Source organism: Telmatherina bonti (assembly GCF_933228915.1).
Source record: "Telmatherina bonti genome assembly, chromosome: 8".
Lineage (NCBI taxonomy): Eukaryota > Metazoa > Chordata > Actinopteri > Atheriniformes > Telmatherinidae > Telmatherina > Telmatherina bonti.
This window is the reverse complement of record NC_136626.1, coordinates 12,503,213-12,575,301: the sequence shown is the minus strand read 5'-3', so window position 1 is coordinate 12,575,301 and position 72,089 is coordinate 12,503,213. Positions and strand designations below refer to the sequence as shown.

Here is a 72,089-nt window from a genome sequence, read left to right as displayed (position 1 = left end):
GATTTTTCAAAAGTCAACTAAAGAACAAATCCTACAAATAGCTGCCAATTCAAAGGATATCTAACATTTTTTCCTGCTTGTTACTTTCAGACTTTTAAATTCTAACAAAGATAAGAGTTATTGTCATCCAGTTTGTTTTGCTGGGCTTTAGAGTAAAACCAAAAATTGGTTTGGGTGCAATTAACCTTTTTCTTAGTACAATAAATGAAGACATCAAATTCAAGTGGACTGTTGTTTGTAAGTATGCCCAGATCATGACACTATGAGACTTTTTTGAAAACGTGTCATAATGAAATCCAAACATTTAAAAACTCACGTTCCACCAGGTAGACTTCACACTCAGTCAGCTTGAGATCATCTCCATGCATTTCTGCAGCAGTAAAGTTATAATAGCTTCCTGGTTTGCTGTAGACCACTGGTTGACTTCCATTGACAAGAACCAATGCTTCTCCAAAATAAGGACCTGAGTTGCTGATCATTTTTACAGCATATGGAGCACTGGTGACTGGATATTTTTTAAAAATTTTTCCTTTCAAAGTAAAAAGAAAAGCCTCGTCATCATTGACATACTGTCCAGACTGATTAAAAGCTTGTTTTGTGTAGCCTCCAAACACATAACCAGAGGAGTTGTAGCCCACAGACACAGTTGGGAAGGAGTTGTCACATTGTTGGTGGAAGGCGGCACCAGTGAAACCATGGATGCTGGCCTTGTACAGCAACTTCAATCTGACACTTCTCAGCTCAGAGCAGATTATTTTCTGCTGACTACTGGTCAGCCTGGACTGCAGAGTGGACATTGTCTGCTGATCCAAGCTTTCTAAAAGATAATGATTCTTTGAGGCTTTCTCACTTTGGAGTCTAAAAAAAGAGAAAAAGAAAAACTTGTATAATATGTCGAGTTAACTGGATTATATCAGTACCACACTTTCACCGTTGCTCCCTGATTACAACATGAATACAACAAAACTGAAATCAAGGATATAAATTAAATTTAGTTTGCTGGAAGATTATTTCTGCTTTACTGACATAAAAAAGTCATGACACTTTTATATTCCCTCTCAGGTAACAAGCTGCACATGAGATAAATATTTGGATAAATAAATGTTCCATCAAAAGACAATAAAAAATAAACCAATGCTAAAGTTTTCTGTTGCTCTGCTACATACTAAACATGCTGCATTGTCATAACTTTGGCCTTACCTTCAACCTTTTTTCAGCTGTCGGGAAGAATCTCAGTCAGAGAGATGTTTCTGGCAGGAACTTCCTGGCACTCCTCGGTCAGAGAAACGAAACCTAACAGAACAGACTCCAATCCACAGCCCCCCAGTGGCTGCGTGGCGGAAAAAAAAAGTCTCTGCTTTCGGTTCATATCGCAAATGTGTCCTCATTAATATACGTAAACGCAGCAGAGCAGAACAGCTTTTCACCCAAACCTCCATTTGACAAGAAAGATGTAAAATGTTCCTTTTGCGCTCTAAAATATGAAAAGATTTAATCGTTCACTTATTTAGTCTATGAAATATATTCATATAGATGTTCACTGTTTTTATTCCCAGATTCTTATGATTAGAGAGCGCTGGTTGTATTGATCAGGTGGCGTCACTCTAAATGTCTGTTTGTTTATTACATTTTAAGTCAGGTAAAATACTGTTTGTAAAACATTCATATTTAAAAGTAAATATATATCATTTTCCACCATTGTAATTGTAGTTATGCTCTGTGGTCCTCAGAATGCTTGCTATGATAGTCAGCAATGAGTTGTAATAATCTTTTATTCTGTTTTAATATTTTATCTATGCAGCTGGATAAAATAATTACAGAAATTGTTGAACTTGCTTACAACAAATGTTTTCGACTATATTTTCTATTTAAACCAAATTTATTTAATCATTTCTATTTTGAAAATACTTGGGTTTATGTTCATGTAGTTAGAAAATGTGACCGCTAGAGGGAGACAAATGTGTAAAATACATGGGGAAAGTATCGATCACGGCTTATCACGTTTTTATTTCTGGTACAGCCTTAAAAACAAAGCTTTGAAAAAAAACCGGAATATTCTTGAGTAACTTCATGACTCTGCAAAAAACAATAAATAAATTAAGCTTTTTGTTAGTTAAGGCATTCTAAAATAAAATTGTACTTTAACTGTAGTGTAAATGTGGCCAATAAAAAAACAAACAAAAAAATTAATTAGATTATTACTAATAACAAGATTTGTAAATTTAATCTGAATACACTGCAAAGACAATATATTTAATGGTCAAACTGATATAAACTGATAAAACTGCCGTCCGTCCATTTTGGGTGCAGAAGCAGCATTAGGCAGCACATTAATAACTTCTCTAAAGAGAAATAAAAGACAAAAAGTAAAAATAAAAGGTAAATCAGATCAAATGCAACAAATTAAACTCAGTGTGAGGAATTGCTGGTTGTTTGGAAAAAGGCAGCAATGAGAAAAGTTTTAACTTTTAATTAACACAGCCGAGTTTCCACAGACTGGCAGTTTTCTGGGAGTGAAACATTTATTTCTTGTGGATCTCCAAGTCACTATGATGATTGAAAACATTGGCCACTTTTTAGGACAGAAGAAAATGGCTGCTCATCTTTAAGACCTCGTGTGGCATAAGAAATTATCATTTTTATAGAAATACTTTCCACATATATGACAAAATCACAGCTTCTCACCTGTGTGACTTCTCATGTGGCGCATCAAAACAGAGCTTTGAATGAAGCATTTTCCACATATCTGACAACAATATGGCTTCTCACCTGTGTGAGTTCTCATGTGGCATGACAAATTATATTTTTTATGGAAAGATTTTCCACATATTTGACAAGAATGTGGCTTCTCACCTGTGTGAGTTCTCATGTGGCGCAACATAACAGAGTTATGACTAAAACATTTTCCACATGTCTGGCAAGAATACGGCTTCTCGCCTGTATGAGTTCTAATGTGGCATAACAAATTACTATTTTTATTGAAAGATTTTCTGCATATTTTACAAGAAAATGGCTTTTCACCTGTGTGAATTTTCATATGAACTGTGAAATTATTTTTATCTTTCAATGTTTTCCCACAGGTTGTGCAGAAATATGGTTTTTCGTGGACTGATTTATGTCTTTTGAGATGGTATGGGTGAAGAAACATTTTTCCACAAGTGTCACAAAAATACTGCTTCTTAGCAGTTTGGCGAGCAGGACAAAGGCTTTCCAACAAAGAAAACTCTCCGACATTGTTTGTCTGATAACTATCTTCTGGTCTAATATCTGCACATCTTGCTGCTCCTGAATCTTCAACCATGCTTCCCTCTAAATGGAAATGTTCGTCTGCAGGAGAGGTGTAAGAGGGAATACGGTCCCCGTTTAATTTTGTATCATTGTGGTAATTTTCTCCACGAGTTTCTGTAATTAAAAAGTTATCAGTTTCATCCTTCAGCAGAAGTTTTCCCTCCTGGCCAGTGAGGAGTTCCTCCTCTTCCTCTTTAATGTGCGCAGACTCTGGTTGCTCCTCATCCGGATTTGAGTTCATCGTCTGGCTGCAGAGCTGCTGGTCATCATAAACAGCTTCCTCTACCTTGTGGATATTTTGATGTGGGGTATCAACTGTGTGAGTGTTTCCTTGTGGTTTCCATGTGATATCCAGCAGTCTGCGCTGACGGTCGATCTCTTCCTCGTACTGGACGATAGTTTTTTCAAACTCTGTAAATATTTCTTCAGCTGCGGCATGAAGTCGTTCGCTGATAAACTCTTTCAGATGCTGAATTGCAGACATAGTTTGACGAAATAATGAAATATTCAGCCGATATACATAAAAAAAAATACCAACCGCCTTCCTGATCAATCGAAGCGCAAGGAAAGTTAGTAGGTCCGCACCATTTAGTGCTCTTGTGATCCGGCGGGGTGGGAGGAGTTTTTATTAACCGGCCGGGTGTCTGCTTTCCCCTCGATTTAAACGGCAAACCCCTCCTCCATTGCCCAGCTGATGGTAAAGGAGCGGACCCCTGTATGTCGCAAGCAGATTGTTAACTTCCGGTTGGTGTTACACCATGAAGTTCCGCTGGAGGAAGAAAGAACATAAATAGTTCTGCCAGAAAGAAGAAAACGCGTAGAAATAAATTGAATTAAATAAATTGATGTGTTAAACATTTTATTGATAAACTAACCTTTTAAAAATAGATCTCGTTATTCTCTATTTACTGCCTTGCAGTAACACCACACATTGAGCTAAACATTAGAATTTTACTATTAATCACCATTAAAACATTAGTATGTAGTTGAGCATCTCGTTTTGAATCTGTAGCAAGTATTGGTATACTATTGAATGTAAAATAACAGTCAGTTTTTCCATAAATACTGGTGGCAGATGAAAAATAAACACTTGCAACAAGGTATCAGCACATGGTGGCATACTATCACAGTGCACCGTCATTTTTTAAGCCACGTTAGGAGATATCAAATGTCTCGTCATGGTTTCATGACTTCCAGAAGTTGCAAAGGAACACATAAAAAAGATAACAGACAGTGTAATCAGACATCATAGATCATTGTTAATGGCACAACCTACAGTCCTGAAATGTTTGAGTCTGCGGGGCAGGATGGAGGACTGCCAAAGTTCAGCAAAATTAAACTGATCCTCATTGTAAACAATGATGTCAGTTTTCTTTGTCTAGAACACATATCAAACTACACTGAACACCTGAAATCAAATAAACTTTCCCCAGGTAGTATGCCTGTCCACAGCATGTCAGACTTTAATGACTACTTGCCCCTCTCTGCATACTATTTTGAGGGAGAAGTGCTACGGATGCCAAAGCACTTCATACTTCTCCACTGAAAGTATTTTGCATGTTGTGAACATTTAAGTCTTATTTAAGTGAGGTTATATTACATATCTCTTCCTAATCAGTGCATAGATAGGGTTCTGTTTGGTGACTCAGATAGTGGTAACAAAAAAAATGTCCCCCAAAAAAATAAAGAAAAGTACTTCATATGGTTCCCATAATCACGCTCAATATGTGCTGGATGAGGAGCTGTACAATTTCCCACTTAAAACACACAGTAATCCTCACTAACTAGTTTGTATGGATCTCTTTAGTAACAATGTAAACTTTAATTATCTTTTGTATGACGTTAAATCTTGAAATTACGTGAGATTTTTTTTTTTTTTTTACAATGACTGTAATATCTTTACTTTTGTTCATATTCTAAAGTTTACATAAAAATCTTAAAACTTACACTATTTACCATGGCTGTACCTATGTACCAGAATGTCACTTTGTAACTGTATCAATGGATTATTTGTGTGTTGGATCCAATAAAACAGCCAGAGTGAAAAATACTAAATATATGATGTCATATCCTTCCATTAATAGTCTTAAAGGTGCCATGAAATTCATTGCAAAGTGCAATTTGCATCTGCATGTAGCCCAGTCTAGTCTGATTGAAACTACAAAGAAAACTACCTGCTGTTAGTGAATAAAGCTGTAGGAAGACTTAGTGACTGTGTCACATGCAGAATAAACGGACGAAAAGTGTTTCAAGAAGAACAATCATGTCAATGTGACCCACCCTACACAAAGGTCAAAGGTCAGAGGCAGGCCAGGAGTACCCCGAGACCTGGGCAACCAGCAGCCACCCCCGAGCACACACCCCAACTGCCCCACTCCGGAGCCAAGTATGTATCCATCCAGGAGGTGGCAGAGTGGGGCCCCAGCCGGAGACCCCCGCAGTCAGAGGGAACAGGCCCCAGTGGGCCCAGACCTGCAAACGACAGCCCCGCTGGCAGCCCAGGACAAACAAAGCGCTGGCCTCAGGGTCCCAAGTGCCCCAAAGCAACTCCCCACCCCCAACACACACCTCATCACACAAACGCCAATCCTTCCCCTCCCACACACAACACCCTACACACCCCATTTCTTACACATACTCCATCGCACACTGTCATACCCCTCCATCTCCACTCAAATACATCCCCTAATAGACATGCTCCATCAAACACTCCTCTAACCCACCCCCACTCACATGCTCCTCCCACACACCCTACATGCCCCTTTACAAACACACCCCACCCATTCCCTCCATCCTCAGTCGCACCCCCCCCACACACAGACACACCCTATCACACACCAACTCCACCCCTTCATCCTCATTCACATACTGCCCACTATGCACACCCTACACGCCCCCCATTTAATCACTTTGTCCTTACTGACACCCCCCCTACACACACACCAGCCTTCCCACACATGCCCCATCCTGCCCCCCACTGCTCCCCCCACATACACCCCCCCCCCCCCTTTATTTCTAAAACCAATCACCCACCCACTTACCTTGATTATTTCATCCTAATTCCTCACACCCTCCCTCTCCAGTCTTTCACTTTTCATTCACAGCTTCAAACATTTGCTCTTACACACTTTTCATGTCTCCTTCCTAACATGCCTCATGTGAGACGCCCCCGGTGGGCAAGAAGACAAGAGGACGCCTTGCATGGGCCCCCACAACCACCTTCCGCACACTTTCAGTGTCCACCACCATATACTTCCTTACATGACATCCTGTGTTGAACTGTGGGGTGACACCCACTTGATGACACTTTATGACATCACTCTATTACAAAAACACAACAATACGCTTGATAAATAATGCAGGATATTATGATCATACACATCTATTATTTAATAAATTAAATCTTATGAAGTTTGATGATATAGTTTACTATAAAACAATACAAATTATGTTTAAAGCGAAACGAAATGTTCTTCCAGAACGTGCCCGAAAATACTTTAAGCTTCAGCAAACTAAATATGACCTAAGAGACTTTTGTAAATGTATTGTTTCAAAATCCAGGAAAGGGTTGAAACAAAGATGCTTATCTTTTCGGGGTGTTCAACTGTGGAATAAACTCAGAAATGAGGTAAAAAAAACAAACAAAAATTTTGTAATTTTTTATTTTTGTTTAAAAAGATGATATAGCAGTTTATTTTGGAGAGATATGTAACTTTATGAATTGTCTATCTTCATGAAAGTCTTACATTGTGTATGAAGTGCATTTGTTTAGTTGGTATTTGTATAATTTATTTTATAGGCATTCAAGATTTCCTTTTGCATATTGTTTTGTTGCTTCATTGTTTTTATGTAAGGAAAAACTGATTGTCTGAGAATGATGCAAAACAAACTAAACAAAACAAAACTAAACTTATTTTATGAAGTGTTTGTAATACAAACTGAAAAGATTATAAACATTTATACCTACAACCACAGAAAGAGCCATTTTGACCACATTGAAAACAAAAAAAAATCGCTGAAACTAGTTGAAGTATCACAGCATTAGTGTTGCCAGGCAACCGGACTCTTTCACCAAAAAGACTGAACAGTTTATTCTTCATTTATGACGAGTAAATCCAAATAGATTAAAATATTGATTTCAGGAAATCAACATAAACTTTTAACAATTTGTTGAAACAATAAAAATGTATTACATGGTTTAAACTGGAAGGCACAAGAGATGATGATTTTACGGGGTTAACAGGCGAGGAAGAAGTTGGTAAGGAAAACAGACAGACCAATGCTAACATCATCAAACCTTGATCCTTCTCTGCTGTAGGTTTTCTGATGCACAGATTTAACTGTTTGATTTAAAAAAAAAAGTAATGAATTAAAAATTAATAAAACAGCAGCAGCATAAATTGCTCAGATCTGGACTAATTACTTACTAAAAGACAGCTAGCATTAGCTATTAGCATCAACATTGACCCTTCCATACAAATAAACTTTTTCTCTTAATACTGCTGCAGGCTATTTGTTGATCTTTTAATTTTTTTTCTTGCAGGGTTGCCTCAAAAAGTTGGTCCAGGCAGCTCATTTTTACTCTGATTCTGGGAGTTTATGTAGAGAAACCTCTTCCATCTGGCTAGCAGCAGCTCCTACTGCTTCTTGTTAGGCTGAAGACAGGCAAGGCGAGCAAACCCCACACAGATATGGGCGGCGTTGAAGCCCAGCTGATGGAGGGACATCATAATGTGATGTGATGGTGTTCCTTACCAGGCTCATTTGTGCTCAGCAATAAATAACTAAGTAGGTGCATGCGTCATGTTTAAGAGTACTGTTGAAATTGATGTTGTTTGGGTTTGTGTATGAGTGTGTATGCGTCTGAATGTGAGAAGGGAGGGGCTGATGCATTTTATTGTAGGAAAAGTGCTTTATCAATAAAGTTTGATTTGATTTGATTTGATAAATGAGATTTTAAAAAGAGCTATTTAGACACTAAATATCAAAGTCAGATACACCCTAATCATCCCCTGGGGTTGCTTTTCATCTGTGTTTTTGGTCTTTATTCATAGTTTAAATGTTTTAGTAGAAGTACTACTGCATGTGTTATAGGTGACAAACATGTTTTAAAAAATGTTAAAGCACATGTTTATTTGTATAGCACATTTAATATGCATGCCAAGTGTTTTACATAAATCATTTAAAGCAAAGCTGTGTGCTGAAGCAGCACTTAAAAATACATTAAAAACTAACTTATAAGAATGAAAACAGAAAAAGGCATAAATCTAAATAAGATAAGATCAAATGCAATCAAATTCAATGAGAAAAAAATAATGGTTGTTTGGAAAAAGGAAGCAAATAAAAATATCCATCCATCCATCTTCTGCCGCTTATCCGGGGTCGGGTCGCGGGGGCAGCAGCCTAAGCAGGGAAGCCCAGACTTCCCTCTCCCCAGCCACATTTGCCAACTCTGCGGGGGGGATCCCGAGGCGTTCCCAGGCCAGCCGAGAGATGTAATCCCTCCAGCGTGTCCTGGGTCTTCCCCGGGCTCTCCTCCCAGTGGGACGTGCCTGGAACACCTCACCAGGGAGGCGTCCAGGAGGCATCCTGACCAGATGCCCGAGCCACCTCAACTGGTTCCTCTCGATGCGAAGGAGCAGCGGCTCTACTCTGAGCCCCTCCCGGATGACCGAGCTCCTCACCCTATCTCTAAGGGAGAGCCCGGCCACCCTGCGGAGGAAACTCATTTCAGCCGCCTGTATACGAGATCTCGTTCTTTCGGTCACGACCCACAGCTCATGACCATAGGTGAGGGTAGGAACGTAGATCGACTGGTAAATCGAGAGCTTCACCTTCTGGCTCAGCTCCTTCTTCACCACGACAGACCGGCGCAGAGCCCGCATTACTGCAGACGCCGCACTGTTCCGTCTGTCGATCTCGCGCTCCATCTTTCCCTCACTCGTGAACAAGACCCCGAGATATTTAAACTCCTCCACTTGAGGCAGGACCTGACTCCCGACCCGGAGAGGGCAATCCACCCTATTCCGGCTGAGGACCATGGTCTCAGATTTTGAGGTGCTGATTCTCATCCCAGCTGCTTCACACTCGGCCGCGAATCGCTCAAGCGAGAGCTGGAGATCACGACCAGATGAAGCCAACAGGACCACGTCATCCGCAAAAAGCAGGGACCCAATCCTGAGGCCACCAAGTCGGATCCCCTCAACACCTCGGCTGCGCCTAGAAATTCTGTCCATATAAGTTATGAACAGAATCGGTGATAAAGGGCAGCCTTGGCGGAGTCCAACCCTCACCGGAAACAAATCTGACTTACTGCCGGCAATGCGGACCAAGCTCTGACACCTGTCGTACAGGGACCGGACAGCTCGTACAAGGGGGTCCGGTACCCCATACTCCCGGAGTACCCCCCACAGGAGCCCCCGGGGGACACGGTCGAATGCCTTCTCCAGGTCCACAAAGCACATGTAGACTGGTTGGGCAAACTCCCATGCCCCCTCCAGGACCCCAGAGAGGGTATAGAGCTGGTCCACTGTTCCGCGACCAGGACGAAAACCACACTGCTCCTCCTCAATCCGGGATTCGACTATCCGGCGGACCCTCCTCTCCAGGACCCCTGAATAGACCTTACCAGGGAGGCTGAGGAGTGTGATTCCCCTGTAATTGGAACACACCCTCCGGTCCCCCTTCTTAAAAAGGGGGACCACCACCCCAGTCTGCCAATCCAGCGGTACTGCCCCCGATGTCCACGCAATGCTGCAGAGGCGTGTCAGCCAGGACAGCCCCATAGCATCCAGAGCCTTAAGGAACTCCGGGCGGATCTCATCCACCCCCGGGGCCTTGCCGCCAATGAGCTTTTTGACCACCTCAGCGACTTCAGCCCCAGAGATAGGAGAGTCCACCCCTGAGTCCACCAGCTCTGCTCCCTCATGGGAAGACGTGTTGGTAGGATTGAGGAGGTCTTCGAAGTATTCCCTCCACCGACCCACAACGTCCCGAGTTGAGGTCAGCAGCTCCCCACCTCCACTGTACACAGTATTGATGGAGCACTGCTTCCCCCTCCTGAGCCGCCGGATGGTGGACCAGAATCTCCTCGAAGCCGTCCGGAAGTCTTTCTCCATGGCCTCGCCGAACTCCTCCCATGCCCGAGTTTTTGCCTCGGCAACAGCCGACGCCGCATGCCGCTTAGCCCGTCGGTACCCATCAGCTGCCTCCAGAGTCCCACAGGCCAAGAAGGCCCGATAGGACTCCTTCTTCAGCTCAGCAATAGAGGCACGGAACACAGCCCATTCGGACTCAATGTCCCCCGCCTCACTCGCGACATGTTCGAAGCTCTGCTGAAGGTGGGAGTTGAAGCTCGCTCTGACAGGGGACTCAGCCAGACGTTCCCAGCAGACCCTCACAACACGTTTGGGCCTGCAAGCTCTGACCGGCTTCCTCCCCCACCATCTGAGCCAACTCACCACCAGGTGGTGATCAGTTGACAGCTCCGCCCCCCTCTTCACCCGAGTGTCCAAGGCATGTGGCCGCAGGTCCGACGATACGACTACAAAGTCGATCATCGAACTGCAGCCCAGGGAATCCTGATGCCAGGTGTACATATGGACACTCTTATGCTGGAACATGGTGTTCGTTATAGACAATCCATGACGAGCACAGAAGTCCAATAACAAAACACCATTTGGGTTCAGAGGGGGGGGACCACAGTTTGTGAAACTGAAAGGTTGTGTGTCTGAGATGGAGGTCAGCAGCACTGGTGCACCACAAGGAACTGTACTCTTGCCATTCCTATTCACACTGTACACCTCAGACTTCCAGTACAACTCTGAGTCCTGTCATCTGCAGAAATACTCTGATGACTCTGCAGTTGTGGGGTGTATCAGGGATGGACAAGAAGCAGAGTACAGAGAACTGGTCAGTCAGTTTGTTAAATGGTGCGGTGACAATCATCTCATATTAAATACCAGCAAAACAAAAGAGATGATTGTTGACTTCAGGAGGAACAAGAATAAAAAAAGCACTGTTTCCATCCTGGTAGAGGAGGTGGATATATTTATACAAGAGATAAGTCGAAATCAATTTTTGGGGGAATAAATATACACACATTTTGCCAGAAAGTATAGGAAAAATCACAGGACTGGAATAGATGATGTATGTCTTCAGTAGAGTGATCACAAAATGAGAAGGTGATTTCAATATCCTTTCTGTATCTGCGCAAAAATAGTTTACAAGAATAAAAGCGATGAATAATTTTCATTGAGATTTCCTTGATTTTGTTCACAATAAAATACTTAGAAGGAAGCCGCCAAATATTTTTCTAGTTCAGATTTGGAACCAAGTTATTCCAGTAAGACACTACATTTGGAAGAGAGACTTTAATCTCTCTGGACTGAAGTGCACGAATGACTACTGCTGCCTGCGATGTGTTGTCAGGCTTAGAAGCCATCCAAGGCTCCACTTCTGTAAATCCCTCTGCTGCTGGCCCATCCTACTCGATCAGAGAAATGAAACCTAATTTATCAGATGCCAGTGGCTGTGTGGCAAAAATAATTAAATAAAATCTCCACTTTCGGTTTATATTGCAAATATGGGCTCATTAATATAATCTAAACACAGCAGACCAGAGCAGCTTTTCACCCAAGACTTCATTTCACAAGATCGATCTTTAAAGATGTTATTTTTGCCCTCTAGTATTTTAAAAGATTTCACCATTTCATTATGAGACTATGAGATATATAGATGTCTACTGTTTTGTTCCCAGATTCTTATGATTAGTGAGCTCTGTGTGTATTGATCAGGTGGTGTCACTCTCTGTTTGTTTGTTTTTTTATTACATTTCAGTTTAAATACAATACTGTTTGTAAAACATTCATATTTTAAAGTAAACCTAAAATATACCTGACTTTACACCATTGTACCATAATAATAATACATGTTATCGGTCTCTAGAATGCATGCTCTGATAGCGTGCATCATTGAATTATTATCTATCTTTTATTTTGTTTAAACATCATTTCATCATTGCAGCTGGATAAAAAATATTACAGAGTAATGCAGTGGGACAACAATGCCATATCTGAAACTCTAAAAAGGTCTACTTAAAAACAACGAGGATGCAACAAGATGTTTGAATCTCTGAAAATGTGAGCCGGAAACTGTAATATGCATGCTGCACTTATGAAAATTAAAATTTCAACAACAAAATCATGCTTGTGGAGACTCAAACTTTTTTTTAAGACTTTCAAAATACTTTTTAAGGTTTCAAAACTTTATTTCAGCATTTAAATAATCAAACAACAACTTTCAAGGTTTCAATTTTTTCTTTCGGTTTCAGATTATGGTAGGATTTTCATCCCATAGTGAGAGAGAGGTGACAGAATTTTCTCATATTTGAGCCTCATATTCAGGACATGGAGGGACATGTGAGTGTTAGAAAACCTTCAGAAAGTGAATTTAGCATAAAAATGGGTCCTTTAATGTTACACAAGATGCAAAACATTTTCTTTGGCTGTATATGATCAGCTTTAAATAACTATTTTTATCTCCCAGTTGATCTTTAAATGTCAAGTCTAATTTTTACATGGATACGTCAAAGCTTTTGTTTATATTTTCTTTCATTCTTTAAATCATTGGGGATTTGTTAAACCTGATATAGCAGATGATTTTGTTTGAAAAAAGTTGAGATGTATTTTTTGTTGTTGTATCAGATCATTACAGATTGTTCAGTCTGCTCCTCAGATGGACTGAGTCCCAACACTGTTTCCTTGTTCAGATACTGCACAATATTGTTTAAAACTACTTAAAGTCATGCAAGTATGATACCGCTTCTAGATAGTTATGCATATTTTATTCTTCATTTTCAGATAATTGAATTTTCCTAAATCTTTGTGGTATGTTTCTGCCCTGTTGGATTTTTGATCATTCCGACACAAATTGAAACACAGTATAAATGTACATTATGTGAAATAAAATTAACAAATAAGACCATAAGAAATAAAAACACAAGCCTTGTTTTTAAAATTGTTTAAAGTGTCATCAATTTATTTAACACGGTTTAACTGTGTTTTGAAATTTCTTGGACAAGAAGCATTGTTAACATGATGAACCACTCACTGTTTTTTTTTTTTTTTTTTTTTTTTTTAGCTTTAGAGTTTGTGAGCAACTTGAACATACAGAGAGACTACAACTCCCAGCATTCCAAGGGACACAAACAGAAATGACTAACTAAGTGAAATGTAGTCCTAAAGATGTCATAATGACAAGTCTGAAATCCCACATTAAATATTGTATGTTGTCTTAACTATTGATAATTTTGAACTGGTTTGAAAAATAAGTAGTAAGATAAGTTGCTAAATGCTATTTTTATGTGACGCTGAGGTTGATAAAGCCACCTGGTATAATGTCGAAATCTGACAAGCATGCGGTTTTTTTTTTCTACTTTTTCTTTCGTAAACTTGATCTATCCTGAAGACACTTGGGGGGAATGTGTTATTAACATGTTTCTACTCTTTGGTTTCAAGGTTGCTCAGTCGGTCACTGAGTTCATCAAAGTAATTATCAGCAAAGCGAAGCATCTGAATGACAGCACTGAGCAGCAAGATGTCGCAGTTGACGTCCAGCTCCAATTCCTCATTGTAGTTCCTCACTGGAACAATGCAGGACAGTGGCACACCAAGCTTAGCGCTGACCTCTTGCATCTGACTCACAATGCAGAGAACAATATTAGTTAATACTTTGGCGAATTAATTGACGTCTAACTAGTAAATAGTGTGTAAAATGTGACAGGTCTTTCTCACCATCTCCTTTATGTAGCCACTCTTGTAAACATTTGTCACATCTTCTCCCACCAAAGGGCAGCCTTCGTCTACTTTAGTAAGCAAAACCAGTTGAGGAATCCCTAGAAAAAAAGAGATAGCATTTCTAAATGGCTGCAGTTCACTGTGACTGATATTAAATGTAGTTCAAATGAACATTTAAATAGGGAAACTGGCCATATCAAAAATGTAGTTGATCAATGTGACAGGGCTACATTTTACTGACCCAGCAGGTTGACCTTTCTGCGGATAGCATCCAGCTTCTCTTCCAACTTTGCAGACATAATGGAGATCTTACAAGCATCTATGACATAAGCTACACAGTGGATCTTGTCTTCAAGAGCTGGAGACTTTCGGTAGCCATGAGCGTCCGAATGTAGAGCAGCAGAAGGGTTGAACTGAATCCACATATGAGAAAAACAGCAGGATAGTTTGAGTTAACTACGGCCAAATCCATGTTTTTCATGTTTTATAAACTGTAAATAAATGTTTTACCTGGTAACAGTCAGGCAGGTGTCCTTTAAGAATATTGCTGACGTCGTCTATATCAAGTCCCGCCCCCTTACTTTCCTCAAGACCCATGGTATCACACAAGACGATAGGCAGAGGTTTACCTTGTCGTCCAGCTTTCAAAGAGTAGGTGCGAAACTAATGAACAGAAAAAGATGAAGAAATCCACAAAAACAGTTTAATGCAGGCTGTTAAGATTAATAAATAAGCTTTATTCTTTTTTTTTGCCACCAAGTTACACATACATTCACAATAATGAAAATACTATTTAATGCAACTAGTGATGCGTTCATAGCTGAGACATTGGGGCATGTACCAAGTAGGAAGTGGCATTTCAAATAGAACTTTGTTACCATAGACTGTATATAAAGAGATGGACAGAGCCTCCGTGACGTCACTCGTAGGTTTCTGAAGAGCTGAATTGAAGCTCGGTGGACGGTTCCTGCATGTCGTCGCGCCCGGAAAATACAAATATGGGCAAAGAAGTGGAGTTGAGAAGGGGGCTATGAGCGTCATGGTGGATGACTGACATCGCGCGAACTCCAAGCTTCCTGTAGCTAAAAGCTAACTGAGCTAATTCGGACCTAACCAGCTAACGGAGGTAAGCGGGCTAAAGCTAAGTCACGATGTTAACCATCTTAAAACCGTGGTTGTTCTACGATCTTCTGACTTGAAGCCGGAGATTGGTACCTGTCAATCAAAAGGACATGCCCCTAAATATGCCGAACTTTGAGATTAAATTACTTTTAAACGGGCGAGTTAGAAAAAAATTCACTCCCCCCACAGTTGTCATGAAGGTAAACCCGACCTATAAATCAAAAATGGATTTTTGAACCGGGCTATAAACATGTTTATTTCTGCCGTGAAGTTGGCCTTTTTAACATGGGAGTCTATAGGGTTTGCTCTGTTTTGGAGCCCCTAGAGGATGAGGGGGGAACTGCAGTTTGTTGCACTTCTGCATGGGCTTCACTTTTACCCGCCGGAGGTTGCCGCTTGTTTGCTACATGCACTTGTCCTTTTGATGAAAACCATGTGACCAGTGACAAACGAGGCCTGGCATTGTCTTGGACATGTGACTGATTCAATTTGAGTGTGGTTTTTCAAAATAAAAGTGTGGTTAACATGCAGAGGTTTGTGTGTTGTATAGATTTGCGTTTGGATTGTAGGAGAGTTTGTAGCTTTGGAGATTATTTGAAGAGTTGTCTGTAGTGGTAGTAGAGGAGATTGTGGTAGCAGTGGGAGTAGTAATAGCATTAGGAGAAAGTAGCAGGAAAGTAGTTGTCTATAAACAGAGCGAGTACTATTTGGCTAGTTATTGTGAAAACAGAGCCTTGCAAAAAGAGGAAGACGTCACCTGTATGGGAATTCCTTGAAATGACTGCTGATAACATTTGCAAATATTATTTAAATGCTGTATTTAATATTATTAGCCATAACTTTTATTACATTAAAATTGTACTTTAGGTGAAATGTTTGGCATGTGAGAGATGCTTGTATACAACAATAATACCTCATCAATGCTTAGGCATTATCGAGCAATATAATTCTCAGCCTGCAAACAGATCATACACCAGCCTAAGTAAGATATTCAATCAATCAATCAATCAAACTTTATTTGTAGAGCACTCTCACAAACCTCAAAGTAACCAAAGTGCTGTACAGGTAAAAATAAATCAACATTAAAAGCACTAAAATAAAGACAACATAATAATTAAAAGACCAAATAAGACAGAAAAGACCTAGTGGTTCTGCTCTTGGGTAAAAAGCCAACATAAAAAATTAGTTTTCAAAAGAGATTTAAAACCACTTAAAGTCCCAGCAGACCTAACCAAAAGAGGGAGACTGTTCCAGAGTTTGGGGGCTACTGCAGAAGAGGCTCTGTCTCCACGAGTCATGAGTACAGTCCTCGGGACTACTAGAAGCATCTGGTCTTCCGATCTAAGAGCTCTAATGGGACAATGATGCTGCAGAAGCTCAGAGAGGTACAGAGGTGCCAGACCATTTAAACATTTAAAAGCCAAAAGTAAAACTTTAAAAACTATTATAAATGAGACAGGCAGCCAGGGATGAGCACAGGGGTAATGTGCTCACACCGTCTTTTCCCCGTTAACAGGCAGGCAGCTGAGTTCTGGACCAGCTGTAGGCGGTGGAGGAGAGACTGGTTAATCCCAGTATAGAGTGAGTTGCAGTAGTCCAGTCTCTAGAAAATAAGAGCATGAATGACCCTTTCCAGGACATCATGAGGAATATAAGGCTTCACTCTACTGATAAGCCTTAAGTGATAAAAAACTAGACTGGACCACTGCACTGACCTGCCTATCAAATTTAAAATTAAAATAAAAGAAAACCCCATGATTTTTAATAAAAGGGCTAAAAGAGTCCAAAGAGCCTACAGCACTGCTCCATCCAGACAGCAGGTCAGTTTTCCCAAAAGTTAAAACTTCAGTTTTATCCTTATTTATGCAGAGGAAGTTTAGTTCCATCCATGTTTTGATGTCCGTTCTGCAGATTTTCAACACCACGGGATCCAATGGACGTTAACAGGAAATAAATCTGAATGTCATCAGCATAGCAGTGAAATGACACGTCATGTTTTTTTAAAAATAGACCCCAGAGGAAGTAAGTATAGAGAAAAGAGGATGGGACCTAAGATGGAGCCTTGAGGTACCCCATGTTTCAGTGTTGCTTTTGAAGAAGAGAACTGCCCAAGGTGTACTGAAAAAGTCCTGTTTAAAAGTTCATTTAAGAACTGTACCATTTAGACCTACACACTGCTGCAGGCATGATAACAGAAGATCATGATCTACTATGTCGAAAGCAGCAGTGAGATCAAGAACAATTAAAACAGCAGAAGCTCCAGAATCAGCTGTTAAAAGCAAATCATTACAGACCCTGAGAAAATATACTTACTTTCCTATAATATTCACCAAAGTTTGTATAATTGTAATAGTCTGCATTTTATGATTATTACCACTGCAGGTTCTAGAAAGCAGGTGCCGGATGAGGCTGTGGTCAACTTGGTCAATAAAGACTCATAGCCATTTTCAGTTGTGGCGGATGTGAATTTCAGGGAGCTGGTCTATTTGTTGGATATCACCTATGTCCACCCTACTAGAAAGCGTGTATGTAAATATCACAAAAGAAAATGTATTAATAAGTAACTGCACTTAAAGCTGGGGTAGTTAATATTGGGGAGCTAGCAAGATATAAAAGTAGCACCATGTCTTGGCTCCTCCCCCTTTAGTTTTGCTCCTTGCGTGATCCAAGGCTTTTTTCTTACCTCCGCCAAGGAGATGATGTTTTTACCAGCGTTTATCTGTTTGTGTTCAAGATAACGCAAAATGTTATGGACGGATATTAATTAAATTTTCAGGAGTTGTTGGAAATGCGAAAAGGAAGAACTGATTTAATTTTGGTGGTGATCCAGATTGCCGTTTGGATCCAGGAACTTTTTCTACCAACTATTTACTCTTTCTCAGCTGTTTAGCTGGAGGAGGCAAATAAACTGAGCCAGGTCAGGGAAATCCTTCCTGCATTTTTCTCAGCCGTGAAAAAGCTGACGAAATAAGAAATGAACAACTTCAATTCGACCCAAATGTTTTGATTGGTCAGAGTTTTCACAGATTTACAGTAAACTGAGGGGTCTAACTATATTTCTTATTGTTCATGATTACAAAATGTACATACTACTATCAGGACGAAGAACCTCTTCACCCAGAGTAAAATAAATGTCTCTGAGCAAGACTGCCTACCCCAGCTTTAATAAAATCAATATATAACTTTCTTTTTACCTCAGGCATGAAGAAAGATGGGTGACAAAACCAAATTGTAAATGATTTTGCTGATAGTTGCTTCTTTTTTTTTTTTTTTTTAATAAAAAACAGTTCATAAGTGTTTATGTACTGTCATGTCATTGATACAGCTAAAGCTTTTATATTGTATGGGTTCAGAACATGAGGTGTTGTAAACCGGCCCCAACTGCTGAAAAAGTATGCAGTGCCAACGTAAAGTCCCATGTGCAAAAGAAGGAGCCACGCTGTTAAAAGGGAAATTGCTGATATTAATGCATTAAGAAAAGCTACTTATGGTCTCTTAGTACCTGATTGATGAGGGAACAAGGTCAGTGTTTGTGTTTTGTTATGTAAATGTAATTTTGTTACATTTTACTGAAGGTTACCATGCTCTGCTACTAACAAACTTTAAACTTTAAACTTTACTAGATGGTGGTCACTCTCTTTGATAAAGACCATGCTTAGTCAGCAACTAGTTTAACAAAATCTGATGTTTATGTAATGTAAATTTAAATACATGTGGGTAATTTCGAGCTTGGACTGGCACAGATAGATGACGGAACAAGGTCAGTATCCTTGTTTTGTTTTGTCAGTGTCATTTAGTTAAGTTTTACTTAGGTTTATAATGCTCTGCTACATACAAAGTTTGACAGGTCTTTTTGGCTGCTAGATGGTGCTCATGCTGTTTGATAAAGACCGTGCCTAGTTCGCAACGTACAGTTTTACATAATCTGATGTTTATGTAATGTAAATTTAAATACAGTTGCAACATGTGGGTAATTTTGTGATTTACAGCAAATAAAAAACTATTTTAAAATGTTTAATAAATATGCATGGTAATAGCACTCAGAATAGAGATTGTTAAAGTGGATTTAAGGAAAGAGAATTCATAAATTGTAACAAATGAGGTAAAAACATACAAATAAGATTGCTAATTGTATTTTGTTTACTTTTGTAGCTCTCACGGTATGTTTACAACATGGCTGTTCAATAAAAGTTGTGAACCATCAGTTTGAGAGACTGTCTTGTCAATCGGGCATACCACACAATGAAGCAAAGGAAAAGACCATATATAAGATTCAGAAGGTGCGTCTGCAATTAATTTTACTGCAGACATGTGGATTTGTGAGGGATCCCCTTTCTTTCTCCTGAAATAATAAGCTTCTTTTCTAAACATTCTGTTTTAAAAGTCTGCATCGCACTGGCTAACAAATTATTCCCCTTCATCACTTTGGGGTCAGACGACCAACAACTGCAATGTCGTTTGAGTACATTTGCAGTGTACAGGATGGCTGACTTACCCTGTAATAAGCAGTGTTTGTTTTGAGATTAAAGCATGAAAAAAAAAACTGACCTGTGTGGTGAGGCTGGTGGTGGAGCAGCCAGATATGGCCTGACTGGTGACGTGACCTCTGAATACAGAGTTGATGGAGTTAAAGAAGCTGGACTTTCCAGCTCCAACTGGTCCAACAAGTAAAACTCGAGCTTTTGCCACAGAGCTGACGGTGGGCTTGTAGCTTATAATGGCCTCCATCAGCTCCTTCCTCTTCCTGCACAAAGATATGAGTAACGTTAAAGAGGATGTTTGTTTCTTTATGATGATGGAAAGTTTTCTCTGTAGCCAGCTGCAGTGTACAGTAGCAGCGGTAGTTGGAGTTAAGAAAAGCCAAACATATGTCCATTCAGTTGTATCAGAGTATGTTTTTGCAACTTTGTAGCTTTTTTATAACATCCAAATGATTAAACATATTCTACAATCTTCAAACTGTAATAAATTTGTTTATCTGTATAAATGTCATGAATGTTTATTCTGTGGTGTGAAGGAGGGTTTAAAGATCTCACCCAGATTCCCAGATGACACTCCTCCATGGTCTCTCAAGTTCGGTGGATGCTGTTGAAGATCAAAAATTATAAAATTGAGTAGTCTCAATTAAATAAATATGCGCAACCTCGTTCTGGTCAACATGATTTTTCAAAAGTCAACTAAAGAACAAATCCTACAAATAGCTGCCAATTCAAAGGATATCTAACATGCTCTGCTACATACTAAACATGCTGCATTGTCATAACTTTGGCCTTACCTTCAACCTTTTTTCAGCTGTCGGGAAGAATCTCAGTCAGAGAGATGTTTCTGGCAGGAACTTCCTGGCACTCCTCGGTCAGAGAAACGAAACCTAACAGAACAGACTCCAATCCACAGCCCCCCAGTGGCTGCGTGGCGGAAAAAAAAAGTCTCTGCTTTCGGTTCATATCGAGCATATGGAGCACTGGTGACTGGATATTTTTTAAAAATTTTTCCTTTCAAAGTAAAAAGAAAAGCCTCGTCATCATTGACATACTGTCCAGACTGATTAAAAGCTTGTTTTGTGTAGCCTCCAAACACATAACCAGAGGAGTTGTAGCCCACAGACACAGTTGGGAAGGAGTTGTCACATTGTTGGTGGAAGGCGGCACCAGTGAAACCATGGATGCTGGCCTTGTACAGCAACTTCAATCTGACACTTCTCAGCTCAGAGCAGATTATTTTCTGCTGACTACTGGTCAGCCTGGACTGCAGAGTGGACATTGTCTGCTGATCCAAGCTTTCTAAAAGATAATGATTCTTTGAGGCTTTCTCACTTTGGAGTCTAAAAAAAGAGAAAAAGAAAAACTTGTATAATATGTCGAGTTAACTGGATTATATCAGTACCACACTTTCACCGTTGCTCCCTGATTACAACATGAATACAACAAAACTGAAATCAAGGATATAAATTAAATTTAGTTTGCTGGAAGATTATTTCTGCTTTACTGACATAAAAAAGTCATGACACTTTTATATTCCCTCTCAGGTAACAAGCTGCACATGAGATAAATATTTGGATAAATAAATGTTCCATCAAAAGACAATAAAAAATAAACCAATGCTAAAGTTTTCTGTTGCTCTGCTACATACTAAACATGCTGCATTGTCATAACTTTGGCCTTACCTTCAACCTTTTTTCAGCTGTCGGGAAGAATCTCAGTCAGAGAGATGTTTCTGGCAGGAACTTCCTGGCACTCCTCGGTCAGAGAAACGAAACCTAACAGAACAGACTCCAATCCACAGCCCCCCAGTGGCTGCGTGGCGGAAAAAAAAAGTCTCTGCTTTCGGTTCATATCGCAAATGTGTCCTCATTAATATACGTAAACGCAGCAGAGCAGAACAGCTTTTCACCCAAACCTCCATTTGACAAGAAAGATGTAAAATGTTCCTTTTGCGCTCTAAAATATGAAAAGATTTAATCGTTCACTTATTTAGTCTATGAAATATATTCATATAGATGTTCACTGTTTTTATTCCCAGATTCTTATGATTAGAGAGCGCTGGTTGTATTGATCAGGTGGCGTCACTCTAAATGTCTGTTTGTTTATTACATTTTAAGTCAGGTAAAATACTGTTTGTAAAACATTCATATTTAAAAGTAAATATATATCATTTTCCACCATTGTAATTGTAGTTATGCTCTGTGGTCCTCAGAATGCTTGCTATGATAGTCAGCAATGAGTTGTAATAATCTTTTATTCTGTTTTAATATTTTATCTATGCAGCTGGATAAAATAATTACAGAAATTGTTGAACTTGCTTACAACAAATGTTTTCGACTATATTTTCTATTTAAACCAAATTTATTTAATCATTTCTATTTTGAAAATACTTGGGTTTATGTTCATGTAGTTAGAAAATGTGACCGCTAGAGGGAGACAAATGTGTAAAATACATGGGGAAAGTATCGATCACGGCTTATCACGTTTTTATTTCTGGTACAGCCTTAAAAACAAAGCTTTGAAAAAAAACCGGAATATTCTTGAGTAACTTCATGACTCTGCAAAAAACAATAAATAAATTAAGCTTTTTGTTAGTTAAGGCATTCTAAAATAAAATTGTACTTTAACTGTAGTGTAAATGTGGCCAATAAAAAAACAAACAAAAAAATTAATTAGATTATTACTAATAACAAGATTTGTAAATTTAATCTGAATACACTGCAAAGACAATATATTTAATGGTCAAACTGATATAAACTGATAAAACTGCCGTCCGTCCATTTTGGGTGCAGAAGCAGCATTAGGCAGCACATTAATAACTTCTCTAAAGAGAAATAAAAGACAAAAAGTAAAAATAAAAGGTAAATCAGATCAAATGCAACAAATTAAACTCAGTGTGAGGAATTGCTGGTTGTTTGGAAAAAGGCAGCAATGAGAAAAGTTTTAACTTTTAATTAACACAGCCGAGTTTCCACAGACTGGCAGTTTTCTGGGAGTGAAACATTTATTTCTTGTGGATCTCCAAGTCACTATGATGATTGAAAACATTGGCCACTTTTTAGGACAGAAGAAAATGGCTGCTCATCTTTAAGACCTCGTGTGGCATAAGAAATTATCATTTTTATAGAAATACTTTCCACATATATGACAAAATCACAGCTTCTCACCTGTGTGACTTCTCATGTGGCGCATCAAAACAGAGCTTTGAATGAAGCATTTTCCACATATCTGACATGTATTCCTGCTTGTTACTTTCAGACTATTAAATTCTAACAAAGATAAGAGTTATTGTCATCCAGTTTGTTTTGCTGGGCTTTAGAGTAAAACCAAAAATTGGTTTGGGTGCAATTAACCTTTTTCTTAGTACAATAAATGAAGACATCAAATTCAAGTGGACTGTTGTTTGTAAGTATGCCCAGATCATGACACTATGAGACTTTTTTGAAAACGTGTCATAATGAAATCCAAACATTTAAAAACTCACGTTCCACCAGGTAGACTTCACACTCAGTCAGATTGAGATCATCTCCATGCATTTCTGCAGCAGTAAAGTTATAATAGCTTCCTGGTTTGCTGTAGACCACTGGTTGACTTCCATTGACAAGAACCAATGCTTCTCCAAAATAAGGACCTGAGTTGCTGATCATGTTTACAGCATGTGGAGCACTGGTGACTGGATATTTGAGGAGATTTTCTCCACTCAGGGAGAAAAGAAAAGCCTCGTCATCATTGACATACTGTCCAGACTGATTAAAAGCTTGTTTTGTGTAGCCTCCAAACACATAACCAGAGGAGTTGTAGCCCACAGACACAGTTGGGAAGGAGTTGTCACATTGTTGGTGGAAGGCGGCACCAGTGAAACCATGGATGCTGGCCTTGTACAGCAACTTCAATCTGGCACTTTTCAGCTCAGAGCAGATTATTTTCTGCTGACTACTGGTCAGCCTGGACTGCAGAGTGGACATTGTCTGCTGATCCAAGCTTTCTAAAGATTATGAATGAATCTCTGAAGTTTTCTCACTTTAGAATCTCCCTAAAAGAAAAAATTAGAAAAAAAAGAGAAACCAGTCAAGTTACCAAAAAACTTTGTATTTAGGTTACTTTATACATGTATATATATATATATATATATATATATATATATATATATATATATATATATATATATATATATATATATATATATATATATATATATATATATATATATATATAGTAGTGTCTAACTTTACTGTAGTTTTCAAATGGCCGTGCAAATAGTATAAAGTGCATTTTCAGGTAGTGTCACAAAGATCTGACTTTTTTGCATTGGAAAACATTTACAGAGTAAACTGTTATAATGAAAACATGACAAAGTCATTTGATTATCTTGTTCATAAACAATGGTGTCAGGACTTTTCATTTTGATGACACTCACACTTTTATTGGCATGAATACTTGCTTTTGAGGAATGTACTATCTATTTTGAGCAAGTGACATGCTTTTGCAGGTTAACAGTCAGGTTTTGCAGTTTCTATTGATTGTTTTGAGAAATGCATTAATTGTTGTGCAAATGTATTTTGGACGGATAGATAGATAGATAGATAGATAGATAGATAGATAGATAGATAGATAGATAGATAGATAGATAGATAGATAGATAGATAGATAGATAGATAGATAGATAGATAGATAGATAGATAGATAGATAGATAGATAGATAGATAGATAGATAGATAGATATCAAATAATATACATAAACATATTTATTCAATCAACACACTATTCAGAAGGAAAAAAAAGTTCAGAGTCGAATAGCTGCGCTGATATGCCACACAGACCTGGATCGCTGATGTATCCTCAGGAGCGGCCTCTTTTTCTCTGTCGACAAAAAGGAGGCGAACTACGACTTGATAAAAAAAAAAAGGTGATTTATTACAAATATAGAAAGAGAATTACTGAATAGTAAAACACACGTCTTAACCATGAGAGAAGCAGAGGAAGTCTCAGTCTCCTCAAACTTTCAGGGCGTATTTAACTATCATGCTGCGCATGCGTACTTCCTTATTTTCACCACGTCAGACACACAGACACACGGACAGACAGACAGACAGACAGACAGATAGATAGATAGATAGATAGATAGATAGATCGATAGATAGAGTACTTTATCAATCCCAGTTTGGGAAATTCTGTCACTGCAGCAGCATCCATGTACATTTGTCTTAATAACACAACCAAACAGAACAGTATTAAAAAAAACCAAACATATATCTACAAGGTTACAAGAGGAGGCAACTGGACATAAACAAAGTTTGCTCCCTGCTTCTCGTTTTTAAAGTCGTAATTTATAAAAACTAGATAAGTATCAGTTTCTCTGCTATTTTGATAATAATTTTATAGTACCAGCTTCACACGAGCACACTATTTCACTTTTTAAATCAACTGAGAAGGAGAAGGAAAATAGTCTACTGGAGATGGGAGGCAAAACAACGTGCAGAATCGGGACAGGACAAAGTAAGGAGCATGCGCAGAACGACCGGAAGTAACTTAGAGCGGAATGATGGTTTACATGACAAACGAATGAAATAAAATGAAATGAAATAAAAAAGACTTTATTAATCCCCAAAGGGAAATTCAAAATTGTACTAGATAATTAACTTGAGGAGGTCTTGTTCTGGAGGCTGATGGCTGCTGGCAGGAATGATCTTCTGTATCTTTCAGTCTTACACCGGACCTGAAGAAGCCTCTCACTGAACACACTTTGTTGTTTCATCACTGTGTTGTGGAGAGGGTGTGAAGAATCCTCCATCATCTTCATCAGCTTGTGCAGCATTCTTCTTTGGACAATCAGCTCCAGCGGCTCCAGAGTTACTCCAAGCACAGAAGCAGCTTTCTTGATCAGTTTGTTGATTCTCTTCAAGTCTCTGGTTCTGATGCTACTACCCCAGCAGATGCTGCAAAGCTGACTGCACTCTCCATACAGACTTATAGAAGATATGCAACATCTTGGTGCAGACGTTAAACCATTTCAACTTCCTTAAGAAGTACAGTCTGCTCTGACCTTTCTTGTAGATGTAGTCAGTGTTGCATTTCCAGTCCAGTTTATTGTCCAGCTGAACTCCAAGATACTTGTATTCCTCCACCACCTCCACCTCCTCTTCCAGGATGGAAAGAGTGCTTTGTTTATTCTTGTTCCTCCTGAAGTCAACAATCATCTCTTTTGTTTTGCTGCTATTTAATATGAGATGATTGTCACCGCACCATTTAACAAACTGACTGACCAGTTCTCTGTACTCTGCTTCTTGTCCATCCCTGATACATCCCACAACTGCAGAGTTATCAGAGTATTTCTGCAGATGACAGGACTCAGAGTTGTACTGGAAGTCTGAGGTGTACAGTGTGAATAGGAATGGCAAGAGTACAGTTCCTTGTGGTGCACCAGTGCTGCTGACCTCCATCTCAGACACACAACCTTTCAGTTTCACAAACTGTGGTCTGTTTGTGAGGTAGTCATAGATCCATGTGGTTGTGGAGGTATCCACCTGAAATTTATGGAGCTTCTCACATAACAAAGCAGGCTGAATGGTATTAAAAGTACTTGAGAAATCAAAGAACATGACCCTCAGAGTGCTGCCTGAATGGTCCAGATGAGAGTGTGCTCTCTGGAGCAGGTATATGATGGCATCTTCAACCCCAAGTCCATTACGATATACAAATTGTAGTGGGTCCTGAAAGGTGTTTACTTGCTTGTTGAGGTGAGCCAGTAAGAGTCTCTCCAGGACTTTCATGATGTGAGATGTCAGGGCAACTGGTCTGTAGTCACTTGGTTCAGCTGGTTGTGTTTTTTTAGGCACTGGAACAAGGCAGGAGGTTTTCCACAGCACTGGGACTCTATTTTGTCTCAGACTGGTGTTGAAAAGGTGCTGGAGAATCGGACATAGGTTGTTTTGAGCAGGTCTTGAGAACTCTTGGACTGACACCATCTGGATCTGCAGTCTTGTTCTGGTTCAGTTTCTCAAGTTGCTTCTTAACCTGATTGCAGGAGACAAACAAGGTGGAGGTCTCAGGATGTCCCGATGTGGAGGGAGATGAAGATGTGTTCTGGTCCATGACTTTACATGGTGTTCGGTGTTTACATGGTCATTTTTCATCAGTTTAAAGTGGAATAAACTTTTATTCATAATTAAAGAGGAATTAAAACTCCCATGTAAACGTAGCAAATGACGTGTAGCAAAGAAACTTCTCAGTAGTCAGTATGGCTGGCTTATAGAACATCTCTACATTTAAACACAGAATCCCTGGGGAGGATTTTGTCTGTAATAACAAGCTGCAAAAAAGGAATTACAGTAACAGATACAATTAGATGCCTTCATTAACAAATTTAAATTAAATGAAAACAGAAAGTAACCATCCATCTATTTACTGCCACTGGGATCAGATTGTGGGGGCAGCAGCCTGTCTGGCTCTATCTGAACAGCTGAACTTGATGGGTTCTTGAAGCATGCCCTGTCAAAAATATACCTGGTGCATTTGTTTAGTGGAGAGCCCCCACAACAAGTTCTGTGACGCATCGCATGTGCCTTGGTGTGCATCAAACCATTCCATCACTGAATTCACATTGGCTATTAGCATTGGCCCTTCCATACAAATAACATACTTTTTCTGAAAATCATATGTTTAATACTTACATTATGCTGCAAAGCAACATGCTGCAGAGTATTTGTTGATTTTTTTTTTTTTTTTTTTTTTGCAGTTTCCCCCAAAATGCATTTGGTCCAGGCAGCTCCTTTACCCTCTGATTCTGGGAGTTTATGTGGAGAAGTCTCTTCCATCTGGCTGGCTACAGCTCCTACTACTTCCTGTCATGCTGAAGACAGGCAAGGCGAGAAAACCCCACACAGATATGGGCAGCGTTGAAGATCAACAGAGGGAAGAACTTAATAGTTTTGGACAACATAAATGAGATTTTCAAACTAGCTGTTTAGACGCTAAATATCAAAGTCAGATACACACTAATTAGGTTGTTTTTCATAGGTGTTTTTGGTTTTTATTTATAGTTTAAATGTTTGAGCAGAAGTACTGCTGTGTTATAGGTGACAAACATGTTATGAAAAATGTTAAAGCACATGTTTATTTGTATAGCACATTTAATGTACAAGCCAAGTGTTTTACAAAAAACATTTAAAGCATTACTGAAAAAAGACAGAAAAGGCATAAATCTAAACAAGATAAGATCAAATGCAATCAAACTCAGTGTGAGAAATTAATGGTTGTTTGGAAAAATGAAGCAAAGAAAACATTTTAACCTTAATCATAACTTTAAGAGACTGGCAGTTTTCTGGGAGTGAAACATTTAGAACGTATTTCATAAGAACGTCGCTTCTTGAAGGCATGATTTCTCTTGTGGAACTCTAAGTCACTATGAAAACACTGTCTACTTGTTTGACTAGAAACTGATTGCTCACCTGCACAAGATCTCATATGGCAAAAGAAATCATAAATATTTTGGACATATTTCCACATATTTGACTAAATTAAAGCTTCTCAGCTGTGTGAGTTCTCATGTGGCGCAGCAAAACGGAGCTTTGAATGAAACTTTTTCCACATGCTCGACAACAATATGGCTTCTCACCTGTGTGAGTTCTCATGTGGCGCAGCAAAACAGAGCTTTGAATGAAGCATTTTCCACATGTCTTGCAAGAATATGGCTTCTCACCTGTGTGAGTTCTCATATGGCGCAACATAACTGAATTATGACTGAAACATTTTCCACATCTCTTGCAAGAATACGGCTTCTCACCTGTATGAGTTCTAATGTGGCATAACAAATTACAATTTTTATTGAAAGATTTTCCGCATATTTTACAAGAAAATGGCTTTTCACCTGTGTGAATTTTCACATGAATGGTGAACTTAGTTTTATCTTTAAACGTTTTCCCACAGGTTGTGCAGAAATATGGTTTTTCGTGGACTGATATATGCCTTTTGAGGTGGTATGGGTGAAGAAACATTTTTCCACAAGTGTCACAAAAATACTGCTTCTTAGCAGTTTGGCGAGCAGGACAAAGGCTTTCCAACAAAGAAAACTCTCCGACATTGTTTGTCTGACAACTATCTTCTGGTCTGATATCTGCACATCTTGCTGCTCCTGAATCTTCAACCATGCTTCCCTCTAAATGGAAATGTTCGTCTGCAGGAGAGGTGTAAGAGGGAATACGGTCCCCGTTTAATTTTGTATCATTGTGGTAATTTTCTCCACGAGTTTCTGTAATTAAAAAGTTATCAGTTTCATCCTTCAGCAGAAGTTTTCCCTCCTGGCCAGTGAGGAGTTCCTCCTCTTCCTCTTTAATGTGCGCAGACTCTGGTTGCTCCTCATCCGGATTTGAGTTCATCGTCTGGCTGCAGAGCTGCTGGTCATCATAAACAGCTTCCTCCACCTTGTGGATATTTTGATGTGGGGTATCAGCTGTGTGAGTGTTTCCTTGTGGTTTCCATGTGATATCCAGCAGTCTGCGCTGACGGTCGATCTCTTCCTCGTACTGGACGATAGTTTTTCCAAACTCTGTGAATATTTCTTCAGCTGCGACATGAAGTCGTTCGCTGATAAACTCTTTCAGATGCTGAATTGCAGACACAGTTGGATGAAACAATGAAATATTCAGCCGATATACATTAAAAAACAATCGCCTTCCTGATCAATCCAAGCGCAAGGAAAGTTAGTAGGTCCGCACCATTTAGTGCCCTTGTGATCCGGCAGGGTGGGAGGAGTTTTCATTAACCGGCCGGGTGTCTGCTTTCCCCTCGATTTAAACGGCAAACCTCACCTCCATTGCCCAGCTGATGGTAAAGGAGCGGACCCCTGTATGTCGCTAACAAACTGTTAACTTCCGGTTGGTGTTACACCATGAAGTTCCGGTAGAGGAAGAAAGAACATAAATAGTTCTGCCAGAAAAAAGTGAACGTGTTGAAATAAATTAAATTAAATAAATTGATGTGTCAAATATTTTTATTCAGAAACTGTCTTCATTTACAGTCTTGCAGTAACAGCACACATTGAGTTAAACATTCAAGTTTTACTATTAATCACTAGTAAAACATTAGGTTGTAGTTGAACACTTAGTTTTGAACCTGTCCCTTGAATAAAGTAATTATTCTTATATATTGAAGTATAAGTATTCTTATCTATTGAATGTTAAATAAGTCTGCTCTTCCATACCCCCCCCCCCCCCCCAAACACACACACACACACATACACACATACACACACACACACACACACACACACACAGTCAAATGTAGATTTTGGGTTAAGACTTAGATAGTCTTTCGAAGTAAAAATCTTCCAGAAAGTCAGGAATTAACGCATCTTTATCCCTGTGTGTTGTGGTTTGTAGTCCTGGAAAAATAGGTCGGTGTACTGCAAAATATGGTCTACAGCACCGAGCAGAAGCACATCTGTGTTGACATCCAGATCCAGCTGTGATGAGTAGTTCTTCACTGGGACGATGTAGGATGGAGACATGCCCAGCAGAGCTGCAGATTTGTAAAGCTGCAAAAACAGAATTCAGTCGCTTCAGCTGGTTCAGAAGTCTTCCAGGTTAAACGGGTTTCATTACCTTATGACATAATTCAATTACCTTCCTACATAATCATGTGTCTGTTTCAACCTACCATGTCTTGAACGTTCCAGCTTTTGTACACCTGAGTGATATCTTTAGCAGTTTCAGGGCAAATTTGGTCAACGTGGGTCAACAGGGCCACTTGATGAATACCTTAAAGACCATGACATAATAATTTAAGAAATAAATAAATAAGTAACCCTCATTACAAAATCTGTTTATGACAGCTGAAACCACCAGTACATAAATAAATCATTTGAAAATTCAAATTGCAAAATGTGTTCAAATTCAGTTTCATGTTGACTTTTATGAGTAAATATTTGTCTTTGCTTACCCAGCTCACTGATGTGCTCTCGTAGCTGTTTGAAGGTGGCGCCCAGGCCTTTGGGGTAGGTCAGGATTTTGGAGGCATCCACCACAAAGGCAACACAGTGGATTTTGTCCTTAAGGCTTGGCATCTTCACATAACCAGCCGTTTCTGATGTCACTGGTTTATCTGGACTGAACTAAGGGTTAAAAAGATTGGCTTTTGGCAACTCGTGTAGACTACTAGCAGGCTGATTGGTGAGTTAAGAGTTTCACATCGTTCACACAAGACACAAGTAGTAAAAATGGCATTTTAAGACACACAAGACAGGACATCAAAGTTTTTTCAAAGTTCATCCACAGGGTCACAAATTTTATGGCAAATATTGGTTGAAATGGTTGGATTATCTTGAAACAACATATTGACTTCAATGCATCGATGCAGGAAAGGTTAAATGATTTCTGAAGAAAATTGTTCTGTAAAAACCATGAAAGGGTTTATGAAAAATGTATTAAATAAATAAATAAAACTATCTCCCACAGATGCATGACTCTTTAATTCTAATAGAAAAATGTGACAGTAAATAAAAACAAAACAGCCTCCAAACTATTTGTAGTCTTGCCTTAGTTTTGAAAAAAAAAAATAATTTTTTTTGCACTTTAAGTTTTGATCTGCTGAGGTCCAGTTGCTCCTCATAATGTGTTTCCTGTTGTCACCAATTTGACTAGTTTGGCTGCCTGCTCTTCCTGTCAGCTATCAGCATAGACTGTAGATAAAGAGATGGATGGAGCCTCTGTGACGTCACCCACAGGTTTCTGAAAAGCTGAATTGAAGCTCGGTAGGCGGTTCCTACCGTCGCCATGATGGTAGCGTCATGCACGTCGTCTCTCCCGGAAAATACAAATATGGGCAAAGAGGTGGAGCTGAGAGGGCAGCTGTGAGCGTCATGGTGGATGATTGACATCAAACTCCGAGCTTTCTGTAGCTAAAAACTAACCAAGCTAACCTCGAGATAACTGGAGCTAACCAGCTAACGGAGGTAAGCGGGCTAAAGCTAAGTCATGTTGTTAACCAGCTAAAAACCGCGGCTGTTCTGCGTTCTTCTTACTTGAAGCCGGAGATTTGTACCTGTAAATTAAAAGGACACACCCCTAAATATGCTGAACTTCGAGATTAAATTACTTTTAAACGGGCAAGTTAGTAAAAAATTCACTCCCCCCACAGTTGCCATGAAGGTAAACCTGACCTATAAAACGAAAATGGATTTTTGAATCAGGCTGTAAACGTGTTTATTTCTGCCATGAAGTTGGTCTTTTTAACATGGGAGTCTATGGTGATTTGCTCTGTTTTGCAGCCCCTAGTGGATGAAGGAGGAATTGTAGCTTTATGCACTTCTGCATAGGCTTCACTTTTAACCGCCGGAGGTTGCCGCTTGACTATCAGCCTATAAATGTTCAAACGGGGGCCTTTTCATGTCCCCACTGACAGAAATCCTTATTTGCACATCTGTTTCCAGATATCATCACCTCATTAAAGCCCTTCATGTGAAATACTTGCATTTCACATGAAAAATTAAATGGCACCAGCAGGTCCTCCTTACCTTGTGTCCCTCAGGTACGTGGCCTTTAATGACTGATAGGATGTCATGAAGGGTCAACCCAGTCAACGCTCCATCCCCCACACCCATGATGTCACACAGTACCAGCCCTGTATCTTCCTCTCCTTTCTGAGCACGGATGCTGAAGGACTGTAGCTGGCACATATGAGAGAGAAGTTAACGGGAAGGAAACTTAAGCATCCAACTCATTAAGCAACAGGAAGAGTGAAGTGAAATAAAGGCCTTCATCACTATGCTGTTCTTCACAAAAAGCTAAAAACATCTATATTCAATCTGAATCCTACGTGCCTTTTTCTATGGTTGTTGTTTGTATTTCTGTTTTTATTATCTCATTTTCGGTCTTTTGTTAGTTAGAACAGATGATCGGTGATCCGGTGATGCATTGTAAACTTATTTCATTTTACATGTGGCTGTTTTCCTTTTTGAGTGAAGTGCTCTGAATGACTCTTTTTGCCACTTGTCATCAAGGTTAAAAGCCACATAAGGCTCCACTTCCATAAATCCCTCTGAAACTGGCCCACCTGTACCTTTTTGGTGAAGCTGCCTGAGAAGGATCCCACCATTGCCCTGTTAGTGACTCTTCCATTAAACACCGACTGGACTGAACTGATGAAGCTGGACTTTCCAGAACTGACAGGGCCCAGAAGCAGAACCCGGGCCTGAGTCACCTCCTCACAACTTGGTCTATAGGAGCTCACAGTCTTCATCAGGTTTTTCTTTTGCCTAGGAAGGAATTTAAGAGGATTATTTAATATTTTGTCCAGATTTTTGCAGTATGAAGATCAAATTTGTTTTATATATTTGGGATGTTTCCTGTTTCCATCCTCAGAAAAGTCACTTGCTACAGTGGCATGTCTTGCCAGCTATTCTTATTAAGCTCGCAAAAGATGACACCGTAACATCACATAACCCTCCTGAGGAAGGAAGGCTACAGGAAGTAGCCAAACACTGAAAAGACAATGAATCACATTACATCTGCTGAACTACAACTAGTCCACTTCTGTGGACTAATGACCACTTGATCTTCAAAATTATTTAAATGCCTGGACTAAAGGATGGAGAGAAAAGTATTTAGACTCATCAGGAGAGCTGGATCTTTCCTGGGAGCTGAAGAACCATCCTTAGCGGTAGTGTCTGAGCAGAGGATGCTGAAGAAACTGTTCAGCACCTTGAACAACAGGTCACACCCCCTGAATGCCAGACTGGTCTCCTATTGCAGCACCTTTAGTCACAGACTGAGAGCAGCAAGGAGCCCCACAGAACGCCACAGAAAGTCTTTACTGTCTGTGGCTATCAAACTTTACAACTCCACCCCTTTCTCCACAAAGGACAGTACCTGTTAAAGTCACCACTACGATAGACACTAAGATCTCTCATTTGCTCCTTATTTACCGCTAAACTGCACATTGTATCCATAGTTCATGTATGATTCTTGATACTTATCATTATTTAAATCTTCCAGATTTCTTCTTTCTCTTTGTATAATTTTTTATTGTTTTGTGTCCTGTAGGATTAATAAAGATCTTATCTTATCTTATCTTATCTTAATCTTTTTTTAAAGAAGAACAGTAGTGAAAATCACTCACTCATCTGTCCATTTCACATCTCTGCACGGATCATCCAACTTTAGTCGAAGAGCTGAAAACACTTAAATCATAAGGATTGCTGATTACTAGTGAGCGTCTACTGTGTCCATTTTTTAATTAACATAGAGTAGAATACATAGAGACTTAAATAATCAATAAATATAACAACAAGATTTGTTCAAATGATGCTGAAAACACTCCTGAAACCATCAGGGCCTCTTTCACCATTCTTATCCTTGTGTTCAGTTTTTTCTTTTTCTCTATAGTACATATTCAGTATTTTACTGGTCTTTAACTTAATTTTAAAACTCAGTAACTCACCTGGGATGTCTACAGGGTCATCCTCCCTTTTCTTTGTCAAACTGCTGGTTTTAGCTTTGTTGGGAATGTATTTGGCAGTTGCACCCAGGCTGAAAGAAGGTCTGATATTAAATGATGAACATGCCAGGTCACCAAAAAGAAAAACCACAGAGGAGGCAAAAGCTGTTGCTCAGGATCAGAGAAAACCTCAGAAAGTTCAGAGACTTAAAAAAAATCTGACTTTTGGGGGCACCATCATGAGCATTGTTAGTCCTGGTTATCTTGTCTGTCTAGTGTTGCTGTTTAATTATATTACACATAAAATACTAACATTTTATATACACAAAATACAAAATACACCCAGTACATCATTTAACATCTGAATATAAGAAGAGAATTGATGCAAGTTTAAAGACATTCAATAAAAACATCAGTGTTACAAAAACAAATTGTTTACTGTAGTTATACCAGAGGAAAACACTTTTAGTAGCTTTACATTTATTCAAGAATGTTTGGGTTTCTTTAATAACAATTTTTAAATGTTTTTGAATTTAGTATAAAAATTAATTGAATAATTGTAAATATGGCCAACAAAATGGTAATAAAAAATTAATGAGAATAATCCCACAAGTCATCAGAAATGAAGCTGACAGTGACAGAGGACATGTTCAGATATTTTATTTCAACACAATACTTTTTAAATATTGAACATAAACTGTATATATAGAAGTCTATTGAAAGAGCTGTGAGGGGTTAGTTATCCATTCATGTAAAAACAGGAAGGAACTCAGGATGATCTTACTTGAACTACAGAATGACCTAAATGGTTAAAATAAAGTAAGAGGAAAATTTTTTCAACTGAAATCTGACTTACTCTCCTTCCCACTTCCAAATTCTCGATTGTTCTTCCAACTTTGGTTGAAGAGCTAAAAAAAATGTTGATAAGGATCACTGAGAGTGCCGTGTTATTATAGCTTTCCACTGAATATTCACTTTAAACAGAGTTAGAATACACAGAGATTTGCAAAATTATCTACAATCGTTTTTACAAACTACATTTACATCATATTAAAAAAAAAAAAACATTAAGATCTTTCTCACAATTCTTACATCCAGGGCTTTTCTAAACACCACACTTGCATTTTCTGGATCAGAACTGGTCTTCACATAAATCTCAGCATGTCAGTGACTCACTTGGTTTGGCTGAAGTTGCATCTTCCTTTATCGCAGTCAAACTGGTGCTTTCTGTGTTGGGAACATCTTTGTCAGCTGCACCCAGGGTGAAGGAAGATTTGGCAAAAGGTGAAGTTTTCTGGCCACCAAAAGTAAAGCCAAAACTGAGAATACAAGTCACAGATCCCGATAAGAGAAGAGCACAAAATATTCAAAAGGTACATAAAATAATCTGTGTTTTCATAATAATGTTTCATATAAATAGTAACATATTTCGTACATACAAAAATACACCAGAAAAACTCCTTTTTATTATACTAAACCACTACCTGGCACATCACAGCATGTCTGAATAAAGGCCCTGATAGGTTCAATGCCCAAATGTTTTCCCCCTTTTCTCCACATTAACTATAATCATGTCAAGTGAGAGATATTCACTTACAGAAGATAACTGTTGAATAATAAATTGCTTACTGGAGTTATTTATGATGTCACCTTGACAGGAAGCCAAAATTGCTACAAGCTGATCTAAACTTTTAAATTGTAACAAAGATTTTGTCAGAATTTTTTAAAGGGTTTTACATAGAAATAATTATCATACAGATAACATAAGTATAACAACATCGATTTAATAAATGTAAAGAAAGAACAAATTTAGACTTGGTGCAATGATGTGTAAAAATCAACCTGAGTAGTGATGTTAGTACAGAGAAGTAGCGTTAAAGAGGCAGATAAAATGCTGTAATGTGCTCATGGATATGCTAATGATATAACTTAGTAGCAAAAATATTAAACAAATCCCTTGTAAATGTCATCAATAATGGTAATAATAAAAATATATGAGAAATCTGACATCATGTGAAGCTATGACAGCCTTTATACTTAAAGAACTTTGTTCATTTTCTGAAGAAATACGGTTGAGCTAGTTTGCTTTTCCCCTTGTCTTGTGCTGTGACAACAATAAAGGAGACGTTCAGATCTTTTATTTCAGCTCAAATGCAACACAGTACAGGTAGCCCAGACTAAGCAACCTTGTTTACATGTTTTATACACAGTCCAAATGTCAAATCTAACGTACTGAAATGTCTGAAAATACATTAGAAAAAGCAGTAAAAATGTGTACTCTGGTGACCCTGGGAACATCAAAAGTTTGCATAAGAAAAGATTTATAACGACTTGGATGGCAAGAGAAAAACTAAATTAACCCCGTCTGTTTGTCTATTTGTGTTCAAAATAACTCAAAAAGTTATGGATGGATTTTTCATAAAGTTTTCAGGACTGGTTGGAAATGTGAAAAGGAAGAACTAATTTAATTTTAGAGGCGTTTGGATCCATAAACTTTTTAAATGCCTTGGCGGAGGTTTGCGCTCTCAGAGTGCTTTTTTGGGTTATCTAGTTTATGAATGAACAAATAAATAAACCATTTTAAGCGGGAACCTTATTTTTTAATCCGAACAAATGGGAATAAGCAATGGGTTGAGCACAAATAAGCGTTTAGCTTTGTGGGGTGTGTTCTCAGCCTGTCTCCTTTGGTTAGAAGTGCTTCTTATAAACTATAAACTATTCCTCATACATTTGGATATCTAACTCGTTTTCTTCTCTCTGGCTTTTCAGACATCCCGGAGGTCGGTGCAGCACACATCTGCCAGTCCGGGTTCAAATGGGACCAGTCCGGGTTAGAGCTTGACCAGTCCAGATTAACAGAGACCTGTCATGTTACGGACAGCATATCCAGTTAAATGCAACGACAGTAAACAAACTTACCCGTGTGTTTCAGGAACTTTTTTCTCCATAACTTCTGGACGTCGACGCGCGGAAACAGCACAGAGAAAACTGTCTTTCGATTTTCCTCAGAAGCAAGCCTTTTTTGATGAAACGAAAGTGAAACCAGTACTGTAACTGGTTAGTAAGACTCGGTCATAGTAATTATATTTTACATGTAAACAAACGAACAAAAACGTAAATTGAATGATTGAATAGATTAATTGGGGATTTTAAGCTATGTCGTTATGTTTCTCCAGAGTAAATAGGTCACTTTGTATTTTACATGTTTTTTTTTTTTTTGTCCAGTGAACCTTTATTATGTCATGGTCATGTTTTTCTCAAGAAGCCCGACGTATCCTGCATCGAGAAGCAAAGGGTTGCGTGTGCAAATGAAGCCTGCATCGAGGTCCCTGTAGGGTTTTGTTTGTTTGTTTGTTGCTGAAAATGTTTCATTACGTGCTAGAGACATAGGGGACCCACCTACAAGGCAAAGGACACCAGCAGTTTGGGAACATTTTGACATATGTCCCAAAAATACATATATATCAGCTACAAGCAATCATTTATTAATATAATTGATTGATATAATATCCTTGTTATATACCCTATAGGCAACCATGGATTTATATATTGATACTATATTAATATAGCCAACCACGTTTAGCACAGATTAATTTAATCTGACTTTAAAATGACCAATATGGGGACATATCACAGATACCATTATGTTTAAAGATGCTACAGTCCAACCGACTAACTGTGGAGCAAATAAACAACCTGCATGAGAGAATTTTTTTTTACAATTAAGACAAAACTGAGACTATTATTTGATAGCAAAGAGAGAGGGTCAGCATTGGTAAACACCTGGAGACGCTCAAAACCACCAAGTCTGTAACCTTGGAGTGTTGATATAGACTCAGATCTGACTTTCAGCAGCCAAATCAAAGCTTCACTAAGACAGCTTCTTACCAACTCAGAAACATCAACAGAAGGAAAAGTTTAATATCCTAGAAAGATCAGGAGGAACTCATCCATGGGTTCATCTCCAGTTGACTGGATCACTGGAATGATCTTTTAACAGGACTTCCTGAAAAGAGCATTAAACATCTGCTGCTCATCCAGATGCTGCTGCTAGAGCTTTAACTGGGACTGGAAGAGGTCTGAACGCATCACACCAGTTTTAAAATATTTACACTGGCTTCCAGTCAGGCACAACATAGATTTTAAAGCCCTGCTGATGGTTTACAAATCCCAGAATGGTTTAGGACCAGGATACATCTGTGACATGTTTAAAGAAAATAAACCAAGCAGAGCTCTTAAACTGCCAGTGGAGATTAAACTCTCACCAAAAGACCCTTTTAAATCCAGATTAAAACATTTATTTTCCATGCGCATATGCATGACATGTGCAAAGTATTTTTTAACTTCTTTTAATTACTTTACTTTAATCTAAGATTTTATTGGGATTTTTGCTTTTTGTCGTCTTTTATGCTTATTTAAACCATCTATAATGCTTTTAATGTTTAATGTAAAGCACTTCGAATTGTCTTGCACATGAAAAGTGCTTTGCAAATAAATTGATTTTGCCTTGGGTTACAGATCCACTAGTATGTCATTCATTCATTCATTCATTTTCCAAACCGCTTATTCCAATTCAGGGTCGCGGGGAAGCTGGAGCCTATCCCAGCCGGCTTTGGGCGACAGGCAGGGTACACCCTGGACAGCTCGCCAGTCCATCGCAGACTAGTGTGTCACCCACATGTAAAACATGACAGGACTGCTGTACATCAAATAACCAGCAGGTGGCAGTACTCCCAAATGAGATGTACAAATGACGAAATGACCAATAAGTGCAGGTGAAGCCAGGAAGCCAGGGCATGATAATTAATGGGCTAAGTACAGCATCAGAGGAAAACAATCTAATGATTTTGGACCTTGGAGCTTCATGCCAAAAGGCTACTGTCAAACAAAGTGGACATTAGCCACATGGTGTTCCAGAGATAATCATAAAGTTGAGCCAACTGGATTTGGATATGGATAGTATCTTTCTTTTGACACAGCTCTTTGTTTAAAGATATAGTTTGAGAGAGATACCTTTTAGTTCAGAATGCTGGGAACAAAAAAATCTTTTTTGTAACATGCTACCTCTGTTTACTGTTTGGCTTTTTTTTTTTTTCTTTTTTTTTTTTTTTCTTAAAAGCATCAGTTTCTTTATTTATTGCTTTGGAAACTGTGGATGACACACAAATAACTGCATAACAAATATAAACCAGCCAGTTGGGTGAAATGACTTGGCAAATTCAGATTATTTAAAACAATTAGATTCAATTAGTCTAAAGGATTTTAGATGCTCAGTTAAACATTTACCATTTTCAGAAGTTTGATGCCTCCACCAGTCCTGGCGGGATGGAAATAACTGACACAAAGTTCAGCAAAGTAAGGTTTACACCAATCATCAGCATGTCTTCACAGATAACTATGATGTACATTGTCTTTTATTGATAAATTGCACCAAAGCATATCCCTAGATAGGACTACTGCATCTTCCATGCTAACAGGCTACAACCAAAAATATCAGTGACAATCCTGCAGATGTTGTCTAGATGTATGAAAGATAATAATAATAAGAATTATTAACCAGAAAATATATCAGATGAAATCACCTGATGTTTCAAACAAATGAATTCTTTCAAACTGGTAAAGGTCAAGTGTTTTATTTTCAAGTCCCAGTGTAACACTTCTTTGCAGGGACAATGAATCAAATGAAATCAAATCAAGTTTTATTTGTATAGCTCTTTTCATGCAGAAGCATATCAAAGTGCTTAGCAGCATAAAAAAAACAGTTTCACACTTAAAAACACATACGCACGTTACCCACACACGCACACAACCCAACCCTTTCCATGACCATTTATGCCAAAATAAAAACTAATAACTTCAGGATTCTATCTCTTATCTGGCTTGACACTGCTGCGAGGAAACAACATCTGGGGAATCTATCCATAACCATGTCCATGAAACTAAAAGCTTCATCTGATCGCAACATCTGAATTAGTTACGTTTGTGTGGGATGAAAATAAATAATTGAATCTGGAAAGTAATTGAGAGACCAACAAGTTTCTTATAAATACATACATATATATATTCATTCATTCATTCATTTTACGAACCGCTTATTCCATTACAATTCTGTGGTCAGGCAGACAATTTGCTAGAAAAAGTCTCGGGAATGATTCTGTTGATTATATTCATCAGACTCACTAGAGGGAGCTCCAGTACTGAAAGGGCCTGTAGTCAGTTACCTAAAACTGCTCACAAAAAATGTGCCCTGCCACCCCAAGTTTTAATACTATAAGAACACTTAACTCTGAATATGCATCTCTAAGATGACTGCTGGTACTTGAATAAGAACTTGTATCTGTATGTGTGGGAAGTTAAGTACTGTACCATCATATAATACCTTTTAAACCTTTAGTTCAACTAAGGACTTTACTATATTTCTCATTCACCTGTTTACTCAACACTGAAGCAGTACTTTTACAGCATATTTTATATACATTCTGCGCAGTATGTGGCTCTTTACAGTGTAACATTAATGAACATATCAGAGCTGGGGGGGTTATATGTCTTCATTGACACATAAATGCTGTGGTTATCCAACCCCTGACCCTCCACCTGGAAGCACATATTCTGCCTGATGATGATTGAGAGGCAGTTACTTTTACATTTTATAGAAATATCATGTTAGATGTAGCAAATCAGCACGCTGGACAGATTCAATAGAACAACTGAAATCTTACTGTAATTATTTTATCATATTGTTCTGGTTTGTTTTAAAACATGTGTTGATAAATTCCATTTGACTTCATTTCTCTAATTCTAAACTTTTCACGATGTCTTGTGCTTTTAAGATGTTCTGGAAGGAATCATATCAATGAGAAGAATTTAAAAAATTTAAAAAGTATTTTTCTTTTCGTTATTTTTATGACATGGTTCAGTATTAAGTTTCCACCATAAGTTGGCTTTTGTTAGACTGAACATTTGTAGTGAAGCATGTTGTTTCCACCAGTTGTAAACTGGTGTTATTCTGTTTTATTGTGACTTTTTTTTTTTTTTTTTTAAAGAGAATTGAGTTGAAGATGAAAAAGACACAACATATCTGCTAAACTCTTTATTTTAGCTTTTCTGTCTTCTTGATGAGATTATATTTAAGGTGTGCATATTTTACCCATTTTGTGTCCCACCTTCACTTCCAGATGAAATCCACTGCAGATCCCATCTATCAATCTGCTCTTCCTATTTCATTAACTTGAATAAAACAATAATATAAGTGTTATTACTGAATATAACCTGTACATGACTTACAACACAAAGTTTTTCCTCCAAGCTAAGTATACAATTTTTTAAAAGTCTTTTAGCTTGCCTTCTTCTGGCTGCTGTCTTTGACAGAGACAGCCCTTTGCTGTGTCAGCAAAAATGACAGACTCTTAATTTTAGTTTCTGGCGCTTGTGGACTTAAAGACACTCTTTAGATAGAGCGACTGGAACAAGATAATAAGTGGTAGGAACTCCGGCTGCATGCTAAACTTAAAGCCTGACACATCTGTTAATGTTAGACTTACAGCTGCTTTAATATTTTGGGGTATTACCTAAATCTAAAATACAACCTGTTGCAGGATCGAGGTCATGAGTGGGTGTCATTAAAAGTGACTGTAACCTCTTATAATCTGAAAGCAAACAAGATGTGCAACCTATTTTCCATGAATGGAGAGTGTAACAAAAACCATCCCACAAACCAGAATTTGGTAACCATAAAAAGAAAGAAAGTACACTCAGAAGCTAACTTTTGGCCACTGCAACCAGATTAATTTGCCTCATTTATTTATAAATGTGTGTAATGTGCCATAACGTCAAAAGCTGGTTTGGTTGAAAGGAACAACCGGTGACCTACTGGTTATTAGATCATCATTGAGGATTGGCAAAGTATATTGAAAACTGGTATATTTCTCAATTTTAATCTTGGTTTTACTGATTATCTTAGTAGAAACAACCAAAAAGGGAAGACTTTTCGTGTTTAAAACATTCCTGAGAATTTCCCACTAAGTGTGAGCTTCAGGGCAGAAGACGTCACAGGCTGATCAGTCTTGGTTTTTTTTGTTTCTTTTTAGTTCATACCGTGTGCCTCTGAAGGGATTTAAAGAAGCAATTATCCACTGATGGTTAACACCTTTATAGCAGTGATCATGTGGGAGTTCAGCCAGTTTGGGCAGCTCTGACTCAGCGGCCACACATGATATCTATGGAGAGGAAAGCTGCAGGTGGGAGGAGGAGGAGGGTGAGCGGTCTAAACAGGGAGTTATCCCGAATATGTAGCCGTGTGACACAGCATTCTGTTTTAAAAGCTCCCCCTCCCTGGCACCCCCACTGTACCCTTATCATCCACACTAGATGACACACATTTACTCAAGTTCTCCCTCTGTCTGCCTGAAGGCCTGCCAGCAGCCAATAACCCAAAGTGCAGTGAGGGTGGAAATAAAAGTACTGCGGTGACCTGGATGGATCAGGCCGGAGCCAAAGAAAAGAGTTCACAGAATGGCAACTTATGTATGTCTGCGTCATGTCATATGGCAGGAAATACAACTTATTAAGTAGTTCCACTCCACATAGCCCTAATAAGGGTGAATGAGCAGGGCTGTTAATGGCATGTTATGAGCAATGCTTTTAATCGTTCATTCATTATGTGTTTTCAAGTTCAACGAATGACCTTTATTACATTATGTCCTTTACTTTCATGGAAGCTGTTTTGTTGATTTCCTTGGTTACATGTAAATATGACACACTATGACAATATTTAGTCATTTCCGGGTTGGGGTTGGGTGACGAAAAATACTAGACAAGGGTAAAATATTAAAACTAATTAGTTATGGTTACAAAAGTACTGAGGGGTAAAGGGTTAAAATGTACATATGCTGCTGTGTCATTGCCAGCTTCATATATACATCATTCTTGAGTGTTTTGTGAAATAACTTCTAGAAATTGTGTAATCTTTAAACACAAAGGGTGTATCTGCCTTCATTAGCATGTGACATGTAGGGTAAGAAAAGTATTTGTTTGGTTAATCATTAGATTTCAATATATTTAAAGTTTGGGGTTCATTGACTGTTTTTATGTTTCACAATTCAACAAATGTTTCTCGTGACACAAGGTCTGGAGTCCAGGACAGTTTAGCAGACTGTGCTCTGCTCCTCTCTCCCTCTCTCTCTCTCTCTCTCTCTCTCACTCACTCAAAACACACACACACACACACACACACATCTATCTATCTATCTATCTATCTATCTATCTATCTATCTATCTATCTATCTATCTATCTATATCCTCACATATATATATATATATATATATATATATATATATATATATATATATATATATATATATATATATGTGTGTGTGTGTGTGTGTGTGTGTGTGTGTGTGTGTGTGTGTGTGTGTGTCAAATGGAGTGAAATAAGATAAAATAATGAGTTCTAGGTTGACGCCACTCTGACCTAATTTTAATCACTCAGAATTGGTCCCTGTTGATTTTTCACTACCAAGTTTCAGGTACGATGACATGTTTCATGCCTAAAGTTAAATTTCAGCTGAGCTGAGTTTCTCTTTCACATCTTTGTAGTTTACGAAAATTATTCCAGAATAAAAGACTGAAAGGAAAAGTATTCCCAGAGGACCTCTGTAAATATCAGCATGACAGCGTTCTTTCCATCCTGTATGGCATGTTTGTATATTACTTGTTCACTGTTCTGTGACCGTGGGAAGTATTCACACCCAATGTTTTTTCATTATTGATGAAATAAAAAAAAAAAGAATATCCTGCTGATGACTAAAATTTACTGCCACTTATAGCACATCTCATATAGAGTATATTGGAATATTATTGTTAATCACTTTAACGTTCCAGTATTCTCTTTACCTGAGCCGATACAGCCTTCAAGTCATGCAGTGATTTCCTGAAAAGATTTATTTATGCTGCTTGTTCTGTTACTCATGATAGTCTGCATATGTGTGACACTGAATCCTCTTTTAGGTTTACTCTTTAAGTTCCTGTCAGAATACTATCATTTGCTCTTTGATTGCACCTCTATCACAAATGACACACTGTGTTAGAGAGCTTGCTTTTGATGTTTTTTAATCATATAATACTTATAGGATGGAAATGAAGACTGCCAAGTTGTTATGAGGCAGTTAATGTGACAAAAGAGCTGTGTGATACCACTGAACATTTTCAGCTTGTTGTGGTTCTGTCTCAGACAGTTTGTTGCCTATGACTCATTTTAAAACACCTGTGTGTATTTTGTTTTGTCATGTCAGGCATAAAAAGTCACTCCCTGTCATGGCTAGACAAATATTATTTCTGTCTTCAAAATAACTGTGAAGTACCCAAGTTACAATAGGTCGACAGCTGTAGTAAAGCACTACATATTCTTCTGTGGTTTTGCTGAAATCAGCTGCATGCTGTGTTGCAAAAGTAAAAAATGTATGTTCATTTGAACCAGTGCTGGGTATTTTCAAGCAAAATCACAGTATATTAGTACATCTGATCAGATAAATGTACACATGAACGGAGAAGAAAAGTGCAGCAAAATAGAAGTAAAGATCCTCACAAAAGCGGAAATGAAACAAGTAAATAATGATAAGTTCAGTCATTAACTTGACTATATTAAAACTAAATAATTATAACTAAATTATAATAACTTGGATTTCTTAGGTCTGTCAAATAATAAAACCCTGGCGATCTTCATCTGTGGCTTGAGAGAATAAATATCCTGACAAGAAAATGCACCACCATGGTTTTAACCGTTTGTTTTGCACATGGTGTGAATATCAGGATAAAAAAAATGGGAAAACCTGCCATGTAACCCGAAACATTGCCACCTACCACTATGGGTCTGAAAAATCAAAAGGTCCACTTTACAGTCTGCGTTTAACTTCTCCCCTCCAGGCTACTGTTGCGAGATGACAGTGCAGTACTGAGGAGGCCGTGAAGATGACTTACAGTAGGTAGAAATTGCCTTTTTGAAGGCAATTTAAAAAAAAATCTATTTTTTCCACAAACCTTAAAAAATACATATATTTTCTGGCAGTAAGTGTCCAGAAATGTGACAGATTTGAACTTTTGATAAACTACTAGAGACCAAAGCTAAAACGTTAACTCATAAATCAAAGACCAACCACTGTTAAGCTGATTGAGTTTTCTCCTAGTTTCGGCTGCTGCTTTAACTGATGTGTTAACATGCAAAGCTGATTGTTTTGCTTATTGCTTTGCTTGTAAGTATGACCTCCGTTATGTACGTGCAGAATGACACATCAGGCTTTCACAGCCATGTAATGAAGTGAGGGCGTGAAATAAAGCATGACTCATGTGGTCACACGAGGTGATTTTGTTCAATCATAGCTTTTCAAAAGCAAATTGCTGTTTAGTCTGAAACCTTTAATAATTGAAACTCTAAAATTCTGCTTAAAAAATGCAAGCTGGGTCTTGTGTCTGACATGTAAACTTTTTATTGTGCGAAACATATCATCATTACGTTACTAAGGTTTTTGTCTTTAAGTAATTCTTTTGCAAAAAGCAAAATAATGACTTAAGAGCTCTTTTCAATCCATTTTATACAGTAAAATCCTAACTAAAATCTGAGAAGTGTGCTTTGTAGTGTGGCCAGATTAATTGCAAAGTATTATAATGACATAATACTACAACAAGAAAGCCTTGTATTTTAATTTGTGATGCATGTCTGTAAGATCCACAGGTGCTGTGCTTGCAAGCAGCTCTGTCACCATTCAGTAAAGTCTACATACGTCTCACTGTCACCAGAGCTGCTTGTTTATGCACGAGAGCACATATATAACAGCCATAAACAACTTTCGGAACAAGTTTATTTTTGGACATTTTGATTGTGGTATTTGGAAAGTAAGAAATAAAAGATGCTTTTAATGTCTCTATGGAACAACACAACATATTCCTACATAACCTTCTCATCTGTGGGGTCACAAATGGAAAACAGCTTTGTGTACTTGAACATGCTCTGCTGAGAAGACAACATGTCATAAAATGATACGTTTGAGTCAAGAATCCATCAGACTTTGTCCCCAGCTGGATGACTTGTTCCTCTGCGTCGGGGAGATGTCACTAATGACAGTGTGTAATCTGCTCAACCAAAACCTGCTAAAGCATGAAAAACATAGAGTAAACCTCGCAGTGTTTGCATCTTTCACTTTGAATAAATTCTTGCCGTTTGCTGGAGAAGTGAAAACATGCAGTTTTAAAAAAAAAATGCCAAAGCTCATTCATCTTTTAAATATCAAAACTGCATGAAAAACTAAATAAACTAAGATAATCAATTCTCTTCAGTATTCAATTTGCTGCTGAGATTTTATTCAAATATATTTTTCTTCAAGTCTTTGCTGAAAATATGTTAATTAAAAAAAGTAACTGGTCATTTTTTTAATGTTGAGACTTGTCATGTCTGGAAGTATAAACGGCGTGGAAACTTTGCTTCTTCAATTTCACAAACTGGACACAGGAGCTCATGACCTTTTCACATGTTATGAGCCAACATCCAGATTTTTTTATATTTGTGAGAGACTGATTTATTTGGTTTTAATGAAAAAGCGCTACGTAGCAGGACATGCAGTACTTCCTTTCTTTGTTTATATTCAGGACTCAACTTTGCAACTTAATGTCTAGAAAAGGGAAATAAGGGGAAATGAAGTAACAGAATCATTGAGGGGAACAACAGAAAAAAGCAAAAGAGGAAGAAATGAGGGAGGAAAATGTGAAAAGTAGCCAAAAATAGAGGGAGAAGCCAAATGCAGGAAACGTAATGTGATAAAGAGAGTAAGCCAGAGGTAAGGAGGAGAGCAAGGGAAGGGGAAGGAAAGGGGGGCAAAAACCGGTCTGAACCAGCGTATGCTGACTCGGGTTTTATATACTCCTCCCCTTCCCTCCCTCCTCCTCGTCTTTCCTCTGACTCAGACTGGCTGAACTTTTTCTTTTAGCGCTCCGTCATGTGCTCGTTGTCACCATGAAAAAAACTGGTTCAAACTCCCAATAAGTGTAAGAGGATACAGAGCGGTGGGAGGGCAGGAGTGGTGATGTTGGGATGTTCCAGTACTCAGCGAGACAGCCAGGTGTTCCCTGCAGATTATATAAGGAATCAGGAGGTGTTTGGAGAGTAAAATTGGGTGTATTCATTATCAGGCAGGCATGTTTGGGATTGGTGGGATGCATCTGGTGGGACATTTTGTTCCCTGCCTACATTGGGCGTGTTCCTATTTTTCTATTCTTAGGTGTAAGTTGTAGATCTATATGTGGATACTATGAAGACGAACTCGAGTGGTGACACTCTAGAAACTATATCTCCTTTGAGTGATTTACTGTTTCACTTGTTTGTTGCATTAGATCTATCAGGATCTATTTTATCTTCTGAAAGGGTACTTCATGGTGTAAAATGTTCTGATGGAACATTGTAATGATAAAATAATACATAATTTGTGACTTACACTCATGGAAAGGTGGGAAAGGAACTAGAGACAGCCTGACACACACGTCACAGAACAATCACATGATATAAGAAAATGAAGCCTTATTAATCCTAACGTGGATATCAGTTGAATGAAGCAAAAACAAAGGCTGCTTCTATAAACTAACCCCCTAAAATTGGTATATTAATTGTGGAATTTACTATCAAGATACGCAGTAAACTCAGTCTATATTAAGGTTTTTCTTAGTTTACATAAATATTCTCTACATTTAATAAAAGTCTGTTTAATCTCTGTTCCTTTAAAGAAGTATGTTTTCCCCATTCTGTTTCATCCTGAAGAAATTTGATCCACTGCAACATAAGAATTAAAAAAATACAATGTAGCAATAATCATTAACTAAAAATGTGTCAATATCAGACACTAGCAGTGGTTGTTGTCACAATTTAGCTCAATTTTCTTCTCATAAAAATAGTAGTTTTTATGTCGTTCTGCACTGAGGTTCTGTCAGTGCAAGAATTGCCTCGAGTTTTCTCCCACAAACCAAAGACATGCATGTTTGGTTAACTAGTAACTTCAAAATGACCACAGGTGGGACTGTGATGCATGCATGGGTAACTGACTTGTTGTGGTTGTATCCCACGTCTCATCCAGTGACAGCTGTGGTGGTCTCCAGCCCTCCATGCCCCTAAATTGGATACAATTTGAAATAAGGATGTTTGTCTCAGAAAATCACCCAGAAAATTCGGATCTTTTTCAATTCTAATTTTCCATAATATGCATTTGGCTAAAGCTTATTTCAACATGGAGGTGAGGTTGTTACATAATAAGAGCATTTTTCTGTCATGGTTTTAAAGTCTTCTGATAAAATCGGACACATTACAATAATTTTGGATTAAACTAAGAAAAAGAAAAGTTTGTTCTCTTAGGTTTCTCTTCAGACGGATATAGGGCAGCCTTGTTGTAAAAACACCTTAATTTGGTCTTGTTTATTAGTAGATAGGAGCTGTCGTGTAACCTTGGTACTGGGTGCCATGGAGGTCAGAGGTAATGATATCTTGGTCTGTGGGACAAATTCTGTCTGGTATGACCTGGCTTTCGGTCATAGGGCTTATGAAGACCGACATTATTTTCTGACTCAGCTATCCGCCAAGTCCTAAACTTACTCTCATGGATTAGTTCATACTGGCCTCTGTCTTCACTGGACATCAGACAGCCTAAAAATAAACATTTCATTCTCATCTTCAATGATGGGAGCAAGCACGGCAGCCAGTTAGCAACAGTTTGCCGCACTTACCATTTTGGGTTACCTCAGATGCTGTAGACAAGATATTTATTAAGTGTACCACTCGCCTAACTAATATCACTTATGATTATGCAAAAAGACAAAAAGAAAACCTTTTTGACTAATAATTATATTGTTAATGCCAAAACACTGATAGTTTATTAAAGCGGCTAGCTAGGAGGAGCTAGCTCTAACAGCTTAATATGTTGTAGCCCAGCTGATGGTGCACTAACCAGATCCAGTTTATGACCACTGATTTAGATGTTCTTATTGGATATCTGAAACAGGGAGCAACCTCCGCCAGAGGTCAGACTCCTCACCTTTGACCCCAACTTTGCCAGAAGCTTCCCTGCATGCAGAGCAGCCGTCAGTTCATTGTGGTGCGAGAAGACAGCAACCCCCCCTGTGCTGACTCAAGTTTTATAACGCATGACTGAAGGCAGCTGGAGCAACCCAGAGCTGCTGTCCTAACAGCAATAAAATCATCTTTGTTTCTTTCACTGACAAAACCACTGATCTGTCCTCCTGTAAACATCTGCCAGACTTAATCCACTGTTTACATTTCTTTTACACCACCAGCCGGGGAGAGAGGATTTTTACTGTCAGCCTTAAATTCTTCCCACTATTTCTGGTCATCAGTAATTCTGAACAGAAAATCTTTTTCCTGCAGGTGTGTAAAAAGATATTCAACAAAATTGACCAAATTTTAAAGCTTTGTACTATCATGAATCCATTTTTCTTCTTTGGTTGAATATCCTACAGCCTTTTTCTCCACAGCAGGTCTGATTGAAGGCTGGAGTGCTAAAGCTACTCGAGCTTGCCAAGTTCCTCAGGTTTTGTCTGTTTATGGTGATACAACTTTAGTTTGTATGTGGTTGGGTTTAATTGTTGTACACGGAGCTGACCATAAGTAAACTTAGGCTACAATGTTCTTGAGGTCAGGTTTGTGAACACTGCTTGTGCAAAACCTCAAGTTGACTATAAAATGATCACAGTAGAGTAACTCTTAAGGTACAATGAGGGAAACCAGTTAATGTTAACCTGAATATGAATGAAATTATGTGTAAACATTCAAATTTTAATTTTCAATATGAACCTTACCACAACACAGACTGAATAAAAATGCATTATAATCCAAATAAGGACACTTAAAGATGGATTTCTCCATAAGAGACAACTAAAACTCACTTCTACCTGGACAAAGGCGATACCATTTAGTTTTCCCATTACATAACGTTCCAGCTGCATTTTATGTATTATTGTGGAGGTGCCATTTTCTTCATTATAAATTTCAATATTAACATGTTAACATTAAAAGTGTCTTTTTATTACATATTTTAGATCTCAGGCATTACGTGCATTTCTGTTTTCTAAAAGTTCTCTTAATTGCTAAATAAATATATGTACAAAAGATGTTCTGCTGAGACTGAATATAGTTTAAGTACCAAGAGCCTGATATTCATTTTAAACCACATCAACAAACTTGAACCTTTACTATAAAACAATTGTGAACAATGTAATTGCTGCGGAGTGATGCTATGCATAATTTACTACCCTAACTTGTTGCATAGAGACAAATTAGTTTCAATTTGTCACCATGTCAACACCTTTTGTCTTCATATATGTTCCTATGTTGTGTTCAAACTTGACCATGAAGACACATAAGGGAATTGGGCATTATAAGTATTATAAGTCTGTTTCAGACTTGTACTCCACTACATTTTTGTTGCAGCTCTCTGCTTCTCTCCTGCTTGCAGTTCTTTACTTTTCTACTGTGCTCTGATTCACAGATGCTTAGACATTATAAGCATACAGCTAGAACAATTTACTGTAACATGTCGCTAAGTAAATGTCACTTGAGCACTACTGTACAGAAGGTAACAGCCGAGGGACGCGTCACTATTTTAAAACTTACAGCCATGGATTGCGACACTTGTACATCTTAGACATGTAGACAGACATACTGACAGTCAGTAATGACTGAAAATCTTCTGTTTAGTCAAGACAGCAACCAAGTGAACAGTAATAAGACCTAAAGAGAGATTTAGAAAGAAAGGGACTTAACTTTCTACAATATTAAAGATACCGTAATAAATTATGTCTGTGACATAATTTCAGTTGACCGCTAAGTGAGAAAAAGGCTTAATGAAAGGAAAGAATCTGGTAATGCTAATCAACCTCAACGTGAAATCCATTGTTAGGTTAAACAAACTACACTGACTACTCCGTTTGAGTACAATTAACTGCTGGGAAATCAATGCTTCTGGCAATCAGGTTACTTTGACATGAACTGAAGCACACCTCGCCCATAACAATGGATTTCCCAGGGGCAGGAGGGCAATGAGGACCTAAGTAAGCAGCTGATTTTAATGTTGTGGCTTATCAGTGGCTGCACGAGATTGTACAGTAGTCCTAAAACAATGTGAGCAAAAGCAGCCAAGTATGTTGTTTGGCCTGAGTGCGAGCCCCAGCAGTAAATGCTGTTGCTTATGGTGGTGTTCAAGTTTAACAGCTGTGCAACTGACCCTCCTCTCAGATATTTCAACACATCGCAAGTGCAAATGCCCTTGTGAAACATAAAGATAGCTTATGTTGCCTCTGCATGATTTCCTTGGAAGCCATCTATAAATAATCTATTGTTTTTATTAATCTACTGATGGAAATTTTGATGATTTGGCTAGGTACGTTTTCTATAAAGTGGTGCCACAAATCTGGTGATGATCATTTCTGTGACTGCCGATCATGCTGCTATGATGGCAACAGATTTCTTTTATCTACAGCTTCAGCCAAATCTGCATGTTACTGATCTCAGCTAATCACTCAACACTCACATTTCTTTCCTCTGTCAAGTTTTAATCTCATTCAAATGTCAATAAATTAGTTAATTAATAAATACGTTAAAAAGACTATGAAGAATGACAGTTACGCAGCATATGTGCATGTTTTCATACATGGTAGGTGCTTCTGTATGTATCTGCCCCATATTTGCATGGATGTGTTCACAATATGATGTGAGGCAGGCACCTTCATCCTTTTTTCTACACAGAGGTCAGGCTGATGGCTGCTGCATGCTTTCTCTACATGTAGATAAGTGCCTCACTTGTCAGCAGGGACCCCTGCCAAGATCCTCAGAGCTGCAAAGGGCAATTGAGGCGCTAACTGCCCCCTCCTCCCCAAATCCACCCGCCTTTCGACTAACCTCTCAACCTCGCCGTGGTGCGCCAGAAAGAAGCAGTGCAAACCGGCATGAGCCAGTGCTAGAAGCTACATCACCCCGTCTACCCCCACCCCTCCACTGCCTTCTTCCGCTCATGTGTGCGATCACACACACACTATTTAGGTCTAGGCTACTTACGAGGACTAGCTTTCGAGGATAGCCTATCTTAACCTGAATCTTAACATCATTTTCTTTCTCAAAACTAGACTGTAGGGCATTCTTCTTTTTTTTTAAAGAACCTGCAAGGTTTAAAGGTGGGAAATTTGTTTTTAATTTGTAAATAGAAAATGTGCTGCTTTTAAAACAAACAAACAAACAAAAAAAACCTTCTCTCATCCACACAAAGCATCCTAATGTATTTAGATAGGTGGCAAATTATATTCAAATGTCTGTCCTGGATCCAAATTTTATTATGACATCTATATTAATCTGAATTCATTGTAAGGAAAATTATTCCATCCTGTAGTAAAGTCAGTCAGAAATAATACTAATTTTCAAAGTTGAATGACAACCTGTTTTTCTCCCATGTTCCCCAAACACACTCTGAGCTTACACTGTTTTGAGCTGCATATATACAAAGACAGAAAATGGGATTAAAAGTCTTGGTGACCGTTCCTCTTGAAATTGGGTTGTTTCTCAGTTTCTAGACTAAGAAGAAGATGGACTCTGCAACCTTTAAACACAGACTTTTCTAAGCAAGGCAGTGCAATGTGCAGGCATCTTTTAATGATCAGATAAAACGTTTTAGCGTGAGAATCTGTTTCTGTGGGAGAAAACTGGAAGTTCAGTCAGTGCTTCAAGCTTATAAGCCCTCTTCCTGTTGTTAAGGAGCTGGGAGGTATTTTGGGAGCCAACTTCCCATTAAAGTCCCACTCAAGGACATTTCTTTTTTTTTTTTTTTTATTTTGCTTGACTCCTTTTCTGACATTTAAGAGGAAAACCTGACAGAGTGCTTCACACTGGCACGGATGTTGTTAAATGTAAAATTTTCTCCACTACTTATATTTTCTGTAGAAACTCTCTCCTATTTAAAAGCTGTGTTTTTTGTGTATTTGTAAACATTTGCAAGTTGCATGCAGGTCATGCGTAGCCAGATGACCTCCTGCATTATGTTTGTTCAAGATTGTTTTGGATTTTGACTCAAATCTGTCTGCTCAACCACTGAACCCTCAGTTGCCTCCCATGATGTTCCTACTGGGGTATGAGTATGTATGTAAGTCGCATTGGATAAAAGCATCTGCTAAATGACTGTAGAATAGAATAGAATAGAATAGAATAGAATAGAATAGAATAGAATAGAAATCAAAAGGTGCACATCTGCTCTTCTCTTGGCAGAGAATTGACCATTTGTTGCAGATCACACAAAAAGCTGTGGATTTAGTGAAACCTGAAGTCTTGGACTGCTCAAATAGGAGTTGTATTCCTGTGGCAAAAAAAAAACCTGCAGAGAGAACCAGATACGTAAATCTCTTTCTTTATTGTATAAAATATTTCTGTACTAACGACAAAGAACCTGCATTTAAAAAAAATCTTCACCAAGTTTAAAGTTGACACAGTTTTCCTATAGTTAAAGAAAATCCCCTATATGCTTTTTCTGGGTATAAAGCATACGTGTTTCTGTTTGTCTTGTAAACACTGTAGAAACAATAAATATTCAAGTAGCCAAGTTTACATGTCGCCTTATTTTCCAAATGGAATCGGTTCAGAAGCCTGAATAAAAATCGTCCATAAATCCCTCATTCAGAGTAAACTAGTCTAAAACAAATGCAGTTTCATTCAGTTTCATTGGGATGGGATATTCTGTTACCCAAACTGATTAAAAGCCAAGTTGTGTCACGTACATGGTGAAACACAACGTTATCAGGCAGCCCTCTGTCTGTGCATGCGCTGTCTTGATGTGCGCAGTGATGCTTACCCACTGACATCTAAACATAGCACCTTGAACTGGTCTCTGTCGGAGACCTTTTTCTTTAAACAAAAGTTTAATTTTTGTTTTAGTATACCTTCTATTCATTATCTCCAATAAAATTGCAGCGTCACCTTGTTGCTTTAATAAAAGTTTGAAAACAACAAAGTAACTAGCATGCTAAATAGATAGACTACCACGATAAATAATGTTATGTTTTATAGCTCTGCGTATGTCAACCAGGTGTTGGTCACATGTAAACAGTTGATCTGAGATATTTAATCAATATTATTTCAATTAGAAAGATAAAAGCCTGGATATAAACATGGCTAATATCAATTCATCAATTATTTTACAGGCAAATTATCATGGTATCATTGCAGAGTACACATTAGAGTTTCACAAATTTAGTCAGACATCTTTATTTTACTTGAATACACAAAGTCATCCCTTTAACTGATAAAAAATGGAAGAATAATTTCACCTTAGACAACCTGGTTTACCTCTGCCTTGATTATTTGGATAAACATTTTAAAACATATTTCAGACACAGTCTGACATTTGACAATATCTATGAAAAAAAACAAATGATGTTGCAGTGTGTTTTTTTTTGTAAAACAAGCTGTAGGAGTAGGAGTGATGTGGGGCTGAAGTGGAAGAAACTGTCATGATATCAATAAGTTTCTGTTACAAATAGTTTCCGTGTCCATCTGGTTTTAAATGGATTCTCAAATTTATGTCAATGAGCAAAAATTCAGTTCTTAGAATGATAGCTTTTTAGTCATTTATACTATACAAGAGTTATGCATGACAGAAATGCAAGCAAATGGCTGCTTAGCATATAAAAATGCTCAGTGTTGACATCATCTCGGCTTCTGTTTTTATCTCACATCAAAAACTTTTTTGTGTGAAAAACATCAAACTCACTTAAGCATACATTCACATAGCAGACTGACAGCATATATTGAGTCAAATACTTCGTAGGTCAGGTAGGAAGTAGCGGAAAAAACAAGGGGGTGAACGTCAGCATGTAATGTACAGAAGTCTAAATACAGTATATCAGCAGGGTGGGGGAGCGCTTCCTAAAGAGTCACATGCTCAGCGCCGAAGAACACAGGAAACACTATTCTCACCCTACTCATGTGCAGCTTGTATCACCAGAGCTTTGCGTGTGTACTGGCGTGTAAATGTGTGTGCCGACAGCAGCCAACAGGCAGGAGGTCTGTTGATAGCATGAACATGAAGTTTACACTCAGTTGCGACAAAATCATTCTTTAAGATCAACGTAATTCATAATTTCCCTTCAAAAATGACCAAAGTATCTTTTATCTAGTTTTATTTCATTTGCATTGTCTTGAGGTCTGAAAGGTGTGCACTAATCTGATGCTGTTTATTTTGTGAACCATATGAAATGTTGCCCCAGAGTCTTATGAACAACTAGGAAATGTAGTCAACTCCAAATGACTGCAACTAAAACATAAATGCGTTGGTAAATAGACTGTGAAGAAAAAAATGTATGTTTAAAATGCCCAGACAGGAGAAATTTGGAAAAAATCTAATGTTTTGGTATTTCACACCGAAGAGCTTTGAAAAGATATCAGCAGGTGCTGCAACTGTTTATCATAATATAAGAACTGACATATCAGATATTCTCTGGAAAGAAAAGAAAACAAACAGGGACTCAATGCAGACTTATATTGTACATAAAAAGCAGCACAATGACTATTATGAGTTTGCACGGTCAGTTCAACCATTTAGAAAAGAAGTCCCTGCCCATTGTGCTACAACCTGTCACCCAGTGGCTGGACATCATCTCAGACCTTTCCCTCTGCAAGGCTATTCCAACCCTTCTACCCCCTCACCTGGATTCCCTGCCCCAGATAGACCTTTTATAAAGCACTGGTATGAATCAGGCTGCAAACCATGGTTTATTTATAGTTTGATCTACGTACAGTGTTTAAGAAAATCTTCTTTATTTTGCACCTCAGCTGTTTTCCTTTTGATAGAGATAGCATGTTCTTGTCTTTATCCTTTGTTTATTTTGCACATTTAAAATACATTTCTGTGTTTAGCCATTCTCATGAGCACTTGTATTCAACCTCAAATGATCCCTAAGAAATGCAGTGTCAGCAATGACATGAGAACTTCATTTTAGGATAGAGAGACATTACCACATCTGAAAATGTTTATATCTTTTGTACAACCAAAGGCAAAACACAGAGACAGCTACACAGCAGCTTTTTTATTTTACAGGCACATTAATGAGTGTAAATAAATGACCCGCAGACAAAGTTCCTTTTCATAATTCATATGTTGTGGTCAAATACACTAAATAAACTCTAAGTAGGCCACCTGTGAACGCACAACAAGTTTTTCTGCTTTTTTTTCTTTTGTAGGTGTGTTATGTGTCATCAAGCCATTTAAACTTGTTTTGCCGTCTACTGTTTAAAGGGCCATGTGATGTCACCACAGATAAGACTGGCATGTTAGGGGAAATTCTACCTTTGTTCTGATTGGCTTAGCAGGCAGTTTTCTTTTTAAATGCCCTTGACAACAGCACAGCCAATGGGAAAGTGTAATGTGGGTGTGGCCAAAAGTTCCTAGCTGTCTGCCATCAGATGCACACAAACAGACACGCACACCCACACAGTTTTGAGTTTCACTTCCCCTTTGTTGCCGAGGCTGATGCTGAAAGCAAGTTTGTCCAGAGCTTTGCAATCTTCTCCTCAAACTCGGTGTTTAGTTTGTCAGCCTTGCGAAAACAGCAGTCACGTTTTAGTTACAGCATGAGATGGGGAACTCCGAGGAAAATACAATATCAGCTGTATGATTGCCATAAAAAAGATTAAAGAAATCTTTTTGTGGATTTTGTGGTGAATATTAATTGTAAGACAATGTTCAATAAACATTTTTATGTGCATTACAGTGAGCAACGATGCTTAGGTGATACGAACTATTGCAAATAATTAAGTTTTGAGGAAAAACAAAAGTGAAATAATAATTTCACAGAAATGCTTGTCATTTGTGAAAAAGTTGTCTTTATATTAACTTGTCTATTAATGATTTTTACTAATGTGAAATGCAACATTGTCAGAATACCATGACTTAAATGAAATACTCTTTTGTCCATTCAAGCTTCTTCCAAACTTTGTGTAGTTTATTACTATATCATAAGTAAAAACAGTGCAGAAGTCTTGATCATAAGAACTGTGGACTGCTTGCAGTAAAAGGGCCAAAGGTCAGAGCTGTTTTTGTTGCTCACTGCTGCAGGAAACTGTTATGTTTAAGACTCCTGTTTTTCTTGTTTTAAGTTTTAATGAGAAGTTCAGATTTGTGAAATTCAGCACATGCCACACATAACATAAAGTACACTTTTTTATTTTATTATTAACTTGACTTAGTTTAGACATTCTGTTTACTAATGCAGCTATTTAATATCTCTATTTTTATCACGTAAGTGCATTTTAACTGGAAAGTTTTCTGTTTTTTACATGCAAACATAACTGTTTCCACAAAGGAAAACAGAAAGATAGCAGACCTGACATGTAAAAACTTGCAAGCAGGACGCCTACACAAAAGAAAGAAACATTGAGCACGTGTGCTGCTGCACCCACATCCTCCATATGTTATTACGTTTAAATGTCTGCAGCCTGAGCTGTGGTTGCGCAGAGGAACTCGGTGTGCATGTGTTTGTTTGTATGCATGCCTCAAGCTTGACAGTCACAACACAGATGTCACTCTGCCTGTTGTGTTCTTGTGTATCAACAAGCTGTAAATCATGTTGTTCATTTTGTGTTGGATTGCGCAACATTGTCCGCGTTCATTTGTTGTGTGCATGTAAAAGTATATCTGAATGTACAGAAGCATGAATACCAGAGTGTACTTGCATGATGTGCAGAGGGATTTGTGAGCATCTCTATTGGTGTTTTTTTTGTGCTCTTTTACATGTGTATTCCTTAAAAGGTGAATTATAAACTACACAGAGCCAAACTGAGGAGGACTCTACAAAGCCCCTCCTTCCATGGCGTGGCTGACCTGATGGACCAGACAGATCTGCAACGTTTGCCTCATGATGATGATCACCTGTATGAAAATAAAAGCTTCCTTGTCTCTGTTGATAGTGTTCTTGACCTCTTTTCTAATTATTATTCTGATTTCCTCCAGAAGTCAACTTTTGTACTGCTAAGTTTCTTCTTCAACAACTTTAGCATCAGGCCACAGTTTGCCTCACCTGGCGAATTTGGCATGAATGACAGCTGATGAACGACACATCACAGTGGTCACATGACGCATCTGATGAAGAGTGCAGACAAAATAGTCAAAGAAATATATTGTGGATTATGTGTTGTGTTGTAGACCTATTTTTGACTCAATTAATGTCTTAATCGTCAATAATAAACACATCGGAGCAGTTAAATAACTCAGTCATGAAAATAAATGTAAATTTGAATATATTTTTAACATCGTCAATAAATCACATCAATGGCACCTTACAATCTAAACACAAGCAGACAACAAAAAAGCAGAAATATGCTTGGAAACCTCTTGGTCTGCACTTGTAATCAATTTTTTAAGCATTACATTCCAACGTACTTCCAAACATGGACATAATGTCAAGTATATTTTGTATTTGAAGTTGAATTTTAAACATAGATCATTAAATCAATACTGAGATTTCAAAGGTTAAAAGTAGATAAAGACTTACTGTAAGAACAATAATTAGCCACAGATGGAAAGATGTGATTCTAAGCCTATCAGGTGTGTAGGTTTTTAACCTGTTTTTCCTTGTTAAATGTCACACTGATCAAGACTTTACTGAACTGAATTGAAGTGAATATATTGAAGATAAAAGCCAAGACTTCAACAAGATGCTTGCCACACAATGTTGATCATGATCATTTCTCACGTGTTCTCCTTTAATTTATGCATTGCTGCACTAGTAGTTGAACATGCAGCATTTACAAGATTTTCATTCCACCTGTCAAAAGCAGACAACCAGGGACAGTGTGTTCTTCCTACAGTTCACAAAGTTTGTTAGTTTGCCTTCATTCTTCCATCCTGCCATCAGCTAGTCTGTCCTCTTGGCTGCTTGTTTTCAGATCAGATATGACACAATAAGCTTTCTGTATCAGGGTATTGTTGTGCTTCACTGGTTTCAGGTACAGTGAGTCCTGATCACACTCCAACCACACGCCTGGATGGCTTTACCTAAAAATCGCCATTTTTTCTAAAAGTGACGTTTTTTTATAGGATGCACACCAACACATGTTAAAAAGAAAACATAAAATTTCACTATTTCTGTTGATTCACTCTTACTTTGTTTTCACACTTCATTCATCCATTCATCCATGTTTTTTTGTTTCATTCCTTCAGTTCTTTCTCTCTGTTTTACCGCATTTTCACTACCTCACCAACACCAGTGCATGACTGTTCTGTCCTCTGGTGTGTGAACAGAACATTTTACATGATCACTAACAGCACTTTTAGAGAGATTCATGCCCGCATTGTATGTATTTTTAATACTTACATATGAACTGTATAAGTGTTTAAATGTATAGAAGTCAACATGACATGTCTCATTCTGCAGCTTTAAGTGGTTAAAGTGAAACCTGAAGTGAGTGAAGTGCAACAATAAAGACAAACTCAGATCAAAAGATAAGATAAAAGTTATATTTGAACAGTTTGTTCAACTGTACCACTGACACTCTGTCCAGGGTGTACCTATTTGCCTCGCATCTAATGATTGCTGGGACAGGCTCCAGCTTCCCCATGACCCCTGACTGGACTAAACAGTGAAGAAAATAGGCGGATGAATGAAATTTGTTTTACAAAGCTCCAAAAAGAATTGATCTTTTTATGCAGGTTAATATAGTCTTTGATAAAAAAAATAAAAAAAACTTTATGTGAATGTTTCTGTCATCAGTTCATGCTGATTCTTCCTCTGCTACCAGCTACGATAAACAAGCATTCTTCACACCAAAGTTAAACTCAGCTTCATAATAATCTTCTTGGCACTTATGGCAACTTTAATAAGTCATTTTCCCAGTGCTGTGTGTTTATGTGACCCCGGGAAGGGATTAGATCAGCTGAGTGACCTCCTGATTCTCCAGCTGGACTGCTGGCTGCAGACGCAGAGAGCAGGAGGAGGAGGCGATGTGGTTTCTCATGAGGCTCCGGTTTTGATGGGTGTCAGGGGGTATATTATGGGTTGAATCTGTTTTCCCAGATCTGTTTCCCTAAAAGAACCCCCACTGACTTTCTTTTTTCCAGCCGACTGTCAGTGACACAGGCATGCTGTGACAGATGGTAATTCAGAGAGTACAACTGAAAGACCATTTTCCTATTATTGTCCTTCATGTACATTCATTCTTTTGTTTTGTTTTTTCTCTTGCATATGTAATAGTCATTTATGCATTCAGCATTCAGCTTTGTAGTCACTAAACTGTCATCTAGCTTTGCAGTAGACTTACTATATGAAAATAATATCTGTCTTCTGGTTAAAGGGGAACTACAATCATCCTGTGTCTTTAAATATTGGGAACTCCCGGGCTGTGCTGCACATCTGACACAAGCTATGTCAGAATTGTTTTTCCCTTGTATTGACGTAAAGAGTATTTAGTCTGCACTGCTTGTTATTCATAATGTTACTGGAAAAGCATTGTGTTTGTGTAATGTCAGATGCTGGGAAAAATGCTTCTTACACAGAAAACATGTGTCTTTTAAAAGTGCTGACATAGCTTTTAGAAATGGAAACTGGAACCAAAACAAAACAAAAGAAAAAAACTGCCTGTTCGCTCGAATTTATATAAAATGACGTTTATGATTAGTTAACCATTTATTTGAAGAAAAGATACATAAAACAGAGTTTTAATCCCAGAATCAGACATGACAGGTGCATGTTGTGCATCACAAACAAAACTGATAACATATCACTCTGATGTTGCACAATGTTGCACCTCAAAACTCAGTTATGAGAAGCATGAATGATTATATCTGTGTTTTATGGACTCAATGAGCAAAACATGTTTCTGAACATGTTTGTGAACTTGTGACTTTTATGCCTTGCTGAACAGTAGATATATATATCCCACCATTGATGTTTCATATACTAAATTACTCAAAAGTTTGAGAGAATTATAAGTAGATCAGTCAGTTATAATAATAATATTTCAACCTTAGCTGATGTAAAACTAATTGAGAATTTTCTTTTTAAGGGAGATAAAACTCTTTTACAGAGGTAAATATTCTCTAATGCTCTGCAAAACTATCCTCACACAAAACTAAGTAGGACAGACTGACAAATGATGTAAAAGGAAACACAAAAGTTATTTAAGACAAAACAGAAAGAAAACAAACTTGTACTGGCTACAACTGGAGTGAGCAAAGAGGAATGTGGTTTTGACAGTTTCACTGGCAGCGCACAACCAGTCTGAAAGTTGAAAACATCCATAAATGAAAGAGGTATCAAAACTCAGCTCTGTCATCCTTTATCTTCTCCTCCCTTATGATCCAGCGATCTACCTCATGTTTTTCTGTAAGCTACCTTCTCTGCTCGCCACCACCTGGGCTTTAAAAGCACACACAAAGCCAAGAGGCAGGGAAAAAAAAAACAAACCAGCCAGGTTTCAGCTTTCCTTTCAATGAAAAACAAACTGCAGAAGAGATTTGAGCGTGAGGGAGGAATGAAAAGTAAGACATGAAGATGAGGAGCTGTTTGGCCCTGTCACCATCTGAGACAAGAGCCTGTTTTGTTGGCCTTTGACACAAGACCAACAGGACTTCTTCTGAAGTAGCAGTTTGCTGTGGGTGAGAGGAGGTGGAGTTTTAAAAAGAGAGAAGCAAGCAGTGATCGTGAGAGAGGAGGGAGGCTGTCCTCACTGACCCTGTATATTGCTAGCAAACAGGTCATAATTCCACAAAGTTGCATCTACTCTCAAAAAGTCTACACCTGTGTTTGTCAAATAAATCACACAACAGCACATGTCAGGAGCAGAAAATCACATGAATCAGATGATAAAAGCCAAGGCAAAAGCAGTCGTAGGGTTCTGAAAGTATGTGGAAATATGGCAGATCTTTACCAGTTATTATAAGTCTTCCATGCAGAAATCATGAACGAGAATTATTATGATTTATTTCAGTAACATCCTTGTTATCCAAAATGTAATTCCTCATCATGTATTTCCATTTTCAGCTTTTCTGAAACAGTCAAGACTTTAGTAAATAAATACAGACGTCCTCCTGCACAAGTAACATGTCTGAGGCTGCTGCTATGGTTTGTCAAAAACAACCCTGCTCCTCTGTGCAAACCCTTGACACTATATCCTCTCCAGGGGGGTGAGCCGAACAAAAACACCACAATCCTCCAGTCGTGACATCACAGCCTGTTGTTGTTCCTCCTTCAGCACTGAGCCTTGGTGGGAATAAAGAGACTGAAGGGGAGAAAGCGCCAACAAAAATCAATAGCACAAGTGAGCGTGATGTCACACTTAAACCCTTATAACATAACATAACATAACATAACATAACATAACATAACATAACATAACATAACATAACATAACATAACATAGCATGGCATAGCATAGCATAGTATAACATAGCATAGCATAGCATTGCATAACATAACATAACATAGCATAGCATAGCAAAGCATAACATAACATAGCAAAGCATAGCATAGCATAGCATAACATAACATAACATAACATAGCATAGCATAGCATAGCATAGCATAGCATAGCATAGCATAGCATAACATAACATAACATAGCATAGCACAGCATAACATAGCATAGCATAGCATAGCATAGCATAGCATAACACAAGCACAACATAACAAAGCATAGCATAGCATAGCACAACATAACATAACATAACATAACATAACATAACATAACATAGCATAGCATAGCATAGCATAGCATAACATTACAGAACATAACATAGTAAAGCATAGCATAGCATAGCATAGCATAACATAACATAACATAACATAACATAACATAACATAACATAACATAACATAACATAACATAACATAACATAACATAACATGATTCATAGTTTAGAGACCATGAAAGTCAACGCTAAAGTTTCTATAAAATGTATGAGTGCAGTGAACATATAAATTCTGCCATCCCTGAAGCCATGCTGGCAGCACGTTTAAAAACACATTGTTGGATGAGTAGAAGTGACTATCCAATCAGCTGCAACTATGGAGCAGTTCATGACCTGAGGCTAGGAAGAAACAGATATTATCTGCTCATCTGTGGCAAAGAACTGCATTTAAACCCGAGCATTGTGTTTATGGTAACAAATAATCTGTTCTACATCAGCGATCAGTATCTCAGTATCAGAAATTGCACTGACTAATGAGGAGCAATTCAGTGCTGTTTTCCATTTGCCTATTTACAGAAGAAGCTGAGCTAAATTTTGCGAGTTTTCATATTAACCAGCTACCCCATTTGTTTTCTTTCCTTATTCATATTCAAATTCTGCTTTATCATCATTGTATGTCCGACGCAAATTCAAAACAACGCAGTCAGCATCCAAGTACGGGTGGAAATATGCAAAAAGTGCAGAAGTACTATGAAAATGGGACAGTGTGACAACATGGGTCCCTTATCATACATTTAAAACCAGCAGCAAATCCAAAAAAAATGACAGCTTGGTCAGTAAGGTAAATGCAGGGTTCATCAGGGACACTACTGATGGGAAGAAATGGTTTCAAAGCCTGGTGGTCCTTCATCAGAGGCTCCTGTAGCGCCTACCAGAGGGCAGGAGGGCAGACAGTATATGCACAGGATGAAGGTAGTCCCTGCAGATGATGTTCACTTTCCTGAGGCAACGCTACCAGTAAATTTCATCAATAGCAGCAAGTGAAGCTCTGATGATGCACTGGGCTGTTTTTAACACCTTCTGAAGTGTGTTCTGGTCAGCAGCAAAGCTGTTCTCAGACCATGTCACAAGGATGCTCTCGATGGTACAGTGGTAGAAGTTCACCAGGACATCTGAGGACAGGTGGTTCTTCCATTAAGGTCCTCAGAAAGAACAGATGCTGGTGAGCCTTCTGACCAGGCTGGAACAGTTTATGGTCCAGGAGAGGTCTTGAGAGATGTGATTCGCCAAGAACTTTAAGCTGGAAACACACTCCACAGCTACACTGTTGATGTTGATGGTTGGATGAGTCACATTTTCTTCTCTGGGTGTGTTCAGGAGTGTTGTTGTTGTTGCACCACTCAGCCAGACCATTCACCTCCTCCCTGTTGGCTAACTCATCAATGTAGATGATGATGATGAGACTGATTACCTTGGTGATCTGTCATATACAGGTTTACAGTCATGAGTGAAGAGGAAGTACAGGAATGGAGTGGTCCCACAGCCCTGGAAATCCAGTAGCCAGTTTCAGATGGGAGCACTGATGCCCAGACCAGTGAGTTTGGTCATGAGTTTGGAGGGGATGACCAAACTGAATGCTGCACTGAAGTCCATAAACAGTATTCTGGTTTGTGGGTGCAGTTCAGGTGAGAGAACATACTGCAGTGATAAGGAGACTGCTCCCTCTGTGCTTTTATAGGTGAACCAGCGGGGGTCAAAGGTTGAGGGTAAGACAGGATTTGAGATAACTTAAAACCTTAAAGGGGTGCTATTATGGTATTTTGAGTTTTCTGAGCTTTCTACAGTGTTGCAGTGTTACAGTGTTGAATCCTCATCAGACATGTGAACGACACTGTTTTTTATCACCTAAACGCATGTTTGAGTTTGAGTTTGAGTTCCACCACTCTCTCCGTTCGGTTTCCATGGCGACAAAAAACGTGTCATTTTAGAGAGTTTTTTTCTACTTGGAAATCCTTGTGACGTCCCGGGGGATAAGGTTCGGTGATTGGTTACCTTCTACTGGTTAACAAGGGCATGTACAAATACATCAGGCGGGTGGAAAACGTGGGATAAAGTTATTTCCAACGATGGCTGGTGAGTTTACCAAAGAGAGACATCCTGCTGCATTTGTTGCTGTGGGTTGCTATTTTCCACTTTGCTTTCAGGGTCTGATTCAGGTTCCAGCATGTAGGGCTGTTTGCTATGTGTTGACATTGTACTTTTTTTTTTTTTTATTGAGTTCATTTTTGCCTAATCCTTCTGTTCATGAGATGTTACAATGACGGTGAAAGCAGGAGCGGTGCGCGCTCCCGATGAAGTGCAATAAAGCAATTTGTGACAATAACTGGATCAACCCCAGCCCTTCTGGTCTCAGAAATAAAAATAAATTAGCCTGAAATGCACATAATAGTTCCACTTTATAGTGTGATCGACTGGCTAAGTTTGAAAAAGAACCATGAGAGGGACAAACTAGGGAACAGTCTTGTAACATCTGCTGTGGCTGGTACCAGGATTATAGAAGATCATTTGGATCCTGTGTGTTGTAAAATGGGTTTTTTTTGGGCCCACCATACTCTGATGCATCATAAAAAATGACTTATATGAGGTCTCAAAGTTTGAAGGGTTATTTCTCAATACATTTCTGAGTGGTATTTGTGGTGTGATAAAATAATGTGTACACTTCTGCTCTCAGGGATTGTGCTGCCTCAGGTAGGGTTGTGCTTTGTCTGCAATAATGTTCAGGTTGATGGTTCTTGAAATTTTCAAGCTTCTTATGCTTTAATCTTGTTTTTGTTTCATTTTAAGCATGATTTTACCAGCTTTCCATTTGCCTCATATTTTCCTTTAAACACTTATTTAACCACGAGCAGGCATGTAGTTCATGTCACATATGTTGCGTGCCAAAGACTCCAAGGACTGTTCTGCTATGAATCAGATCATCTGGAATTCATCCTTAGTTTGTGTTTTTCATGAGAAGCACTCAGTAAATCGCACGACAGCCATGTCATTACCATCCTTTGTGTCTTGCTATTGACCTCATCATTTGTTTTCCATCTGGACTGAAGTTATGTAAATCCCAGGTAAACATATTAAGAACTGGAGAGACAGTTATATAAGATCACTTGCTGTGTACTGATGAGTAGTGCATGTTTTTTGTTATGTCAGTGTTGTCTTAAATCAAGCACATTATACTGAGTACTTAATGAATTTGAAAAGTAAATTTTTTTTGTGGGCTTCAACAATATTTTCAGTCCTATATATATTTTTCTCTCACTAAGAAACAATTGTTTGGTTATTTACACCAGTTCTTATTTTAAGTCTTGCATGCACCAGCGTAAACAATTAACAGCCATAGGTTTGATAAAGGAAGTCCACTGGATCTTTCACTATAGCAGCATATGGATTTACCAAGGGTGCTGCTATAACCAGATAAAGTTAACACTAAGAGAAAGGTCACAGAAAAATGTCTCTTTGTGTTTTTCTTTCTTTCTTTCTTTCATTCTTTATTCATTTATTCATTTATTCATTTATTCATTTATTCATTTATTCATTTATTTATTTATTTATTTATTGGGCAAGAAATATCAGAATAATTGTTTATGAATAAATGGCTGAAAGTTAGTAGCAACATAATAACACTGAGATGGTAAAGAAAAAAATGAACAAAATTTTAAGCAGTGTTATAACAAACACTTAGTTTGGATTTTATGTATCCAAAACATTGGTACAGATGGCTCAGGCAGGTTTAATTCCACTTTTTAAAAAAAAACAAAAAAAACAAAGAAACCTATCATAGTCAGTGCAAATTTACCTCTGCCAAATGGTAGACCAGGGCCTTACCAGGTTACGTAGCAAATCTGATGGATGAGCCAAAAAGTTGCCTTTATTAATACTTTTTTAAATGTCTAATACACAAATATGAAAGTCTTGAATGAGTTCATGTATAATCCATTAATACAGTCACTGAAAATTGAATATGAAATGGTTTCCCCACATTATCCCACTAATCTAGTGCTACCACATAACTAGATTAGCACTGTTACGTGTTGATGCTAACATTAGCTCATAAGTCTTACATAACCTCAGTGGTTGGACTTGCACAAGGACACACTTACTTGTAGAAATATGCAATCAAATGTCAATATTTTCAGTTATTGCGACATTAATTTCAATTTGGCCTCACATTGGTTTATTGACACTGATGATCTATGCTTGTCTGGAAAGAACTTTCAGTCTTTGTTCAACAGTGTAGTGACCACCTGAGGTGGCACCCAGGTAGCCCAATGAATTTCCAGAGGGAGCTGGTGCCACACTGGACACCTCACCAGCTGGAAAAGGTACAAATGAGGAGGAGGAAGGCCCTCCGATGGACTGGCGAGCTGTCCAGAGTGTACCCTGCCTTTCGCCCAACGACTGCTGGGACAGGCTCCAGCTTCCCCACGACCCTGAATTGGATTAAGCGGTTAGGATAATGAATGAATGAATGAATGAGGAGGAGGAAGGATGTGCAAAAATTATTAAGAGAGATTTAATTTGAAAATAAAACATACTGATTGGCTTGGTAAAAAAAAAAAAAAAAAAGAATAAACATTGGATCACATCATAATTAAGCAATGTACTAATGCCAGTGCCCAAATATTCTACACCAACAATTACAGTAACTTGTTTTGTAAATTCAATATAAGATAATAGTTCTCACAATCACGTAGTTCTCTAAAATCTCAATTTCTTGGAAATTTCATAAAAAACCCAACTACAAACATCACTTGACCACTTGAAATTTAAAACTTTTTGAAATCCTCTGCTATCCTGAATGGGTCGTGCTTTGTGTGGAAAAACTAAAGGCAAAAGTTGACAACTATTAATTTATACCCTGCTGTCATCAAACATCACAAACTTGTTCATACGGATGTGGAAAGCTTTGTCTTGACTTTTGATACGCTGTAGTTGGTTACAGAACAAAACGTACAGCAAAGAACCACTTTTATCCTGCTAAATTCTCTTAGTGAAACAGCAAACAAGAGCCAAAGTCAGTTTACAGCTCACAGGCTCTCAGCTCACCACTCAAAACAGAGCGTATGGCTTGTAAATGCTGAAAAAGTCAGGAAATATTTAACTTTGGTTCGTTAACAGTGATAGAAGGACCATTTCAAACCTTTACTTTCTCTATCCCTTATCACCCATTTTGTCTTTTCCCTGTTTACAGGCTCTTTAAATTTCATACATCAGTCCACTTTACTGCTTTTTTCAGCTACGTTTATAACCTGTATGCATCCCACAAGGTGGAAATCAACTGAGACAGAGGACATAAAAATCAAGGTCAGTTAAAATGGCTTCATGGATTCGATGTACTTCAGGGTAATGCAGTTACATAACTGTTGCAGTATAAAAGCTAAACTAACATTAAAGATGTGAAAAGAGCAGGACACAGTAGGAAGTTCTTGATTAACATTTTGTGTATTAATATCAGCTAAGTTTAAATTCCAAGTCAAAGTAAAGGTCTGAGGTAAAGCTTCAACAGAAAAGTGGCAGAATTGTTGATGCAAAATGAAATGTGAAAAAACTTTGTTTCAATGTGTTATTAAAGTACATAAAACACATTTGAGATGCTAAAATTACAATTAGGAAACAATAAAATAACAACAACAACCTGAAACATAAATTTGGAAGAATACGTCCCTGTCCTTGTAGAAGTAACATGTGAAACATGAAAATCCCAAACGTAATCCCGCAGCAGATTGTAAAATATGCATGCTGGTCCCTTCATCATAGAGGTTAAAAAAAACCACAAGTGTTACATTTTCTTTCTTCAGATATGATACAGCACATGATGCAACTTCTGAACAGGACAAAGTCCCTAATTCTGAAAAACAACAGAATTTCCAGAAAGAAAAAGTGTATTTTTCATAAATATTAAATATTTTTATTGAAAAAAAACAAAACAGATTGTTCATTTAGATTAAATGACCAGAAAATACTTTTTTGGAAATGTGTTCTTTTAAAAAAAAAAAAAAAAAAAAAGGAAAAAGATATTTTGTTTGGAAATAAAGAGCTTTTTTGATGGGGGTGGTAATGCTTTGAACATATTCCAGCCTAAATATCACATATTTAGGCTCAAACAATTTTAAACTCATATGACCATTTATGTTGTATGGGAGTAAGAATCTTTACCTGAATAACTGTGACATATTTGATACACACAGCTTCTGAGACCTTTTGCATCATTTTATGGTATAAACCTCTAATAGTCGTGTTGAACACAACCTGATATTTGGCTGCTGCTCCTTAGGAAGCAGAAGATGACACGACAGTAATTTTGACAAGTCACATGATTATAAACTGTAAATACCCTTTAATGGCCTTTTATTGAAGGGCTAAATAAAGACCTCATATTAAACAAATGTTTCATTTTCCTGCCATATTTTCATGGGTTGTACCTTCTACAGATAAGTTTTTTTTTACATATATAAATAAAAAAGAGGTTTTACATCAATAGTTACTTTTATTTCATTTTTCTTTTTCAGTTTTGTACATACATACAATTGTTTTCAGCTCCAGTTTCTTCATCGTGTTACTGGAAAACTTATTTTAGTCACACAAAGGCAGGTTTGAACTTTTGCTTTAGAGACTAATAAAATGAGTCTGAAGCAGGATGTCCGTTGCTGCTGAGAAACAAACAGAAGCTGTGATCAAGATGTGATTCCTCTTTTTGGACAAAATGATGGGACTGATTCCCTTTGTCTTTATTTTGAACCATTCATAGAATCTTGATTTTAATTTCTTATTGCCTGTACAGGAGTCAAAACATCCTGCAAGGCACAGTTATGCTTAGCAACAAAAGAAAAGCAAATCAAAACCAAAATCATGACTGACCTATCGTGACTGATATAAGACACTTATATAACTTTTTTTTAAAAAAGAACACTGATAATAGGACTTCATAGACCAATAATACATTCAGACCAGAGCCAGACCTACATGCAGACAACAATCCTGCAGCCAGAAGTTAGAGTAGATGACTGACAACTGAAACCTGGCAGCTGCACGCCAAGCTAAGTAAGGGAGGGAGAGAGAAAGAGAGATTTTAGAGGAAGAAAACAAAACATGCTGGTCTTGAGGCTGCTTTCCCAGAGAGCAAGTAATAAAACGAGGAGCACTCAGAGACTCAGAGATCCACAAAGCTATTATCATTTTTATATTTCCATTTGCTGTGGGTATTATTTTTGAACAAGAAGTTCTAAAAGCAAAAATTATCTTAAAGAATCTTTTGAGAAATTCTTGGATCCAGGCGGGGATCTGGATCACCCCCAACATCAAATCACTTGTTTTGTTTTCTGTTTTCAGATTTCTGGAAAATTTAATTAAAATCCATTTATAATTGAGTGTGAAAGCTTTGTCTCTGATGCAGTGAAGGTTTTCTACTTAGAAAGAAGGAGACACTGAATTACATTTGGATTAAATTAACTTGCAGTCACTGTTTACTCATTACATGCTCATTTCTAAACCGTCGAATCATACTTATCTGTGTGGTGTGTGTAAAACAGAAATATCAGTTCAGCTTTTTACAGCTTTTAAAATGACCATTCATTCATTCATTCATTCATTCATTTATTCATTTTCTTAACCCCTTAGTCCAATGAAGAGTTGCAGGGAAGCTGGAGCGTATCCCAGCCATCACTGGGTGACAGGCAGGGTACACCCTGGACAGGTTGCCAGTCGGTTGCAGGGCCAAGACACACTCACTCCTCGGGACCAATTAAAGGAACAGATTCACCTAACATGAATGTCTTTGGATGGTGGGAGGAAGCTGTAGTTCCTGGAAGAACCCACACATACACGGGGAGAACATGCAAACTCCACACAGAAAGACCACCATTAGAGTGTCCCCCCAGCTCAGGCTTGAACCAGCCACTGCTACCATGCAGCAAAATGACCACTTAACCAAAAGTCGATTATATTGTTCAAGGGGTTGTTATCTTAAGGCACTTCACCACTGGCAAGAAAGTAGGTTTGTACAAACATTATCACATATCAGCGAGACCAAATGTGAAAAACATTTTCTCATCACGTTTTCAAAGAAAAAGGAATTATATGTAAAAGTAAATGTTTTGTGTTCCAGATCTCCAAATTTGACCTAAGCCCACGTTTGTCTCTTCATCTGCATCTTACTGACAGTGACAACAGCTCTGTTTATACATAGACTCTTCCCCCAATTACACTTTGTTTACTTACCCATAAAGACTGACGTCAAAACCCAGGATAGCTTTTCCTCCCTGGGGGCGACCACAGAAGGATGAGCTGAGAGAAGTGAACACTGTTAAAGACCTACAGCGAGCCAGACCTTTATAACAGAGAGCCACAGAAGAAGTGATGGGCATTATTATTTTCAAAATGTGACACATGGTCTTTAACATATTTAATTATTTTTAATGCATCCACACATTTTTTATTTACTGATTTTTTAAAAAAAGAAGTTTTTCAGTACATCTATACAAACTTTTTAAACCAGCTAAATGCAGACCAACTCAATTTGGTTCTGCTTTGATCAAATCAGCTGTGTGAAGGTTAGCAACTGAGCTCTTCAGCTTGTGTGTTAAATATAATAATTAAATTGTAGAAAAATAGGGTTGAGGTTTGAAAATCATGTTTAATACAGGTCTAAAAGAGAAGAATCCCTTTCAGACATGATTTGCAGGATCCCTGACAAGGACTCTGGAGAGCATAGATAATCTGGGACCCTGTGGGAGGAACAAGCTTTAAATTCTTCAGCTTTGAGTTCTTCCAGGAAAATCATCTGCAGCCGATTATATTTTCAACATTACTGCATACATACAGTCAGTATATTGTTGAATTTCATCTCAAAATAACTTTAAGAAGATAAAGAAACAAACAGTTTTTGCAGAGACAGTTTCAAGCCCCACATTTCCGATCCTGTAACATCAGCAGATAATGAAAAGTTTTGTTTTGTCCTAAAAACTTACTTCAGATGTTTCTCTTGACATATGATCTATAAATGGAAAACTTTCCGCAAAAGTTGTAGAAATAATGGACAAAATTGACCAGGGTGATGTTTGTTGTTGCTTTTGTCTGGGGGCTTGAAACAACCAACACATGGGTGGAAAATGTGAAACAATGTTATGTCATATGTAAAATGTATTCAACCAGCAGGAACTCTGGCCAAACATATCTTTGGCTGTTTGTTGAACAGAGAGCCTTTTGTAGCTCAACT

The 72,089-nt window shown here is 38.1% G+C and overlaps 3 protein-coding genes across 3 annotated transcripts in view; all 3 read right to left on the bottom strand.

Moving 5' to 3' along the window:
• Positions 1-797, bottom strand: part of LOC306759152 (interferon-induced protein 44-like) — a gene marked incomplete at both ends in the record, with an annotated part of 2,530 nt that extends 1,733 nt beyond the window's left edge. Inside the window, one exon of the mRNA XM_079244681.1 lies at positions 317-797. Within this exon, the coding sequence (XP_079100807.1) occupies positions 317-797 (481 nt within the window). The remainder of the gene's footprint in view (positions 1-316) is intronic.
• A 12,990-nt stretch (positions 798-13,787) lies between these two features.
• Positions 13,788-29,499, bottom strand: LOC306759832 (interferon-induced protein 44-like; the record flags this gene model as incomplete). The annotated part of the gene is made up of 9 exons (XM_079245574.1): positions 13,788-13,982; positions 14,082-14,182; positions 14,326-14,497; positions 14,595-14,747; positions 19,755-19,950; positions 20,243-20,291; positions 23,172-23,637; positions 28,831-29,289; positions 29,494-29,499. The coding sequence occupies 9 exons, from the start codon at positions 29,497-29,499 to the stop codon at positions 13,788-13,790; spliced, it is 1,797 nt and encodes a 598-aa protein (XP_079101700.1).
• Positions 29,500-30,026: 527 nt separating this feature from the next.
• Positions 30,027-71,238, bottom strand: ifi44g (interferon induced protein 44g; the record flags this gene model as incomplete). Its single annotated transcript, XM_079245573.1, has 8 exons — positions 30,027-30,218; positions 30,341-30,441; positions 30,623-30,794; positions 32,196-32,348; positions 32,741-32,936; positions 34,974-35,025; positions 35,294-35,436; positions 71,093-71,238. The coding sequence occupies 8 exons, from the start codon at positions 71,236-71,238 to the stop codon at positions 30,027-30,029; spliced, it is 1,155 nt and encodes a 384-aa protein (XP_079101699.1).
• Between the last annotated feature and the right edge of the window lie 851 nt (positions 71,239-72,089).